The sequence below is a fragment of the Narcine bancroftii genome, chromosome 3, assembly GCF_036971445.1.
Source record: "Narcine bancroftii isolate sNarBan1 chromosome 3, sNarBan1.hap1, whole genome shotgun sequence".
Lineage (NCBI taxonomy): Eukaryota > Metazoa > Chordata > Chondrichthyes > Torpediniformes > Narcinidae > Narcine > Narcine bancroftii.
Genome location: NC_091471.1, coordinates 232,990,468 through 233,062,260, shown reverse-complemented (window position 1 = coordinate 233,062,260; position 71,793 = coordinate 232,990,468). Strand labels below are relative to the sequence as shown.

General features: G+C 46.2%; 2 protein-coding genes, 2 long non-coding RNA genes and 1 pseudogene across 5 annotated transcripts; 4 read left to right on the top strand and 1 right to left on the bottom strand.

Moving 5' to 3' along the window:
- The first annotated feature begins 18,476 nt into the window (after nt 1-18,476).
- LOC138758282 (zinc finger protein 420-like) lies at nt 18,477-49,427 on the top strand (annotated as a pseudogene).
- LOC138758291 (uncharacterized) lies at nt 20,236-28,297 on the top strand. Its single transcript, XR_011354239.1, has 3 exons — nt 20,236-20,660; nt 26,557-26,674; nt 27,714-28,297. It is a non-coding gene; the product is annotated as an uncharacterized lncRNA (long non-coding RNA).
- Nucleotides 49,428-57,949: 8,522 nt separating the features above from the next.
- LOC138758279 (zinc finger protein 239-like) lies at nt 57,950-61,039 on the top strand. Of its 2 annotated transcripts, none has more exons than XM_069926984.1 (2): nt 57,950-58,136; nt 58,706-61,039. In XM_069926984.1, exon 2 carries the CDS (start codon nt 58,940-58,942, stop codon nt 59,441-59,443), a length of 504 nt encoding a protein of 167 aa, XP_069783085.1. In that variant the 5' UTR covers nt 57,950-58,136; nt 58,706-58,939; the 3' UTR covers nt 59,444-61,039. The 2 variants fall into 2 exon arrangements, with proteins under 2 accessions (XP_069783085.1, XP_069783084.1); XM_069926983.1 differs by having other exon boundaries at nt 57,950-58,203.
- Nucleotides 59,545-61,904, bottom strand: LOC138758289 (uncharacterized). Its single transcript, XR_011354237.1, has 2 exons — nt 61,707-61,904; nt 59,545-60,156 (listed from the first exon to the last, which is right to left on the bottom strand). It is a non-coding gene; the product is annotated as an uncharacterized lncRNA (long non-coding RNA).
- Nucleotides 61,905-64,434: 2,530 nt separating this feature from the next.
- On the top strand, nt 64,435-68,203 carry LOC138758272 (zinc finger protein 135-like). Its single transcript, XM_069926960.1, has 2 exons — nt 64,435-64,542; nt 65,098-68,203. Exon 2 carries the CDS (start codon nt 65,738-65,740, stop codon nt 66,827-66,829), a length of 1,092 nt encoding a protein of 363 aa, XP_069783061.1. The 5' UTR covers nt 64,435-64,542; nt 65,098-65,737; the 3' UTR covers nt 66,830-68,203.
- The last annotated feature ends 3,590 nt before the right edge of the window (nt 68,204-71,793 follow it).

Sequence of the window (71,793 nt, the reverse complement as noted above, 5' to 3'; positions counted from 1 at the left end):
CTATGACTTTACTCTATGCCTGCGCCCTGTCTACATTCTGAAGGTAAATAATTGTCACCTCTGCTGCCCCTATTCCAGGAGAACTTAATACATTGTGAGCAATTTGGTGATTTCCCAAAATTTGGGAACCAACAAGTAAACAAAACAGCAAATGGTAAAAACAATATTACAGCACTTTTTTCCCAGCGTAGTGTAACTTTCAGATCAGAAGGATGAAGGACTGCACGCCAGGTGGAGGGTAGATTATCAATGTCGTTAGTCTGTGGTTCGGTAGTGTTGGAATCTAGGGGTTAAAACATTATGAAAGAAATGATTAATTAATAAGTTTATATGTACTGCATGGTTCAGGGAAAAAGAGGAATGTGATTAAGTGGCAATCACAGCATGGAGCAAAGTTGGCTGAGCAAAATTGTCTGCTCCCAAATACAGGGAGAGGAAATGCATAAAACGATTTAGGAGGAATGCTCAAACTGAAGGAGGTGGTGAGTAGCACAGGAGACACAGGCCAGACCAGAACAAAGAATGGCCTGCAAGAAACAAAGGGAATGGAAAACCAGTCTAGGAGGAAGATTAAGGCATGAGGAGGTGTTAAAGAGAACAGCAGAAATTGGCCAGACAGGAACAGAATAGTGATTAGAAATATCTGGGGTGAATTAATTTCTGATCAAAACAACAGAATAGTCTGGCCTGGAGGATTAAGATGGGAGTGCTACACCCCAGATATCTGCAAAACAGGAGATGACTTGTGATAACCCTTATGCAAAAAGATCTAGCAAAGGAAGCCAACTTTTGTTCTGTATGATAAGGTTGACCTATATAAACTGAGCCAACTGGACAATAGGGGTCAGTCTTGGGGAATAGCTCACTGTGCAGGTGACCTATGAATTAACGACTGACCCAGAGCTCTGTTAAGTTTTATTCTTGTGCTGTGTAATAAATTGACTGTTGAACCGAATACCTTCTCTTATCACTTCATTCAAAGAACACGCTGGACTCACACCACACATAGACTAAATTAAGAGTAAGGTAAAGCCAGAGTCCGACAGTAGCTTGTTTAATTCGTTGGATGTGGCTCCATCCTTTTTCTTTCGTTCACATGGCAGTGTCTGTAATCAAAAGTACACAATAGGGGCCATCCCAGACAGGTTTTAGTTGGTGATCTTGCCATGCTTTTACATATACCTAATCACCAGGTTTAATAGAATGAATAGGATACTCCAGGGGTGGGCAGTAACAGCTGCATGTCTATTTTCTATGTGAGCGCAGCCTGTTTGGCAGCTGCATCTGCCTGTCTGTTCCCCTGTGCTTCAGGACTGTCACCACTTTGATGGCTTCGTACATGAACTACAGCTATTTCCTCAGGTAATGTAAGAGCATCTAGAGATTGCACGATTAAGTTTTCATGGATCAACTTTTGTCCTTTTCCAGTTATCATTCTCCGCTCTTTCCAGATCTTCCCAAAGGTGTGCACTACACCAAAAGCGTACTCTGAGTCTGTGTAGATCGTACCCACCTTGTTCTCTAGACCCTGGAGGATTTGACCCTGATTACGAATAAAGAACACAATCCAGCAGCTTTCTTGGTTTCTCCAAATTCTGACAATACCATAAATGAGTTAGAGCATGTATGTTTAGAGGTAATAGATTTACAGACCAAAGTTAGAGAGGATTTAAGCGATGAGCCTTTACAGGAGGGTAAAAGGTGGTTTATTGATGGATCTTCTGATTGCATTGATGGCACTCGCTATAGCGGGTATAGTGTAGTGGATGGGAAAGAAGGAGTGGTGATTGAAGCCGGTCACCTTCCCGGTCATTGGTCAGCACAATCTTGTGAATTGTATGCCCTCTGTAGAGCTCTCCAGGGTCTAGAGAACAAGGTGGGCACGATCTACACAGACTCAGAGTATGCTTTTGGTGTAGTGCACACCTTTGGGAAGATCTGGAATGAGCGGGGAATGATAACTGGAAAAGGACAAAAGTTGATCCATGAAAACTTAATTGTTCAATCTCTAGATGCTCTTACATTACCTGAGGAAATAGCTGTAGTTCATGTATGGAGCTATCAAAGTGGTGACAGTCCTGAAGCACAGGGGAACAGACAGGCAGATGCAGCTGCCAAACAGGCTGCGCTCACGGAGAAAATATACATGCAGCTATTACTGCCCACCCCTGGAGTATCCTATTCATTCTAATAAACCTGGTGATTGGGTATATGTAAAAGCATGGCAAGATCACCAACTAAAACCTGTCTGGGATGGCCCCTATTGTGTATTTTTGATTACAGACACTGCAGTGCGAACGAAAAAAAAGGGGTGGAGCAACATCCAACGAATTAAACAAGGTGCTGATCCACGGACTAAAGACATTGATAATCTGCCCTCCACCTGGCGTGCTGTCCTTCATCCTTCTGATCTGAAAGTTACACACGCCGGGATAAAGTGCTGTAATGTTGTTTTTACCATTTACTGTATTATTTACTTGTTGGTTCCCATTTTTGGGACATCCCTAAATTACTCACGATGTATTAAGTACTCCTGGAATAGGGGCAGCAGAGGTGACAATTATTTCACAGATATAAAGTTTAGTCATAGTGGGGTATGGGTTAATATAGGATCCCAACATGGACCAGGGGAACAGAACGGCTCTAGAGGAGTAGATTTGATTTGTATTTTGGCCTCTACAGGTATTAAAGAGAGGAGTTTTAAAGGGATAGCACAAAGGAGATGGTGGGACAAAGACAGACAGAATGGTAGTCAGGATTGTACATGTGGCAGAGATAGAATTAATACATATGCTAATGTTCACAGACAGGCTGCAACTCACAGGCTCAGTGATACTTATGCTAATGTTCGCAGACAAGCTGCAACTCACAGGTTAAGTGACAAGAAACACCCCTCCCCAACTTGGTCTCCTGTAAAGCATCCTTTGGTCACACAGACATTCGGAATGTTAAAAAAACCACCACTGTAAGGGGAGTTCCAGCTGTAAACGAAGTAAGCTGCTCCAGAATACTAAAGCTGCTTGGCATTTAAATCGTTTAATCAGACTCCAGGCAGCCTTGGAGATAATCACCGAACAGATAGCAATGGCCCTGAATTTAGGGGCTGAAGAAAGACGACAGATACGAGCCACAGTTCAACAAAACTGCCTGGCTCTCAATTACTCGTTGGCTGCTGAAGGCAGCGTTTGTGAAAGACTGGTTAATGACAATGCTCACAACGGTCAGGCGGTTAAAGACACTTCTTCAGGAGTTCGAAAATCTTCCCATGCCCAGGTTCAGACGTGGTAACCTTGGACCGGTGTGGGATGAACTAGACTTTTTATTGGTAACTGGAGTCTGATACCCACAGCCCTTATAGCAGCTGGACTCGCTATTCTGACCATTATGGTGCTCCCCTGCCTAAAGACTTGTGTGCAGTATTTAATTCATCGAACCCCTCGTCAGAACACTATAACCCAAAGGATATATGTTTCCCTAATTCTGTCTAATGATACTGAGACTGCAGTTTGTTTACTGACCAGCTGGGAAAAAGACCAAGTTTGCAAGTAATACATTTCAGTTGAGAGATCAGTAAATCTGATCTAAAAGAAAATTGAGGATTGTGAGAGATGAGTAAAACTGATATAAAAATATGAAGATGAGGAAACTAGGGGGCGTGGCAAGATGGCGTAGGGAACAGACGTGTCTTCCAGACCTCTCCTGACTCTGATTTATTGTTTTGTCTTTAAGTGCCCGTTAAAGTTCTTTTAAAAGTTTATAAATAATAAGAGGTGTTGGATTAGTGCCTAATGGTTTATATGCAAAAAAATGAGGTAAAAGAAAATATCAACAGACTGTTAAAAAACTACATTTTCCAAAATTGTCTGAGCCTACTTGTTTACAAGAAGCCAGGTCTCAACGTAGAATGGATCCAGAGGAGGACGTGCAGAGTTCGGCATTGAAGCTTTGTTTTAAGCCGGTGCGGCTCTCTGAAGGTCGCACTCAACAGCTTTCAGACCAAAGAGCAGGACGGGTGCCAGTGTTTCGCACGGTGGCCACTGCAGATGTTGTTGCTGAGGCTTTGACAGTTGAACCAGCTGGGGCGCCACCAGCTGGAGAGTTAAAGAGCTGTCATTCGACTGCTATAGTGATGGCGCTGCAAAATGCATCTTCAATTACAATGGTTTTTCCAGACATCGATTCAGTGAAGATGATTAAAGAGGTTTGGCTTAAAGATAACCCTGATCTTCAGTCTCCTGGCATTGCTGGGGGGACTTTGAGAGGGATTTTTATACGAAGTCAAACTGCTAGAAAAGATACTAATTTAAGGGAAGGGACAGAAGATCCCGTGGTCTCTAAGGAACAGCAAGACCCCATTATGCCTGAATCTACTTCTGTTGAAATGTCTGTTAAGGATCTTGAAGATAAGATATATTCTGTATCGAGTCACTTAGCTAATTTTGTGAACCTGTTTATTTCCAAGATTAATGCGATGGCGGAAGTCATTTATGGAGCTTTTAAGCTTGAAACCATTGAAAGATTTGAAATGTGTGATCAAGGTTTAGTCGATGCACAGGATCAACTGCAAGATGAAAATAGAATAATTGAAACATTGCAGATCCAAAATAAAAATTTAGCAAAAAAGGTTGATTATTTGGAGAATCAATCTAGATGGAACAACGTGAAAATTGTTGGTTTGCCAGAAGGCATAGAAGGACTAGATCTAAGAAAATTTTTTACTGAATGGATTCCACGAGTGTTAGGACAGGATAAATTCCCTGAAGGTTTAATACTGGAACGTGCTTATAGAGTTTTAAGAAGAAAATCTTTTTTCAGGACAGAATCCAAGATCTGTTTTGATCCGTTGTTTAAACTATTGTGACAGAGAGACAATTTTACGTACGGCTATTAGAAATGCCCAGCACAATAGATCTCCTTTGATGGTTCAGAATAATCCTGTTTTCTTCTATCAAGATTTGAGTCAAGAAATTATGTTTCAACGACACGAATTTAATTCTGTGAAAGAACGGTTGTGGAAAAAAAAGACATAAGGCAACATTCAGGTATTCTGCAGTACTGAAGATTTTTTAGGATGGAAATTAGCCAAAGTTCTTTGACAATCCTAAAGAGGTTATGGACTTTGCTCAGTCTCTACCAATCATGCAGTTTCAGGAACGATGTAGTCCTTCAAGGTCTCCAAAGAGAGAGGGAGTCACATGATGGAGTAGTGGCCGGTAGGGGAACTCCAGCCCTCTCCAGAAAAGTTAAAAAAAGATAGAGAAAAATCAAAGGCACAAACTGAAAAACCAAAACAAAGTGAAAGTAAAAGTGTGAAGAAAATGGCAGCGAAGAAAGAAAAACCAAAAACAACGGGAAGAAAAGAAGAAGGAAAGACATCGGAAGAAGAAGGTGAAGGCCTTACCTGTCCGAAGAGGCCCGCCGCGGAGAGAGAAGCCCGCTCCCACAGGTCAGTGGAGGTCCCGGGCTCGGGACTACAAAAATGGCTCGCAGAGCCGAGTAAAAGTGCAAAAACGTGCATGCGCGACTCCTCGCGCGTGCGCGATGCGCATGAAAAAAAACACACTGACGGGAGGGGAGAACAGCTGCGGAGTCGATCTCCACAGCTGAGAGAGACACCTGCAGCACAGCAGCAGGTGCAGAACACAGACAATAACGACAACAAGAAAGAAGAGGGTAAAAAGAAAACAAGGAAACAACAGATGGTCAACCCAGAGGAAGAAGAAGAAGAAGAACAGAAAGAAATGGAAGAAGAAGAGAAAAGCAAGACAATGGATGTATCTTTTTTTAAAGAATATATGGAATCAGTGAAAGAATGGCAATTACAAGAAATTGATGAGGTAAAAAGAAGAATTAAGAATGCAGAAGAAAGAATGAATAAAATGGAAGTGGCCATATCAGAATTGGCAAAAAGAGTGGAAAATATGGAAAAACGAGAAACATTTGTAGATATGGAAGTAAAAGACTTAAAAAAGAAATTAGAAGAATCTAATAAAAAAGCTAAAGAAGCACAGGAGCTGTTAGCTCAGAAGATAGATATGATAGAAAACTATAATAGAAGAAATAATATAAAGATAGTGGGCCTTAAGGAAGATGAAGAAGGCAAGAATATGAGAGAATTTATAAAAGATTGGATCCCCAGGGTCCTGGGAAGACCAGAATTACAGGAAGAAATGGAAATAGAGAGGGCACATAGAACTTTAGCCCTGAAACCACAACCGCAGCAAAAACCAAGATCCATTTTAGTAAAATTCTTAAGATATACAACAAAAGAAAATATATTGGAGAAAGCAATGAAGAAAGTAAGAGAGGACAAAAAGCCACTGGAATATAAAGGTCAAAAATTTTTTTTCTATCCAGACATAAGTTTTGAACTCCTGAAGAAGAGGAAGGAGTTCAATACAGCGAAAACGATCTTATGGAAAAAAGGATATAAATTTATGTTAAGGTACCCAGCGGTAGTTAAAATAATTATTCCAGGGCAACAAAACAGACTATTCTCGGATCCAGAGGAAGCAAGAAAATTTGCAGAACAACTACAAAACAAGCAGAGAGATGAAGACATGTAATAAGAGTAAAAATGACCACGATCATAGTGTGCATACATGAATGTATCCGTATTTAGAGGAAAATATATAGAATATAGACAATAATTAATAAGGGAGGGAAATGGAATAGAGGGAATAAGGAGGGAATTAAAAGAGTGACCTTTGTTACATATGAAAATTGAAATCTTTACTGGGGGGGGGCTGGGTGGGGAGGAGTTACGGTCACTGCAAAATCAGCTGACATTTGCGAGTGAATTCGCAAATCCAAATGGAGAGGGGAGATGTGGTTGTCCGACAAGGGATAAAGGACAACTCAGGAGGGGGAGGGGAGATTGGGGTTAAAGAAGTTTTAAATAGGAGAATAGGGAAAATGTTTGATGTTTTAGAAATGTTGTCTTATAAAGTGTTCAAAACAAGAAAGCAGAAATAGATAAGAAGGAAAGGTAATGATGGAGAAACGGAAAGGGAAGATAAACAAAGTATGAAATGGCTACGCTGAACTATATGACTTTAAATATTAACGGAATACATAACCAAATTAAAAGGAAGAAACTGCTAAAAACTGCTAAAAAGAAAAAATTGATATAGCATTTGTGCAAGAAACACATTTAACTGAATTGGAGCACAAGAAATTAAAGAGAGATTGGTTAGGACATGTAACAGCAGCGTCGTATAATTCAAAAGTAAGAGGAGTAGCTATATTAATTAGTAAAAATGTGCCAATTAAAATAGAAGAGGAAATAATAGATCCAGCAGGGAGATATGTAATGATAAAATGTCAGATATATTCGGAGTTTTGGAATCTACTCAATGTATATTCACCTAACGAAGAAGATCAAAAGTTTATGCAAGATATTTTTTTGAAGATAGCAGATACGCAAGGGAACATATTAATAGGAGGGGATTTCAACCTGAATTTGGATTCAAATATGGACAAAACTGGGAAAAAAATTAACAGAAAGAACAAAGTAACCAAATTTATAATTAAATCGATGGAAGAAATGCAACTTTTGGATATATGGAGGAAACAACACCCAAAGGAAAAGGAATATTCATATTACTCGGCTAGACATAAAACATACTCAAGAATAGACCTATTTTTGTTATCAGCTCGTATGCATGATAGAGTAAGAAAAACAGAATATAAGGCAAGAATATTATCGGACCATTCACCCTTAATATTGACAATAAAGTTAGAGGACATCCCTCCAAGAATGTATAGATGGAGATTAAACTCCATGTTACTCAAAAGGCAGGATTTTAGAGAATTAATTGAAAGACAAATTAAAATGTATTTTGAAATAAACACGGAATCAGTGAAAGATAAGTTTATACTATGGGATGCAATGAAAGTGTTCATTAGAGGGCAAATAATAAGTTATGTAACCAAGATGAAGAAGGACTATAATCAGGAAACAGAGCAGTTGGAAAGGGAAATAGTAAATATAGAAAAAGAATTAGCAATGAAGGAAGATACAACTAAAAGAAGAGAATTGGCAGATAAAATAATAAAATATGAAACACTACAAACATATAAGGTGGAGAAGAATATAATGAAGACAAAACAGAAATATTATGAACTAGGGGAAAAAACGCTCAAAATTCTAGCATGGCAGCTTAAGACAGAACCAGCTAAGAAAATGGTATTGGCATCAAGGAAAAAAGACAAACAAATCACATATAATCCAAAGGAGATCAAGGAAAACTTTAGAGAATTCTATGAACAATTATTTCAAACTGAAAATGAAGGGAATGAAGGCAAAATAGATGAATTTTTAACTAAAATTGAACTACCAAAACTACAAATAGAGGAACAAAATAAATTAACAGAACCATTTGGAATAGTAGAAATACAAGAGATAATAAAAAAATTACCAAATAATAAGACACCAGGAGAGGATGGATTCCCAATAGAATTCTATAAAACATTTAAAGATTTATTAATTCCTCCCCTCCTGGAAGTAATCAACCAGATTGATAAAACACAAAGCTTACCAGATTCATGTAAAACAGCAATAATTACAGTAATACTAAAGCAAGGGAAAAATCCACTCGCACCAGCGTCATATAGACCAATATCTTTACTTAACACAGATTATAAGATAATAGCTAAACTATTAGCAAACAGATTAGCAGAGTATGTACCGAAAATGGTAAATCTAGACCAAACTGGATTTATTAAAAAAAGACGCACAACAGACAATATTTGTAAATTTATTAACTTAATTCATGCAGTAGAAGGGAGTAAAGCGCCAACAGTAGCAGTTGCTTTAGACGCAGAGAAGGCCTTTGACAGAGTAGAATGGAATTATTTATTCAAAGTATTGCAAAAATTCAGTTTACCAGAGAAGTATATTAATTGGATTAAAGCATTATATAAGGGACCATTGGCGAAAGTGACAGTAAATGTATATGTATCAAAGCAATTTAAGTTAAGCAGGTCAACACGGCAGGGATGCCCACTTTCACCTTTATTTTTCGCGTTAGCTATAGAACCACTAGCAGAATTGATAAGAACAGAAAATAATATAAAAGGGATAAAAATAAAAGACAAGGAATATAAAATCAGTTTATTTGCGGATGATGTTATAGTATACTTAACAGAACCAGAACTATCAATAAAAGAATTATATAAGAAATTGAAGGAATATGGAGAAGTGTCGGGTTACAAGATTAACGTAAATAAAAGTGAAGCAATGCCTATGAATAATGTGGATTTCTCAAAATTTAAGAAGGAATCACCATTCAGATGGCAAATGCAAGCAATAAGATACCTAGGTATACAAATAAATAAAAATCTCGGCCAACTATATAAACTCAATTATTATCCATTACTGAAAAAATTACAGGATGATTAGAGCATTGGAAAGATTTACCACTAACACTAATAGGAAGGATAAACTGTATTAAGATGAACATTTTTCCAAGGATATTATACCTATTTCAGGCATTGCCAATACACCTGACAGAGAAATTCTTCAAGGAGTTAAAGAAAATAATAAGGAAATTTTTATGGAAAGGGGGGAAACCGAGGATAGCACTAGATAAATTAACAGAATGGTATAAACAAGGAGGCTTACAACTCCCAAACTTAAAAAATTATTATAGAGCCGCACAATTAAGATACCTATCAGATTTTTATCAAACAAGGGAAAAGCCAGATTGGACTAGATTAGAATTAGATAAAATAGAGGAAAAGATACCTGAACACATATTATATAAATGGGATGAAAAATTGGTACAACATAGAAGTTCTCCAATATTACATCATCTACTCAATATTTGGAAGAAGATTCATGTAGAAAGAAATAAAACAAATTATCAATTACCAAAACTAACATTGACGCAAAACAAGTTACTCCCTTTTACAATAGATAACCTTTCCTTTAGAGAATGGGAGAAAAAAGGGATCAAAAGAATAGAAAATTGTTTTTCAGGAGATAGATTATTATCCTTTGAACAAATGAAAGATAAATACAATATAAATCAAGATACAGTGCTGGCATATTACCAATTGAGATCCTACTTGAAGGACAAATTAGGAAGCAGTCTGAGTTTATCAGAGGGAAGTAACTTTGAATATGTGATTACAGATACAATGATAATCAAAAGATTTATAACAAATATGTATATTAAACTGCAAGAAAAGGAGAATGAGGAAACAAATGGTAAAACTAAACAAAAATGGGAACAAGATTTAAATATAAAGATAAAATAGGAAACATGGGAGAAGTTATGTTCTGGAACTATGAGAAATACAATAAATACGAGGTTACGTATGATACAATATAACTGGATACACAGGCTATACATTACACCTCAAAAGTTAAATAAATGGGACCCAACAGTATCTGATAGATGTTTTCGATGTTAAAAAAGAAATGGGAACAACAATTCATGCAATCTGGACATGTGAGAAAGTAGAAAAATTTTGGGAAGATCTAAACCAAATATTAAATAAAATTACAGAAAACAATATACCAAAGAATCCAGAGATCTTCCTCCTAAGTAACATAAAAAACAAAGAATTTGGAATTGATTTGGAGGATGCACAAAAAAGATTTGTTAAGATAGCTCTAGCCGTAGCAAAAAAATGTATTATGTCAACCTGGAAATCGGAAGATAATTTGAAAATACAACAATGGTATATAGAAATGAATAAATGTATTCCATTAGAAAAAATAACATATAGTTTAAGAAATAATATTGAAATATTTGAACAAATATGGGAGCCTTACATGAAACACAATAGCGAAAACCTACCGGGGACATTCACTACCTAAATTAACGAAAGGAGAAGGAAATGAAAAGAATTGACTCAGTGGAATTTCTTGTTTATTTTTATTGAATGACAACATTGTTTGACTGGTTTAATGTATCCTAGATTTTGTACTTTAAATGGACGGGAGAGGGGTGGTAGGGAGGGAGGGATGGGAGGAGGGACGGGGGGGTGGGGGGAGAAAATGGCACTGTATATATTTGAAAAGGAAAAAGTATGTATCATGGTTAATGTGGTTTATGGTGTGAAAAATAAAAAATTTTAAAAAAGGTCTCCAAAGAGACTAGAGATGTAAGGTGGGATCCAGTTTTTTTAAAAGAAATGGAAGCAATGGTGACCGAAGTGGTAACGTTGATTTAAAAAAAATAAAACTTTTATCTTTTTTTTGAGAAGAGTTTAAATTGTTTAATAATGATGATAATTTAATGAAATGGGAGTTGGGTGAGGGAACTGGGTGGGCACTAGTTTCCAGAAGTCATCAGCTACCTGTGAGTTATCTCACACCCAATATTTTGGGGGAGTTACCGCTTTGGGCGGTTTAAACAGGAGGAGGTAGTTGTGACCTCCGACCTGTTTTTTTTTCTTTTTAATTTTTGGGTTAAGAAGTGAAGGTTTTTTAATTATTTTTTTAAATAAATAATTTTTTTTAACTCTTTTTGTTTTCTGATTGTAATTGAGAGGGAATTAGGAGGTTTTTTTTCTCTCTTTTTTTGGGGTTTTTTTTTTCTCTTTTTTCTTTCTTTTGATGTCACAGAAGATAATAAGTCAAAAATTGAGGATGTTGAATTAGATGAAGAGGAAGATGAGGGGAAAGGTGATAAGAAGAAAAAGAAGAAAATTAAGTACAAATACATTGAGGGAGAAGAGTTTAATAAAATTAAGTTAATTTCGATAGAGAGTTTTGAAGATGTTATAAATGAAGGATATGGAGAATTTTATAAGAGTTTGAACTTTTTCTTTTTTTAAATTTTTTTATATAAGGGGACGGGAAGGGAATAAAAAGTTTATCTGATTGTTTTTCTAAGGGATGTTTTTGTTCTCTCGATGAATTATAAAGGAAACTTGGTATTAATGGAAATTCTGTATTTATGTATTATTATTTATGATTTTTTTGAATAACAGGTATGTGGTTGATATATGATTTTAATATTTGAACTTAGTTTTAAAGTGGATTTAATTTGTTAAATACATGTATTATGTTTGATTTAAATATATGTTTAAGGGTATTATTTTAGTATTGATATTTTTTTTGTTGTTAAGTTTTATCCTTTTTTTGTAAGTGGGGTTTTTTCTATTTTATTTACAATATTGTTAATTAATTCTTCACTCGTTATTTTGGGGGGGAGGGTTGGACTAATTTTAAATTAGATGATTAATGTTGTGTTATAATTATTGGGGGGGGTTAATTTGTGTAGTTTAATGATGTAGTATTCTAATTTTTATTATCTTATTTTTTATTATTTCTTTAAATGTAATTTTTATTTTATTCATGTCATAAAATTTTAAATAAAGTTAAAAAAAAAGATGAGGAAACTAATATAGATATATGGGTAAATGAATAAAGCCAGTATGAACAGGATAAGAAATGGTTAGAATTAGCAGGTTTTGCATATGTAATTAAATAATTAGACAGTATTAGCAAGTTCTACATATGAAGAGGTTGTTAGACAAAGACAGGTTTGTGAATAAGGACAATGAGGATAATGACATGATGACCGACAGGATACCCCCTGGTCCTCCAAGTTCACAGAAACAGCACGTAGGCAGGCAGGATTGCCTAATCCCAAACCTATCCAGGAGGCAGAAGAATGTAAGGGGGAGGGTATTCCTATACTGAAATAAACTGTATAAAAGTTGGGTGAGCCCCAGTATATGTGTGTATTCCCAGGGTAAGGGGAAGCACCCAACTTTGCATTGTTGTATAATAAATGTTCTTTGTTCTCAATTTTTTTCTCGAGCAATTTCTGTGAAGGTACTTCTGTTTCTAACACTACCTTTAAATTGTACCGAGGTGGGCGTTTATATGCAACTGCCCGCTGCTAATACATACCAGCTTCTGCATTCACTGTGCAATTCTAAGCAGGAACACAAGTCACAACAAGACCCCAAGTTGCCCATGACACTCACTCAAGATGTCACTATCCCGGAGCAGCTTCAAGTAATACAGGAGCTGGAAATGAAAACCGCCCAAGAAACAGCTTCTGCCCAAGAGCAATGTACGTGGGAAACCCACGATTCGAGTAGACAAAGGCTTGTGGAAGAATAAAGACGGAAGGGAAGTGTGCCTGCGAAGTCTATATTAGCCCATAGTAAAACTGGCCATGGGCAAGCCCACCTGGGAAAAGTGGGAATGCTGCATAATATAAAGCAGGTATGGTTTGCCCCCAGAATTTCTACTAACATAGTGAGGAATTGTCTAATCGGTCAGCAGAACAATCGGGGACACTCACCTGCCAATTTTGATCGATTGCCCCCCTACTCAGGCCCCCTTTGAGAACTTGCAGATTGACTTTCCCCATATGCCCCCTTGTAAAGGGTACAAGTACTTGCTGGTAACAGTGGATATCTTTACCCGATGGATAGAAGCCTACCCAACCAGGAGAGATGATGCCCAGACAGTGGCCAAAGTCCTGATGAAGGAATTGATTCCCCATTACGAGATCCCCAGAAGGATAAATAATGATAGAGGGACCCATTTTACAGGAAAGATAGTGGTAGCCCTGACCGAGATAATGAGGGATCCAATGGTGCTCAGGTCAGAGAAATTTCTGAGACAGCCAAAAATGAAACTTTGAATTTTGCCAACCCCTCAAATAAATCAGACTCCCAGAGCCTTGTGGGCCTCTTAAGTTATTGGCAGCGGAACCTACCCCACCTTACCAAGCTCTTTGAACCACCCTATAGGGTCTCCCATAGGAAAGCCCCATTCCTATGGGGACCAGAACAACAGGGAAAGCAAGCTGTTGAACAAGCACTGCCCCTTGCTCCCTGCCAGGCAGGTATTCCTTTTAAATTACAGATCTCGGCCAGTAAGGCAGGTGCTGAAGGGAATCTCCGGCAGAAGATCCAAGGGTGAAGAGTCCTGCTGGTCTTCTGGAGAAAATCTCCGCCTGGTGTCACCACTCGCTACAACCCATTTGACACCGGGACATCGGCCAACATTTTCCTCAAGCTTGCTTATGAATTTGCGAGCACCTGGACAGTGACACCGAACTGACGACTGACCAACAAGACAGTTCATCATGTATTTTGAAAAAAATCAGCAAGAGAACAGCTGTTGCTCTGGAAACTATTGCTGGACATTCTATCTTGTCAAGCCTTCAACTTTTAAAAAATTGCATGTTTTGCTGTGGTTTTTACAATGCATAATGTCTCTAAACACACTCAGAGAAACTGAAATTTATAGATACTTAATCGCAGTGTGGATGTAAAGTTGCAGTTTGTGAGCTGACCAGTCAATGATCAGACCATGGTAGGAAACATCGTATATATTTTGTTTTGCAATGACAGCATCACCCCAGAAACTCCCATTAACAGAAAAACACCTCATGGGGTGGGGGCTGTGGGAGCCTTTATTTAAAAACACTAAATTGGCTAATTTTCTATCCTGACTCCTCCTAGCTATCGTTACAGGGATCCAATGCAGGCACAAGGGGCCCCCGTTGAAAGAGAAAGTGAGCAGGAATGGCATCCTGGTGTCAAACGTCAGTCCAGAAAAGCAGACGCCCTTGGCACATTCCAGCTATAGACTTGCTGGCTTGCTCCCTGCCTCACCATGGGTTAGCACAGTGACTGGCACCTGGGCTCTGTGCATGAGGAGTGCCCAAGCATGAAGCCAAGGCGTGGGATACACAAGCCAAGAGAGGGCTCTGGCACCTGATGGATGACCTTGCACTGCCTGCTCCCAGACGTTGGTAAGGGTGCTCATATTTGCCAGCTAAGCTGGAGAACCTAGAATAGGAGTTGGTGACCAAATAAATTCCTTTTTCTATCCTCCCCTATGACACTGGGGAGCAGCTCCCACTGCACCCTGCCCCATTGGTAACACAATAACCCTGTTTGGTCAGGGGTGCGGGGATTGGTGAAGTGTTGTCATTGAATTTGACATTATGCCTTGTCCAGCATTCGGATGGCACGAGTGAATATATTGACCCACTTGATCAGTATTTTTTTTACATGTTTTGACTTGTAACAAACATAGTTATTGATTGTCTCATGAATGGCGAATGGCGTGACCTCCAAGGGGTGGACTGTATTGGGAACCTGGAGGCAGGTAGAAGATTAACGCATTGCACACCGCCAGCAACTCCTCACTCCCCTTATTAACTATACCTGTTTGGATGGACTGATTAATGAAAATGACCATGATGAAAACATTAGGACGAACCATAAGTCAAGCCCGAGTGGATTTAATTTACAAGGAGGGACAGTTGATCCAGGTCGCAGACCAGGTCCCTCAGCTCTCCGCCCATCATTGGTGGAATATTTTTAAGGGATGGTCCCCTAAAGCTAACACTGCATCCAGTCGTCGGTCTGATTATTGCCCTGTTAGTCCTGTTACTCCTGATTAGATGCCTGTGGATAAGACTTAAGCGGCTGATATGGCAGGTAGAGAAGACTGAAAGAAAAGTACAATATAAGTTGTTAAAGGTGACTGAAAGTGCTAGAAGGGGAGAAGGAGAAAAGGACACATTTATTTACTGGAGTTAGGTATGGATGTTGATCTCTGGGTCAACAAGGAGGGAACTATGGAGGAAAATCTGAACACAGAGGGTTAAGGGTTCACCCATAAGTTGCTTACAAGAACATACTAGAGTCAGTTGCATACTGCTTAAGTGGAGGCAGGGAACCTCAAGGCTGCGATTTATCTGCAGACACACTTATCTGCAGACATGATAAGCTTTGGAATTCTGTGTAACAATGATTAAATTGTTGCCAATGGTAAACTATTGTCAGGTTGACAACAACAAGGAGCCCACATGCAGGAATGCACTGCCATTTATTGTATATAAACTATTAAAACTGGCTGTGAGCAGAGCAAGCTCAGGCTGGATATTCTCTCTAAGATATCTTGCTAATAAAACACTTCTGAAGCATTACCTTGGTGTCAGTAGTTGATTCTTTCTCCACAAGAGGGTTACAAAGACAGTGAGGGGTGCAGGGGACTGTAGGGGGTTACAGAGATAGAGAAGGGGTGCAGGGGATAGGAGGGGGATTACAGAGACAGGGAGTGGTGTCGGGGACCAGAAGGTATTATAGAGGCAGTGTGAGGTGTAGGGGACTGGAGATGATTACAGAGATGGGTAGGGGCATAGGGGACCAGAGGGTGTAACAGAGACGGGGAGGGGTGTAGGGGATCAGAGGGTGTAACAGAGACGGGGAGGGGTGTTGGGGACCAGAGCGGGTTACTGAGGCGTGTTGGAATCTAGGGGTTAAAACAGTATGAAATAAATGATTAATTAATAAGTGTATATTTACTGCATGGTTCAGGGAAAAAGGAATGTGATTAAGTGGCAATCACAGTATGGAGCAAAGTTGGCTGAGCAAAATTGTCTGCTCCAAAATACAGGGAGAGGAAATGCATAAAACGATTTAGGAGGAATGCTCAAACTAAAGGAGGTGGTGAGTAGCACAGGAGACACAGGCCAGATCAGAACAAAGAATGGCCTGCAAGAAACAAAGGGAATGGAAAACCAGTCTAGGAGGAAGATTAAGGCAGGAGGAGGTGTTAAAGAGAACAGCAGAAATTGGCCAGACAAGAACAGAATGGTGATTAGAAATATCTGGGGATGAATTAATTTCTGATCAACACAACAGGATAGTCTGGCCTGGAGGATTAAGATGGGAGTGCTACACCCCAGATATCTGCAAAACAGGAGATGACTTGTGATAACCCTTATGCAAAAAGATCTAGCAAAGGAAGACAACTTTTGTTCTGTATGATAATGAAATCTAGCAAAGGAAGCCAACTTTTGTTCTGTATGATAAGGTTGACCTATATAAACTGAACCAACTGGACAATAGGGGTCAGTCTTGGGGAGTAGCTCACTGTGCAGGTGACCTATGAACTAATGAGTGACCCAGAGCTCTGTTAAGTTTTATTCTTGTGCTGTGTAATAAATTGACTTGAACCGAATACCTTCTCCTATCACTTCATTCAAAGAACACGCTGGACTCAGACTACACATAGACTAAATTAAGAGTAAGGTAAAGCCAGAGTCCGACAGGCGGGAGGGTTATAGGGAACTGGAGGTGGTTACAGCGATGTGGATGGTTGTAGGGGACTGGAGTGGGTTACAGAGACATAGAGGGGTGTAGTGGACCAGTGAGTGTTGCAGAGACAGGGTGGGGTGGAGGGGTCTGGAGGGGATTACAGAAACAGTGAAGGAGTAGGGAACAGAGGAGGTTACAAAGACAGAGAAGGGTTTGGTGGCTGGAGGGGGTTACTGAGACAGGGAGGGAGTAGCGAAAGATGGGTGTAGGGGACCAGAGGGGGTTACAGAGACTGGGAGGGGTGTAGGGGAATGGATGGTGTTACAGAAACAGGGAGGGGAGTAGGGGAATGGATGGAGTTACAGAGACAGGGAGGTGTTGGGTTTGGAGGTAGTTACACAGACGTAGAGAGGTGCAGAGGTCCGGAAGAGTTTACAGAGGCTCGGAGGGGTGCATGGGTCCAGAGGGGATTACAGAGACAGGCAGAGGTGTAGGGGAGTGAAATGAGTTACAGAGACAGGGAAGGATGTAGGGAACCAGAAAGTGCTACAGAGGCAGGGTGGGGTGTAAAGGACTGGAGGTGGTTACAGAGACAGGTAGGGGTATAGGGGACTGGAGGGGTGTTATAGAGACAGGGAGGGGTGTATGGGATTGGAGGGGATTACAGAGACACGCAGGGGTGTAGGGGAGCGAAATGGGTTACAGAGACAGGGAAGGGTGTCGGGAACCAGCGTGCTACAGAGGCAGCGTGGGATTTAATGGACCGGAGGTGGTGACAGAGACAGGTAGGGGTATAGGAGACTGGTTACAGAGAGAGGGAAAGGTGTAGGGGACCGGAGCTGGTTAGAGACGGGGAAGGGTGTGTGGGACCGGCGGTGGTTACAGAGACGTGAATCAGAGGGGGTTACCGTGACGGGGAGGTGTGTAGTGCACCGCAGTGGGTTACAGAGATATGGAGGGGTGTATGGGACAAGTTGGTGTTAGAGATGGCGAGGGTTTTAGGTTACAGGGACAGGGAGGGTAGGTATTGGGTAAGTGCAGTGTTCAGGTGTCAGGGTATATTTGGGCGATTGGAATTTATTGAGTGGGGACCGGGAGGGGGGATTGCAGAGACGGAGAGTGGATGGGTGTTTTTTTTGTATTTTGAGCGGAAATTTGTTGCGGGTCATTTTAATTTTTAGCTCTGTGGTTGTTCCAATGCATCGAGACCAAAGCAGATGCGGAGACACCCTCCCCCCCCATCTTCCTCCTCCCTCCGCATTGAAAACCCGGTTCAAAACTCGCAGCGTTCATACCACAATCGGGGAAGGAAATGTCCGCGGATGCGGCTCCTTTAAACAGAGGCAAGGGGGTTCCTGCATCGCCTCCTCCACGTTCCTATTGGTTAGTTCTATCCGGGATGGGCGCCGCTACCTGCTGTCCATCAGACTGCGGGGCAAAGGGACCGGAAGTGTATCTGCTTCCGCTCGCTGCCCCTCAGCCAATGCTCCCTCATTCTCCTTACCACCTCGTTTCTTTGAACTCGCTGGACCCACGGAAGGCGCTTGTCGGGAACGAAGGCGATTCAGCGCCGGGAGCAGAGCGCAGCACCGGGTCTCGGAACTGAGGGCTCCCGTGGTTTGCAACGCCTGGTTAGAGGCCGCTTCTCCCCGGGTCCCAGTCCCAGCCTCGGTGTTGGTTTAACCCGCTGCTCAGCTCTCGGGGAACCTCCAACGGGCTGAGCACGTACCCCGGGCTGGGACTGCTTTGCTTACACCCTCTCGTCCCCACAGCGATGAACCCATTTCAATGCTCAGACTGCAGGAAGAACTTTAAAACGTCGAGTGAGTTAAGGACACATTGGCGGGGCCACACCGGGGAGAGACCCTTCACCTGCCCCGAGTGCGGCAAGGGGTTCACCCAATCCACTCACTTGCGTACCCACCAGCGGGTCCACACCGGGGAGAGGCCATTCACCTGCCCCGAGTGCGGAAAGGGGTTCGCCCAGTCCTCCGAACTGCTGGCCCACCAGCGGGTCCACACCGGGGAGAGGCCGTTCATCTGTTCCAAGTGCGGAAAGGGATTCGCCCGGTCCTCCGAACTTCTGAGACACCACCGGGTCCACACCGGAGAGAGGCCGTTCACCTGCTCCGACTGCGGGAAAGGCTTCACCCAGTCCTGCCATCTGCTGACCCACCAGCGGGTCCACACCGGGGAGAGGCCATTCACCTGTTCTGAGTGCGGAAAGGGCTTCACTCAGACCTCCCAACTACTGACCCACCAGTGGGTCCACACCGGGGAAAAGCCATTTGTTTGCCCCAAGTGCAAGAAGGGTTTCACCAGGTCGTACAGCCTTGATGTACACCAGCGGCTCCACACCGGCGAGAGGCCCTTCACCTGCCCTGAGTGCGGTAAGGGCTTCACACAGTCCTCCAACCTACTGGCCCACCAGCGGGTCCACTCCGGGAAGAAGCCATTCGTCTGCCTCAAGTGTGGGAAGGGGTTCTCCCTGTCGAACAGCTTGGTGAAGCACCAGCGAGTTCATACATAAAGTTTGCAGAATGTGGAATATTTAAACATCACTCACTCAAACAGCAGGAGGAACTGGAGACTTGTGGTTATTGAGTCAACAAATTAAAACGGGTCTTGGTATTGTTGTCAATTTGCAATTTATTTTCAGGTTCGTTTATTGTCACGTGTTAGGTACCAGACAACAGCAATAGAAATGAGCCCAGGCAGTGTTATATATAATATAATATTTTAAATTATTAGTTAACAATAATATAACATCTTATCTAAGTTATCTAAACACTCCCCCCACCCCCCAGAACTATGCGTGAATATACTTGAGCTGTACTGGCTTGGGGTCTTCCTCAAACACTTAAGTTCAAAGTTCATTCTCAAAAAATCCTAATGTTGACACGCAGATTTTTAATCGATGAAAAAGACAGGCTTCAGATGGATGTGACATGCAGGTTCCACTCCCCAACACCCCTCCGTCTCTAACTCCCTCTGCTCCCCTATACCCCTCCCTATCTCTAACCCCTCCGGTCCCCTACACCCATCCCTGTCTCTGTAAACCCACCCCCCTCCAGTTCCCTACACCCCTCCCTGTCTCTAACACCCTCAGGTCCCCTACACTCCTCCCTGTCTCTGTAACCCCTCCGGTCCTCTACACCCCTACCTGCCTCTGTAAGCCCCTTCGGTCTTCGACACCCTTCCTCCCCCCCGGAGCCTGGTCATCACCCAAGGCCGCACTGAGAATCCCTCGAACTACCCCAGTAGCCCCGCTAAACCACGTCCGGACCGTGGTCACGTTCACGCCTACGGCACGTTGCATCTCACCTCCCACCCTGGGATCCGGACACCAGGCCATGCCCTCCCTCAGCTTGTTGCATGTACGTGTCAGGTGTGGGAGCGGGGAGTGGGTCCGGGCACAGGACTGCTTCTGAAGGATGGAATGGGTGGCTGTGAATGTTCCGCCTGATGACGTCAGAGCTGCATGGCGTTACCCAGCGCCGTTCTCACTGCAACGGGCCCGACCCACCACGGATGATGATGAAATGGCCTGTGATGGACGGAAGTGTCTCTTTCCTGGACGGATAGTCATGCCGTGGTTGTTGGGGGTTTCCGCTCCCATGGAGGTGAGCACGATGCCGGGGTCTCAGTGTGGCCATGGGTGACGAACGGGAGGCGGGGAGGGGGCTGGGCAGCACCGCCCAGGCTCAGAATTCTCTGGAAATTACCTCGTGGGGGGGGGGGGGGGGTTGGCACATCGATTGTCATGGTGCCCAGTGTTGCAGCACAGTGGGTAGAGTGGTTGTGGGGAAGCTATAACCAGAACATACCGTCTTTGATTTATGATGGCCCGACTTATATTTCGAAATGTAGTGAACGCCGAATTTTCAATCGTCACCTTTGTGAGAAACAGAAGTACCTTCACAGAAATTGCTGGAGACAAAAATTGAGAACAAAGAACATTTATTATACAACAATGCAAAGTTGGGTGCTTCCCCTTACCCTGGGAATACACACATACACTGGGGCTCACCCAACTTTTATACAGTTCATTTCTGTAGAGATATCCTCACCACCCCCCCCCCCCCCCTAACATTCTCCCACCTCCTGGATGAGTTTGGCATTAGGCAATCCTGCCTGCCTACGTGCTGTTTCTGTGCACTTGGAGGACCAGGGGGTATCCTGTCAGTGTCCCATCATGTCATTGTCCTTATTGTCCTTATTCACAAACCTGCTTTTGTCCTTATTCACAAACCTGCCTTTGTCCTTATTCACAAACCTGCCTTTGTCCTTATTCACACCTTCTCGACCCTCTCTCAGGGCTTACTAACTCATATGCAGAACTTGCTAATTCTGTCTAAGGCTAGAAGACCCTTATCTTATTCAGACTAACTTTACTTCCTACATTCTATTATCTCCCCTTATCATATTCATACTGGCTTTATTCATTACACATATATCCATATCCATACTAGCTTTCTTCATCTCATATTTTCATATTAGTTTTACTCATCTCTCACAATCTTCACTTTTTTAGCTATGCTTCGTGAATTCTCAACTGGAATGTATTACTTGTAAACTTGGTCTTTTTCCCAGCGAGTCAGTAACCGAACTGCAGTCTCAGCATCATCAGACAGAATTTGGGAAACATATATCCTTTGGGTTATAGTGATCTGACAAGGGTCCGTTGAATTAATAAATACTGCACACAAGTCTTTAGGCAGGGGAGCACCATAATGGCCAGAATAGCGAGTCCAGCTGCTATAAGGGCTGTGGGTATCAGACTCCAGTTACCAATAAAAAGTCTAGTCCATCCCACACCGGACCAAGGTTACCACGTCTGAACCTGGGCATGGGAAGATTTTCGAACTCCTGAAGAAGTGTCTTTAACCGCCTGACCATTGTGAGCATTGTCCTTAACCAGTCTTTCACAAACGCTGCCTTCAGCAGCCAATGAGTAATCGAGAGCCAGGTGGTTTTGTTGAACTGTGGCTCGTATCTGTCGTCTTTCTTCAGCCCATAAATTCAGGGCCATCGCTGTCTGTTTGGTGATGATCTCCAAGGCTGCCTGGAGTCTGATTAAACGATTTAAATGCCAAGCAGCTGTGGTGTTCTGGAGCAGCTTACGTCGTTTACAACTGGAACTCCCCTTACAGTGGTGGTTCTTAACATTCCGAATGTCTGTGTGACCCAAAGGATGATTGACAGGAGACCAAGTTGGGGAGGGGTGTTTCTTGTCACTTAACCTGTGAGTTGCAGCTTGTCTGCGAATATTAGCATATGTATTCACTCTATTTCTGCTACATGTACAATCCTGACTAACATTCTGTCTGTCTTTGTCCCACCATCTCTTTTGTACTATCTGTTTAAAACTCCTCTTTTTAATATCTGTAGAGGCTGGAATACAAACCAAGTCTACTCCCCTAGGGCCGTTCTGTTCCCCTGGTCCATGTTGGGATCCTATATTCTTTGGCTTGGCTTCGCGGACGAAGATTTATGGAGGGGGTAAAAAGTCCACGTCAGCTGCAGGCTCGTTTGTGGCTGACCAGTCCGATGCGGGACAGGCAGACACGATTGCAGCGGTTGCAAGGGAAAATTGGTTGGTTGGGGTTGGGTGTTGGGTTTTTCCTCCTTTGCCTTTTGTCAGTGAGGTGGGCTCTGCGGTCTTCTTCAAAGGAGGCTGCTGCCCGCCAAACTGTGAGGCGCCAAGATGCACGGTTTGAGGCGTTATCAGCCCACTGGCGGTGGTCAATGTGGCAGGCACCAAGAGATTTCTTTAGGCAGTCCTTGTACCTTTTCTTTGGTGCACCTCTGTCACGGTGGCCAGTGGAGAGCTCGCCATATAATACGATCTTGGGAAGGCGATGGTCCTCCATTCTGGAGACGTGACCCATCCAGCGCAGCTGGATCTTCAGCAGCGTGGACTCGATGCTGTCGACCTCTGCTATCTCGAGTACCTCGACGTTAGGGGTGTGAGCGCTCCAATGGATGTTGAGGATGGAGCGGAGACAACGCTGGTGGAAGCGTTCTAGGAGCCGTAGGTGGTGCCGGTAGAGGACCCATGATTCGGAGCCGAACAGGAGTGTGGGTATGACAACGGCTCTGTATACGCTTATCTTTGTGAGGTTTTTCAGTTGGTTGTTTTTCCAGACTCTTTTGTGTAGTCTTCCAAAGGCGCTATTTGCCTTGGCGAGTCTGTTGTCTATCTCATTGTCGATCCTTGCATCTGATGAAATGGTGCAGCCGAGATAGGTAAACTGGTTGACCGTTTTGAGTTTTGTGTGCCCGATGGAGATGTGGGGGGGCTGGTAGTCATGGTGGGGAGCTGGCTGATGGAGGACCTCAGTTTTCTTCAGGCTGACTTCCAGGCCAAACATTTTGGCAGTTTCCGCAAAGCAGGACGTCAAGCGCTGAAGAGCTGGCTCTGAATGGGCAACTAAAGCGGCATCATCTGCAAAGAGTAGTTCACGGACAAGTTTCTCTTGTGTCTTGGTGTGAGCTTGCAGGCGCCTCAGATTGAAGAGACTGCCATCCGTGCGGTACCGGATGTAAACAGCGTCTTCATTGTTGGGGTCTTTCATGGCTTGGTTCAGCATCATGCTGAAGAAGATTGAAAAGAGGGTTGGTGCGAGAACACAGCCTTGCTTCACGCCATTGTTAATGGAGAAGGGTTCAGAGAGCTCATTGCTGTATCTGACCCGACCTTGTTGGTTTTCGTGCAGTTGGATAATCATGTTGAGGAACTTTGGGGGACATCCGATGCGCTCTCCCATACTAAATAACATACCCCACTATGACTATATACCTGCACCCTGTCTGCATTCTAAAGGTAAATAATTGTCACCTCTGCTGCCCCTATTCCAGGAGAACTTAATACATTGTGAGCAATTTGGTGATTTCCCAAAAATTGGGAACCAACAAGTAAACAAAACTGCAAATGGTAAAAACAACATTACAGTACTTTTTCCCGGCATAGTGTAACTTTCAGATCAGAAGGATGAAGGACTGCACGCCAGGTGGAGGGTAGATTATCAATGTCTTTAGTTCATGGATCAGCAGCTTGCTTAATTCGTTCTATGTGAGTCCACCCCTTTTCTTTCATTCGCACTGCAGTGTCTGTAATCAAAAGTACACAATAAGGGCCGTCCCAGACAGGTTTTAGTTGGTGATCTTGCCATGCTTTTACATATACCCAATCACCAGATTTAATAAAATGAATAGGATGCTCCAGGGGTGGGTTTTGAGCTAATAAACCCTTCCGTTTTAATTCGTATAGAGAGGCAGAAAGTCCCTTTAAATATTTGGATATGTACTGGTCGTTAGCCTCAGGGGTAGGGGTATTAAAAGGTGACATACAAGGTTCGAGTATACCATCTTTCACCAACTGGTCAATTACTGGCTGCAGCCCCTTTCGGCCAGCCATCAGAATTGGATACTGCTTTCGCCTAATTACTTGCTCAGGATCTTTTAAAGTAACTGGCAGGGGAGGAACATCTAACATCTCTATTGCCTCTTTTAGCCCATATTCCAGGATTTATTAGTTCCCGATCCTCCTCAGTTAATACATACAATTGAACCCCGATACCTGATTCCTGTGGTCTGGTGCCGATAGCCAATTGGTCCTGTAAATCTCGTCCTAACAAACAAACTCCAGCTTGGGGAACTAGTAGAATGTCCTCCGTTACTATCTTCTCTCCCATTTGTATTCTTACATCCCTTAATACAGGGACTGTAAAATCTCTTCCTCCTATTCCCGAAATCATCACTGTCCCCTCTATCTTAACACCCTCGGGTGGTTGTAATATACTAGACCGGGCTGCCCCAGAATCTACTAAAAAGGTCATCTTGTCACTGTGGGGTCCTATGCTTAAATTTACCAATGGTTCTCCGTGCAGCCCCACGGTGTGTATTGACTGAATACCGTGACCCCCCTATTCATAATCTGCCTCCATCAATGCATAAGATCGTGTCTCCCTGGCTTGCATTGGGCATTCTCTCTTAAAATGTCCCTCCTTTTTACAATGGTAGCAAACTAATGCTCCTGTTTCCCAATTCCTACCGGGATTACCACGAGGTCCTGGGAACGGTCGTCGTCCCCTGAATTCCCCTCTACCCTTGCCCCTGCTCTGGTCTCTACTCTCCGACTCCTGGCGCTCCTCCCAATGTCCAGGAGTTGGCACACAGCCCCTACCCTTTCCTTGCTGTCCCTCCACGACTTCCTTGACTGCCTGCATCAAAATCTTAGCCTTTCTTTTCGGTTCATCCTCAGACCTCTGGACGTATGCCCTTTGTGAGATCTGTAAAAGCTGTGTTATTCCCTGTTCATGCCAATTCTCAGTCTTCTGCAATTTCCTTCTAATGTCTGGGGCTGAATTTGTAACGAAGCCCATTAATACCAATTGTATTCTATATCCAGACCCCCATATTGCTGTATGGCCATACGCAATCTATTCAGTATTGCAGAGGGGGTCTCCTCGGGACCTTGGGGAACCTCAAATGCTTTCTTAAAATTCTGTCCCTTTGGAACAGATTCCTTGATTCCTTTTATCAGATTAACCCTATATTCCTCCATTAATGTGCAACCATCATTAGTATTCTTATCCCAATTTGATTTTGCCAGGGGGAATTTAAGTTCCCCAGGTATCGCCTCTGGTCCCCCTTGGTGTTCCCTATCCCAGACTCTAATCCCTGCCTGGCGAATCATTCCTCGTTCATCCAAAGTGAACAGAGCCTTAAAGATCGATGTTAACTCATCCCTTGTATATATATTTGGTCCCAAAAATTGATCTAATTGTTCGGCACATCCCTGAGGATCCTCTATCAGGGAGGTCATTTCTCTCTTAAAGTTACGCACCTCCGTACTAGTCAGGGGCACATTTACGAAACCGAGACCTCCTCCCATGGGAACTTCCCGTAAAGGTCTCATCCAGTTAATTTCTGGCTTATCCTCTCCTTTATAATGTCTAGGTTCCTGCTCTCCGGGAAATGAATCAAAGGGTTCTGCCCTTCCCTCCCGGAGGGTCTCACACTGTTCTGAATCAAAGTCTCCTCCCTCTCTTGTCAATAGAGGTGGTAATCTAGTACTTTGTGAAGGGTCATCATATCACCCCTACTTTCTTCTCCTTTCTTTAGCTGTGGGGGAGGAGGGGAAGGTGAAGAAGGGTAGAGCATAGGAGAGAGGGGAAAGATAGGAGCCGGAATAGGAGGAGCATAAGGTGGAGGAAGGGAATGTAACACATCCCATCCTTGTGTTTCAGGACAAAAGGTTCCTCATCCTTCTTGTCCTTACGTTCCTTTTCATTCAAAACCAGTTCATCAACCGATCCACTGAGCCAGTGGGCTGCATATTCTCTGCTCTCAATATTATCTCTTTGATTTTGATAGAGCCAGATGTTCAATGCCTGACACATCCAGTCCTCATCGGATCTGAACTTTGGCCAATATACCGAATTCCCTTTTATCGGGTTTTTAACCCATTTCAGACAGCAATATGTGACCATGGTCTGTTTGTCTTTCCTGCAGGTTCTCCCCGCACCCCAATCAGATAGCATTAATCCTAATGGACTTTGCTTAGTTATCTGATCCTCTCATCCTTCCTTAGGACTATTTCCCTTGCTACTCACACCTCTCATACTAACAGGTAAGTAAAATTCCTCTTACCGGGATCCAGTAGCTATTCCTAGCGCGCTTCCTTAACGTCCTCCCGTCGTTTGTTCTCAATGCCTCTTCTCGGATATCACTCGCTTCATCCACTGACCAGTCACCCGTCGTCCGTGAGTCCAGCTGAATCAGCCGGGGTGCACCTAACCCCGTCGTCGGGCACTCTGTCAGTGGAGGGAGTGGGATCCCGGACGAGCCCCCATTTGTGAGAAACAGAAGTACCTTCACAGAAATTGCTCGAGACAAAAATTGAGAACAAAGAACATTTATTATACAACAATGCAAAGTTGGGTGCTTCCCCTTACCATGGGAATACAGACACACACTGGGGCTCATCCAACTTTTATACAGTTTATTTCAGTATAGAAGTACCCTCCCCCTTACATTCTTCTGCCTCCTGGATGAGTTTGGCATTAGGCAATTCTGTCTGCCTACGTTTCTGTGAATTTGGAGGACCAGGGGGAACTTGCTGACTGGTCTAAGGCTAAGGCTAGAAGACCCTTATCTTATTCAGACTAACTTTACTTCCTACATTCTATTATCTACACTTATCCTATTCATACTGGCTTTATTCATTACACATATATCCATACTAGCTTTCTTTACCTCTCATATTTTTATATTAGTTTTACTCATCTCTCACAATGTTATGTACCGACAATAAATCTGTGGGGTGTCGGGGACCAGAGGGGGTTACAGAGACAGGGAGGGGTGTCGGAGGTTACAGAGACAGAGAGGGGTGTAGTGGACCGGAGGGGTTTACAGAGACAGGGAGAGATGTAGGGGATGGGAGGGGTTTACAGAGACAGAGAGGGGTGGAGGAGACCGGAAGGGGTTACAGAGTCGGGGAGGTGTGGAGGGGACATGAGGGAGTTACAGGGAGGTGCATATTGTGGAAGTGCAGTGTTTAGGTGTCGGGGTATATTTGGGGGATTGGAGTTTGTTGAGTGTGGACAGGGAGTGGTTGGGTTTTTTGTGCACCTGGGCGGTAATTTGTTGTGTGTCATTTTAATTTTTAGCTGTGGTTGTTCCAGACGCCCCTCTGTTCCGTCCCATCTTGAATGCAAACCCCAGCCTTTGAACCGAGACCAAGGCAGATGCGGAGACAATCACCAGGCACCGAAACTCCGGTTCTAATGCGGTAGCGTTTCCGCATCCACCGGGATGAAAGAGAAATGCCTTAGGAAGTGGTCCCTTTAAGCGGGTTTCCTGATCCCGCTATCGCCTCACTCTTATTGGCTGATTCCATTCCGGCTGCGCGCTGTCACTGGCTACCGCCCGTGACCCGCTGTCCATCAGGTTGCGGGGCAAAGAGGCCGGAGTGCACTCCGCTTCCGCGACCCTGCCCCGCAGCATCTCTCTCTCTGCCCGTTTCTTTGAAGTCGCTGAACGCCAAAGACGGGGGTGGAGGAAGGCGCTTATCGGGAGCGAAAGCGATTCAGCGCTGGGAGCAGAGCGCAGCACCGGGTCTCGGAACCGAGGGCTCACGTGATTCCGGGGTTTGCAACGCCTGGTTAGAGGCCGCTTCTCCCCGGGTCCTGGCCCGGGCCCCAGTCCCAGCCTTGGTGTTGGTTTGACCCGTTGCCCAGCTCTGGGGGAACATCCAACAAGCTGAGTACGAGTCCCGGGCCAGGACTGCATTGCTTTATCCCCTGCTCACACCCTCTCGTCCCCACAGCGATTAATCCATTTCAGTGCTCCGACTGCAGTAAGAACTTAAGAAAGTCGAGCGAGTTAAGGGTACACCGGCGAGTCCACACTGTGGAGAAGCCCTTCACCTGCCCCGATGGCGGCAAAGGCTTTACCCAATCCATGCACCTGCTCACCCACCTGTTGGTCCACACCGGGGAGAGGCCATTCACCTGCTCCGAGTGCCGAAAGGGGTTCGCCTCGTCCCCCGAGCTTCTGAGACACCAGCGTGTCCATTCTGAGGAGAGGCTGTTCACCTGCCCCAAATGCTGCATGGAGTTCACCCATTCCACCAACCTGCGGAGCCACCAACGAGTCCACACCGGGGAGAGGCCATTCAGCTGCTCCGAATGCGGCGAAGGGTTTCATCCAGTCCTCCCACCTGCTGACCCACCAGCGGGTCCACACCAGGGAGAGGCCGTTCCGCTGCTCGGACTGCGGGAAGGGATTCGCCCAGTCCTCCGAGCTGCTGAGGCACTATCGGATCCACACTGGGGAGAGGCCCTTTGTCTGTCCCAAGTGCGGCAAGGGCTTCATCCAGTCCTGCAGTCTGCGGACCCACCAGCGGGTCCATTTGCCAAAGATGCCATTTATCTGCCAGTTGAACAGCCTGGTGTAACATCAACGAGTTCACACATAAGGTTTGCAGAATGTGGAATATTTAAACATCAACCACTCAAACACCAGAAGGGACTGGAGTCTTGTGGTTATTGAGGCAACAAATCAAAACAGGTTTTGGTATTGATGACAATTTGTTTTCAGGTTCAGGTTTATTGTCACATGAACAAAGGGATTGTTTTGGAGCCGTCCAGCTTGACATCCCGAACAGCAGTCCAGCAAATCAGTCACGGTGCAGGAGGGCAGTTACAGGGACAGATCCGTTGGTCCAAAGCAAAAGCAGCACTATTTTACAAGGGTGAGGATCATTCAAGAGTGATAACACAGGAAAGAAACTGTTCTTGAATCTGGCGGTGTGTGATCTCACATAACAGAATCTTCTCCATGGGAGTGTGTCTGGGGAGGGGAGAGTCTTTTAATACGTTGGTTGCTTTGCCAAGGGATGTGGAATGGACGCTCTCCTTAATGTTAGTGACTCCGATTATATATTTTTAAACATGAAGAATACAGCTCGGTTGAAGGCTCTCTAGCCCATGAAACCCGTGCCCCCCAATTACCCTACTGATCACGTGGGGGGGGGGGTGTACAGACCCCTTGCAGGCAGGGCTGGATTCGAACCTGGGTCAATGGTGCTGTAACAGTGTTTCACTAACCATGCCACCCAATGACAGGAATTAAATTTCATATCCTGGATCTGTACCTAATAAAGCAGCTGTATCTGGAAACCGTGTCTCGTCCCCTTGTATCTCTGTAATACACTGAATGTAGATACAAAGACAAGGCCACTCAGTCCAGCTGGGGCCACACTGGGAGCATCCTGCTACCTCCCCTCTTGTCCGTGTTTCTGCTCACCCTGCTGGAGTACTCTTCAGTTCCTTTCTCCTCTCTGTGTTCACTGGGCTTCCACTTCTAGACAGCTGCACTGTTCACCTGCAGGGAAGGACCTGGAACAGGAGTCGGCCGTCCGCCGAAGAAATGGGTAGTGACTAAAACATGGAACTGTTTATATTTAATTTTATTAAATTTGAATGACTTTTTAACCTGTGGTTTTAAATAGTTGCCTCGATGCTAATGATACAAAATGACCTTGAGGCCTGACATTAGCAGCGCAGACAACAGGCCTAAAGATGCTATTTTCAGCCAATGAGACTTGGCTTTCCACTAGTGCGAGGCCAGGCACATTTTTAAAATTTAAATTGTGTCCATCCCCTACTCCCCTTTTCACTCCCTCCCTCCCCTTGTCGCTCCCACCCCCTTCGCTCACTAGCTCCCTCCCCCTTCCGTCGGGAGCTCCGATTTGTTTGCAGTCGGGGTCACTGGCAGAAGCGACGGAGGTGTTGGAAGCTCAGGCCTGTGGGCAGCAGAGGCCGAGATGCACATGGGAGGCATCAGGAATTCCAACTTTGGGTGGCCAGGCCCGAGGTGGATACTCATGTCAGAAGCCTTGGAAGATCCGGTCTGTGGGCATCTGGCCCGCTTCTGGAAGGAGGGTAATGGGCATTTGGGCTCTGGGAGGTCGGAGAAATTTGATTAATATTCAGTTGAAACAAAATAAATTGTGAAGCAACGGGGTTGTGCAAGCACTGCATCATTGCTTACTGTTTATAGAAAAATAATTTAAAGTAGACGCAACCCCGCTCGAACCAGAGGTTGACGCCATTCTACTTCTGGTTCGTAACTGCGGGGTTCCGTCAGTTCCAAGTGCTTCCCAAAAGGATTTTGAATGCAAAAAAAGTTTAGGAAGACCTGAGCTGGACTAACTCCACCAGGGAAACAGGAGAGTGTTCCCCCACACTACTAATATGTAGACAGGGAACAGATAACCTGTGGAATGTAGAGAACATGGACTAACTCCATCTGGACCCCTGACCTGTTGGTGGGGGATAGATAATGTGTCAGATACAGAGTACATGAACTACCTCCAATCGGGGAAGAGGAGATGTGCCCTAGGCCCTCTGACCTGTTGGTGGGAAATAGATAAGATGTTGGATGCAGAATATATGGACTAACATCAAATGGAGAAGAGGAGCGTGTTCCCTCACATTCCTCACTTATAGGCAGGGGAATAGATATGGTCTCAGATGCAGAGATTCTGGACTAACTCCAGCTGAGGAAGATTTCTGTCCAGTACATGGGGAATATGTAAGGTATCGGATGGAGATTATAAATACTATCTCCAATCAGGGAACAGAGAAGTGTTTCTCAACAGGGAAGTGGGCAGAGAAAGGGCTGGGGGAGGTGAGTTCCCTAGGATCTGGCTCCAAGCAGGATGACGGGATCCTCTCCCTCACTCTCCCACAAAGACGGTGGAGAAAGGAGTCAGCTCGTTTCATTTGGAGATGGCCCAGGAAGGATTTATCTCAGCTGAGAGAATTGGGAAAGGGGCGTATCGAGTCAGGGAAAAGGCTGGGGTGGTGAGGAGAGGGGATGGTGAGGAAGGAATGGTGAGAGGGAGAGGAAGGCAAAGAAGGAGGTGGCAGTGAGGATAAACCAGATAGTGCAGAGGGAGGGAAGGGATAATGAGGGAGGGAGAGCATGGCAAAAACCGAGGGAAGGAAGTGACAGTGAGGAGTGAGGGAAAGGTTGAGGAGAGTAGTAGGGGATGGTATGGGAGTGGACAGCAAAGATGGAGGGAAGGGATGATGAGGAAGGGAGGACAAAGGGACAGTGAGGAGGCAGGGAGGGAATGGTGGAGAGAAGGAGGGGGAACTGAGGAGGGAGGGTGGAGACATCAACCATTTCATTGTTTCAGCTTTTGCAACCCCAAACTCCAAGTGTGTAAGCCCACACCACAAGATTCAGGGGTGTAAAGACAGGGGAGGGGGTTTAAAGAGGCAGGGAGGGATGTAGGGGACTGGAGAGGGTTACAGAGACAGGGAGGGGTGTAAGGGACCGGAGGGGGGTTACAGAGACAGGGAAGGGTATAGGGGACTGGAGGGGTTACAGAGACAGGGAGGGCTGTAGGGAACTGGAGTGGGTAGCAGAGTCAGTGAGTGGTGTCGGGAACCGGAGGGGGTTATAGAGACAGGGAGGGATGTTTGGGACCGGAGGGTTTACAGAGACAGGAAGGGATATTGGGGACTAGAGAGGTTCCAGAGATAGGGAGGGGTGTAGGGGTCCGGAGGGTGTTACAGGGACAGGGAGGGGTGTAGGGGACCGGATGGGATTAAAGAGACAGGGAGGTTGGGTGTTGTGGAAGTGCAGTGTTTAGGTGTTAGGGTATATTTGGGGGACTGGAGTTTGTTGGGTGTGGACAGGGAGGGGGTGGGTGTTTTTTTGTGCATATGGACGCTAATTTGTTGCGTGTCCTTTTAAATTTTAGCTTTAGTAGTTCCAGACGACACTCTGCTCCGTCTCACCTTCAATGCAAACCCCAGCCTTTGCATCGAAACCAATGCAGATGCGTTGACATTCTCGCCATCGTCCCCGTCTCCACAACGAAAATCTCATTCCAAACTCTGAAAGTTACTGCCCCAACCGGGTCAGGCAAAGAAATGCCCGATGACGCGGTGCCTTTAAATACAGGCGAGAAAGCTCCTGTTCCCACCTTCTCCACGTTGCTACTGGCTGGTCCCATCCGGAACGCGCGCGACGATCGCTGTCCATCAGGCTGTGGTCGGCCGGAAGTGAGCTCCGGTCCCCGTCCCGCTTCCATCTCTTTCTGCTCGTTTCGCTTATCGGGAGCAGAGCGCAGCACCGGGTCCCGGAACTGAGGGTTCCCGTGGTTCCGGGGCTTGCAAAGCCTGGTTAAGTGCTATCCCCCGGATCCGGGCCCCAGTCCCAGTCTTTTTTTTGGTTTAACCCGCTGCCCAGCTCTCAGGGAGCATCCATCCAATGGGCTGATCACGTACCCCGGGCTGGGACTGTATTGATTTATCGCCTGGTCACACCCTCTCGTCCCCACAGAGATGAACCCGTTTCCGTGCTCCGAATGTGGGAAGAACTTTAAAAGGTCGAGCGAGTTAATGACCCACCAGCGGGTCCATAGCGGGGAGAGACCCTTCACCTGCCCCGAGTGCGGAAAGGGGTTCGCCCAGTCCTCCCACCTGCGGACCCACCAGCGGGTTCACACTGGGGAGAGACCTTACACCTGCTCCGAGTGTGGAAAGGGGTTCGCACGGTCCTCCGAGTTGCTAAGACACCAGCGGGTCCACACTGGGGAGAGACCGTTCACCTGCTCCGAGTGCGGAAAAGGCTTCACCCAGACCTACCACCTGCGGACCCACCAGCGTGTCCACACCGGGGAGAGGCCTTTCAACTGCTCCGAGTGCGGCAAGGGTTTCACCCGGACCACCGACCTGCTGAGACACCAGTTGGTCCACACTGGGGAGAGGCCCTTCACCTGCTCCGAGTGTGGAAAGAGCTTCACCTATTCCTCCAATCTGGTGACCCACCAGCGGGTCCATACTGGGGAGAGGCCGTTCAGCTGCTCTGTTTGCGGGAAGGAGTTCACCCAGTCGAACAGCCTGGTGAAACACCAGCGAGTTCACACATAAAATTTGCAGAGTGTGGAACATTTAAAGATCACTCACTCAAACAGCAGGAGGAACTGGAGACTTGTGGTTATTGAGGCAACAAATCAAAACAGGTCTTGGTATTGTTGTCAAATTGCAATTTCTTTTCAGGTTAGTTTATTGTCAGACAGCAGAAATAGAAATGAGCCCAGGCAGTGTTATATTTTAAATAGTATTTTAAATTATTAATTAACAATAATGTAACACATTAAATAATTTATCTAAACTTATTTAATTTATTCCCCAACTATGCGTGAATATAGTTATATGTGTGTGTGGAATACCAGTTTTCGAATGGCAGCTCAAAAGTTTAATTTTGGAAATTCATTGTTGAGATTTAGGATTGAAATTGTGGCGACACACAGGTCTTAGAAGGATAAGATGCACGGGCCTTAGCGGGATGAGACGCACGGGCCTTAGAGGGATGAGACGTGCGGACTTTAATGATGTGGAAGAGGGGACAGAGTGTAGAGCATCTAAGTTTGCAGTGAGACTAAATTGAGCAGAAAAGCAAATTGTCCAGAGTCTGCAGTTAAGAGGGGAGTTTAAAATCACTGCTTTAGATGGATGGGAAGCAGTTCTTGAAGTAGGTGAGAGAGTCCAGGGAGACAGATTGTTTATAAACTCACAAAATCCTTGTTGAGATGCTTCCAGACCAATGTCCTTTTCAGACTGGTGACAACCAAATCTCCCCTCTAATTTGTGTAGGGGACATGATGCCAATGATGCTCAGAGAGCTACCACAAACCCGTTACGTGGGCCAGCAGTTCCAAGTGACCCTCTCAATGGTCCATTTCAAGCACAGAATTTTCCTGTTTCCAGAACCTTTCCATGGGTTAGCTGTTCACAGTGACCTTTGCTTTTTGGTCACAAGGTGGTTTTCTCATTCCCCTGTAACATGGAGAAATCAGACACTGTCTATCACCACACGAAGCCACATTCAGCACAGTATCCCTACAAAGGTGGCTGCTCCCAGTGTTGTATCCATACAACAGCCACTGCTCATTCACCTACAACATGGGGAAACCAGACAGTTTGTTGATAACCACACACGAGGACACTTCAGGACTGCATTACTTTCAAGAGTTCTGCTCCACAACACTGCCTCCTCAAAATGGCCCTGAGCAAACTCAATTCTGTGTCTTTAACCTGGTGGTCATGTGATCTCTGCACCTGCACTTACTCTCCCTTCAGAACCATCCAATTTAGGAACACGCTGTCTTCAGCATACTGTCAGTTCACAGTCAGCCTGCAGGGATTTGTTAAATTTGTCCTCTTAAAGTAGCAGCTCCACCCACATGTAAATATGAACCAAAAAATGGGAGCACAGAATACATGTAGGAAGGGGCAGTGAGGAAGTTTGTTTTGGAGCAGTCCAGCAAATTATCCCGTACACAGTCCAGCAAATCTGTCACGGTGCAGGAGAGAGGTTACAGGGACAGATCCATTGGTCCAAAACAAAAGCAGCATTATTTTAAAAGGGCGAGGATTATTCAAGAGTCTGATAAAACAGGAAGGAAACTGTCCTTGAATCTGTTGGTGTGTGACCTCACACTGCAAAATCTTCTTCGCTATGGGGAGGAGCGTAAAGGGAGTGCGTGTGGGAAGGGGAGAGTCTTTTAATACGTTGATTGCTTTGCCAAGGTGGCAGGAAGTGGAGGTGGAACAGACATTCTCCGTCAATGTTAGTGACTCCGATTATATATTTTTAAACATGAACAATACAGCTTGGTTGATGGCTCTCCGACCCATGAAACCCATGCCGCCCAATTACCCTACTGATCACGAGGGGGGATGTAGACCCCTTACAGACAGGGCTGGATTCAAACCTCGGTCGTTGGTGCTGTAACAGTGTTTCACTAATCATGCCACCCAATGACAGGAATTGAATTTCATGTCCTGGATCTGTACCTAATAAAGCAGCTGTGTCTGTAAACCGTGTCTCATCCCCTTGTATCTCTGTAATACACTGAATGTAGATACAAAGACAAGGCCACTCAGTCCAGCTGGGGCCATACTGGGAGCATCCTGCTACCTCCCCTCCTGTCAGTGTTTCTGCTCCAGACCTGCCCCAACCATCTCTCCCTGCTGGAGTACTCTTCAGTTACTTTCTCCTCTCTGTGTTCACTGGGCTTCCACTTCCAGACACCTGCACTTTTCACCTTAAGGTAAGAAACAGGTGCAGGAGTCGGCCGTCCAGCCCATTGAGCCTGCTCTGCCAGTCAGTTAAATCATGGCTGATCTGGCCGTGGACTCATCTCCACTTACCCACCTGTTCCCTACAGCCCTTAATTCCCCAGTTGATTAAAAACTACCCAAACCTGCCTTAAATACTTTCCACAAGGCAACTCCCACTGCTTAATTGGGGAGAGATTTCCACACATTCACCCCTCTGCGAGACGCCAATTTCTGCTTCCACCCAGATGGCGAGACACAAACGTGCTGGAGAAACTCACCAGCTCGTCAAGCATCGGAGGAATTAAAGGGGAATCAACATTCTGGGCCTCAGATGACCCTTCACTTTTTGCCGATGCTGCGTGACCTGCTGAATTTCTCCAGGAAGTTTGTTTTGCACTCGACCCGACATCTGCAGATGTTCTAGTTTAACTCCAAACAGATGGCGTCAATATTGACCTCTAATTTTCAGTAAACACCCCTCTCTTTCTCCCACCCCTCTGTCTTCTTTCCTCCAATCTCTACCCCATTCTTTTTCCTGATCATACAGCATCTTTTTCAGCTCTCTGATCCCTCTCCCATCACCTCTTGGCCCCTTCTTCCAACTGTATCCATTTTCTTATCTGTCCTCTACCCAAGCCCATCTTATTTGCACATTTGCCTGATTTTTGGCACAACAAAGAAGGGCTCAGGCCCAGAACATAAACTGCCTATCACTTTCCACGGACGCTACGTGACCTGTTGGGTTCCGCCAGCCCTTCTAAGCATTGTCTTCATTATCTATGTCTTCAATCTACTCCCCCGTATTTTAGGCTTTGACCCAGGTTCTGTTGTCAGCTGCCAGTGGAAACTGCCTCTCTGCTATCTATTCCTTCCATAGAAATGTGTTTTTAGAACGATACCTTCGACTACAAGGAACCAGGCACGGATCATTCTGCAGAAACTGAAAGATGAGGACTTGATGGATCCGGTGAGTTGGTTCCCAGAGCAGACCATCCAGGTCATCTTGCAGAATGCCTCATGGCCAGAGTTCACAGCACAGGGACTTAGCCTGGCTGGTGGTGAGAGGAGCCCTCACGGTCAGATCTATCTTGTACAACCAAAACATCACCCTTGGCGCACATTGTCCTGGGGACAGATGCAGATTCACAAGGAGTGTGTGGAGAAGGATGCAAGGCTCCTTGTCACAGTTCATCCCCAGCAGCAGCGTAACTCTCTGATCCATCGGTTCTTCCCAGGAGACACGGAGTCTGACTGCTGGAAGACCATCAACTCAGTGAAAGGTGTCGATCTTTCAGCACACGGAGAAATCGGTGCGGGAATGATGCCAACTGGCTCTCTCCTGGCTGCAGGAGTACATATTGAACACACTGAGGCTTGGTGCAGCCAACACAAGGGTGCTCTTGGGAAGGACCACAGACTAGAGTCTTACTATTACCAGCGCTGAGAGGCTGAAACTGAGGGGAAGCCCCTCAACAAACAGAAGGGAGTAATGACGAGGTGTCTCAGTGGTGGCAACAGGGCTTGGAGAGAAGAATGAAAAATGTACAATGTTGAGAAGATATCCATGTGATTGACACTATGAATGAAAAATGTCTGGAACGGTTTTCTTGTATTTTGAATACTTTATTGTGAATAGAGTATATATTGGGGGGGAAAAAAATTCCATTCATATTGTCACCAAAAATCCCTCCACATCCTTCAAAATTCCAATGAGTACAGAGTGAGGCTATGGGACTGGAGAGGGTTATAGAGGGGTTGTAGTGATCTGGGATTCACGCGGTGTGCTGCACTGATGACTGGTCCTGCCCCCTGGCTCCTCCCTCTGGTTTCTTGCCTAAACCTAGAAACCCTTTGAAGGCTGTTCATGAACCCTACCTGTGTTGTAAGCTAATAAAAGCTTTAGCTCTCCCTCCAGTCGAGTGTGAGCTTTTATCTATTGCTCCAATTTTATTAGCTTACAAACAAGAATGACGGTGTTGTTCAAACCCAGTTTGCTATTAATAGAGCCCCAGTCCCCCGACATGGCTGAGGAGTTTGCATATTGGCTAGACTGCTTCCAGGCCTACCTGAACGCAACCAGGGTCATCTTCCACACAGAAAAGCTCCGGACATTGGCAGTCATTTCAAGGGTAGGGACAAAGGGTTACGTAGTCGTCTGAGACTGCCCAACACTGAAGGCCCGCTACATGAAGGCTCTGCCTCATCCATGCAGCCAGAATGATAGGGCTATGTTTACCCATCGAGGTGTTGCAGATCAGTGTGCGATTGCCGGGGAGATCTTGCCATCCTCCTGTCATAAGCCAGTCAGGGCTGTGTATTGGATGCCAGGAGTAGGCTCGTGCCCTGCCAAGATAGCTAGAGGGGATAGGGTATCGGCCACCATGTTGGATTTGCCAGCTGTGTTCAATGTCCGTTGTAAATTCAGAAATGTAGGATGGGTGCCACTGTTGACACCTTACTCAAGGCAAAGGTAAGGGGTTTGTGGTCCGTGTAAATTTTGAACTTCCTGCCCACCAGGAAGTAACAAAAGTGCTGAATTGCCAGGTACAAGGCTAACAGCTCCCTAAAAAAGGCCCTGTACTTGAGCTCTGGTGACTTGAGGTGTTCACTGAAAAAAACCAGCAGTTATCATTGTCCATTCACTAGTTGCTCAAGTTAACCCTCAACCGTTGTGCTGGAGGCATCTGTCTACAGGTGCATGAGGAGGGTGGCATTTGCTAGGCTGTTTTTGGTGGCCTGGAAGCCTCGGTCACCTCCAGGGTCCATTGTATGTTTTTACTGGGTCCTGCCATGAGGGGAAAGAGTGGGCTCATGATGCGGGCGGCAGCAGGTATGAAGCAGCGATAAAAGTTGACCAGACCTGCAAACTCTTATAGTCCCTTCAATGTCGATCACATGGGGAAAGAGCGAATAGCATCCACCTTATTGGGTAATGGTCTGGCTCCATGTCGGTTGATAGGATGGTCCAGGAAGTCAATAGTCTCTTGGCCAAACTGGCACTTGGATTGATGGTTAGGCCAAAATCGTTCAGCCTGGAGAATAATTGTTTTAAGTGGGTGTCTTGCTCGGTGCGGGTGTGGCTGGCGATTAAAATGTAATTGAGGTAGATCAAGGTAAAATGCAGATCCCGGCCTACTGCATCCATCAGCCTCTGGAAAGTCTGAGCCACGGTTTTTAAACCCGAAGACCATGCGGAGAAATTCAAACAATCCAAAGGGGGTTATGATGGTGGTTTTTGGGATGTCGTCGGTGGTGGGGGGGGGGGAGTAATCAGGATCAGGTGATAGCCCCTGTTGAGGTCCACCTTTGAGAATATCTGTGCCTCTTGCAGGCTAGTAGTGAAGTCTTGGATATGGAGCATGGGATATCTGCCTGGTGTGGTGGCCTGGTTCAGGTGGCCTTAATCTCTGCATGGCTTCCACCCGATGCCTTGGGAACCATGTGGAGAGGGGAGGCCCAAAGACTACTGGAGCGCTGCATAATGCCGAGTTCCTCCATCTTTTTGAACTCATCCCTGGCTAGGTTGAGTTTCTCAGGGGGGAGATGCCGAGCCATGGCGTGGAGGGGAGGTCCCTCTGTAATGATTTGGTGCCTCACCTCATGTTTGGGATGTGCCGAATGGAAGTGAGGCGTGGTGATGGAGGGGAATTCGTTGTTGGCAGTACTCTTGGTGAGTTCAGTGCCCTCGAGCGAGAGAAACTGAAATGTCCGGCCGTGCACCAGCTGGTCCCTCCTTGACATCCACCAAGAGTGAGTTGGCCCGCAGGAAATCTGCACCCAGTAATGGTTGTTGCATGGATGTCGCTGTAAACTTCCAAGTGAAGTGTAGGGGAATGGTGCGGGTGCCGAATGTTTGGATGTTGGAGCTATTTGCCAGTCGGAGCTCCTGGCCTATAGGCTGGTTGGTGGGGGGTGGGGTTGGGGGAAATTATGATGCTGCTGTATTGTGCCCCAGTGTCTACCAAGAAACATTGGCCTGACAGGGAGTCTTGAATGTGTAGAAGGCTATGCAGTTGGCGGGTCATCACAGCTATTAATGACGGCTGGCTGGAGAGTTTCCCTGGAATGTGCAGGGGGAGTGGCATTGATGGGCCTCAGAACCCCACTTTCGGTGATAGAAAGAATACTGCTCACTGGTGGGGCGTGGCATTCGGGTGATTGGTAGGTCGGATGGTGATCTTCCAGGCTGGGTGCTGATGACACAGTGCTGTCACCTGCTTGAGCAAACCACAGAATTCCCTCTTCGCTGCCCATACCAGGTCTGCTCGGACAGCCACTTTCCTGGGGTCACTGAAGTCTTCATCCACGATGAGCGGCCGGATGTCCTTGGGAAGTCTCTCCAGGGAAGTCTGCTGGAACAGCGGGCAGGAAGTGTGGCCATTGCAGAGGGCAAGCACGTGGCTAATTAGGGTAGAAGGGGCGCTGTCCCCTAAACTGTTGATAGGCAACAGTCAGGCAGTGCGCTCACTCTTTGAGAGCCCAAAAGTGCAGGTTAACAGCTCGGTGGCCACATATATTCCTCGTTCCAGCTGGAGGAAGTCGATGATGTGCACTGTGTTGCCCTGATCGAGGGCGCTGACCACATGGTAGTAGAACGTGTCAGTGGCAGAGATCCATCAAGTGGCCAACAGTGCCTCGGTTTGCTGGAACCACACCCATGGTTGCGACGACCAGAAGCTGGGCAGCTTCAATGCTACGGCATTGATAGGTTTCTCTTCCATCTTCGGGTCCAAAGCGTCATTTGGATCAGTCGGGGTCACCACTGTAAAGGGGTCGCTAAGTTACAGCAAGGTTATAGCTCGAATCCACAGGAGAAGAAAGACACACACCAGTAGACTGTATTCAACATTGAGTTTATTCAGTGGCAGCTCTGCCTTTTATGGTCAGCTTGGCCACATCACCACCAGGCCGTGGCTTGAGCGGGCTGGCTGCCGATTAGTTTCTCGGATGCTTGGGCCCCCTGCGATCCACCAGTGGTGATTGGCCAGTTTCACCGCTCTGCCGCGACCTATGGAAACGGACGTTTCAGCCAGTACGATGCTTTGCCGGTCGCCGCATTTGACGGCCATTTCCTGTGTCGGCCCGAAGTGCGAGTGGCTGCAATATGTGCATATATTGTTTAGATATGGATTAATTACATAACTTTTATATCATGCATTAGAGAATACGAGTCACCTATAAATTATACATGGTCTTATATATCATCTTGAAAAAAGTAAAAAATCCATTTAAGAATTTCACCTCCTGTTCCAATATTGAGATAAACATTGTGATTATACAAAATTCAACTCCCATCTTAATCTCAATTTATGAATTCCTAACTTAGGAACTGCTTTTTGAAGTAATTTGTACATCTCCTAAATAAATTAATTCAAGCCACCCTTGCATATCATGAATTCTAATTCATTCTGTCTAGGTAATGTCAGACTAGGACCTAACATCAACCAAGGAAGCCTTAACCTGATAGTAAAATCAAAAGAAATTATTTGGGACATTAAGTTTCTTCTTCATTCATTCAAAAGTAATAAATTTACCAGCTTCAAAACAGCTTCTATTTTCTTAACATCCAAATCCTCAGAAACTGATTATCCATAGATAAAGGAAGAAGTGTTTTGATACAAAGGCCATTTTTCAAGCAACCAAACCTTTTTCCACCTATTTCGGTGGTTCTCAACATTTCTCTTTCCACTCAGACATTTTAAGTAATCCCTCTGCCATCGGTGCTCTGTGATTAGTAAGGGATTGCTTAAGGTGGTCTGTAGGTGGAAAGAAAAAGTTTGAAAACCTCGATTTTAATCATTCCTCATTGGCTCATGATGTGCCCGGTTTCAGAACTTCAAAGGAAATGGGCCAATGACCATTTTTCTCAAGCCAAATATTTCAGTAACAATTGGGTCTGGAGCAGTGATTCTCAACCTTCCCTCCCACAGACTCTTTCGATGCTAGTCCAACTGATACCATCCAGTAAGCATTCGTCAATCTTGGACTCCTGGCTGGTTTGCCAAATGTATTGAAACTGCCACTTCCTGATGCAAAGAAAACAGCACACAGAACTGGTCCAGCTAAGTCTATTAGACACCAAGTTAACCTGAGAGAACCCTTACTGCTTTCAACCTTGAAAGCAGGCTCTAGAGATCTCTATTCAACAAATGGATGCATCAACTTTTATACACTCAAGAAAACTAATTGTTGAACTAAAATATTACATCAATAGTCTACATACAAGATCGAGGAGTCACGTGATGGAGTAGTGGCCGGACGGTGAACTCCAGCCCTCTCCAGAAAAGTCGGGAAAAACAAAGGAAAACACAAAGGCACAGAAATAAAAGTTACAGAAAAGTGAGTATAAAGGTGGAAAGAAGATGGCGACAAAAAAAGAAAAATCGAAAGCAACGGTAAGAAGAGAGGAAGAGAAGACAAAGGAGGAAAAAGGTGAAGGCCTTACCTGTCCGAAGAGGCCCGCTGCGGAGAGAGAAACCCGCTCCCTCAGGTCGGTAAATAATGGACTACAAAAATGGCTCGCAGAGCCGAGTAAAAGTGCGCAACCGCGCATGCGCGATGCGAATGAAAAAAAAACACACCGACAGGAGGGGGGACCAGCTGGGGAGTCGATCTCCACAGCCGGCAACGACAGCTGCAGAACACCTGCAGCAAGAAGAGACCACAGAAGACAATAGAAACAAGAAAGAAGAGGAGGAAAGGGCAACAAAGAAACAACAGATGGTCAACCCAGAAGAAGAAGAGGAAGAGTACAGGGAAATAGAAGAAGAAAAGAAAGGCAAGGTAAAGGATATACTTGCTCTTATTAAAGGATACATGGAGTCATTTAAAGAATGGCAAACACAGGAATTTAAGGATTTAAGAAAAAGAATAAACAACACAGAAGAGAAAATGAATAAAATAGAGATGACCTTAACAGAAATGGGAAAGAAAATGGACAAGATGGAAGAGCGGGCAGTAGCAGCAGAAATGGAGGTAGAAGACTTAAAAAAGAAATTGGAGAAGTCTAATAAAAAAACTAAAGAGACACAAGAACTACTAGCTCAAAAAATAGATACAATGGAAAACCATAACAGAAGAAATAACATAAAGATAGTGGGCCTTAAGGAAGATGAAGAAGGCAAGAATATGAGGGAGTTTATAAAAGAGTGGATCCCTAAGACCCTAGGATGTCCAGAACTACAGCAAGAAATGGAAATAGAAAGGGCACATAGAGCATTGGCCTCTAAACCACAACCACAACAAAAACCAAGATCTATTGTAATAAAATTCCTAAGATATACTACAAGAGAAAAGGTACTGGAGAAGACAATGGAAAAAGTAAGAGAGGGCAACAAACCACTGGAGTATAAAGGGCAAAAAATCTTCATTTATCCAGATATAAGTTTTGAACTCCTAAAGAAGAGAAAAGAGTTCAATACAGCAAAGGCGATTTTATGGAAGAAAGGGTATAAATTTATACTGAAGCATCCTGCGGTATTGAAAATATTTATTCCAGGACAACAAAACAGACTATTCTCGGATCCAGAAGAAGCACGAAAATTTGCAGAACAATTACAAAAATAGACTGAGGGAGGAAGATGGGTAATGAGAGTTAAAATGATCACGATTGATATGTATGTGGGTAAAGACAAAAATAGACTGAGGGATGAAGACAGGTAATGAGAGTAAAAATGATCACGATTGATATGTATGCGGGTAAAGAGGTATAAGAGTGAATAGAGACAATGAGCATACATGAATGTATCTGTACTTAGAGGAAAATATAGATAGTATAGACAAGAATTAATAAGGGAAGGTAATGGAATAGAGAGAATAAGGAGGGAATTAAAAGAGTGACCTTTGTGACATATGAAAAGTGAAATCTTTTCTGGGGAGGCGGGGTGGGGGGAAATAGCGGTCACTGCAAAATCAGTTGACGCTTGCGAGTGGATTCGCAAATCCAAATGGAGAGGGGAGATGTGGTTGTCCGACAAGGGATAAAGGACAACTCAGGAGGTGAAGGGGAGATTGGGGATAAATAAGATAGAAATAGGAGAATAAGGAAAATGTTGGATGTTGTAGGAATGTTGTCTTATAAAGAGTTGAAAATAAGAAAACAGAAATGGAAAAGGAGGAAAGGTAATGATGGAAAAACGGAAAGAGAAGATAAACAAAATATAAAAGGGCTACGCTGAACTATATGTCTTTAAATATTAATGGAATACATAACCAAATTAAAAGGAAGAAACTACTAAATTTAAATGAATAAATGTATTCCATTTGAAAAAATAACATATAGGTTAAGAAATAATATTGAAATATTCGAACAAGTATAGGAGCCTTACATTAAATACAATAGCGAAAACCTACCGGGGACAAACATTACCTAAGTTGATGGAAGGAGAAGGAAAGAAAAGAATGGACTCAGTAGAATTTCTGGTGTAATTTTGTTGAATGACAACATTGTCTGACTGGCTTAATGCAACCTAGATTGTATACCTAAAATGGATGAGGGGGGGGGGGGTGGTTTGGGAGGAAAGGGGGGGGGGGGGGGGGAGAAAAAGTCACTGTATATGTGTGAAAAAGAAATAGTGTATATCATGGCTAATGTGATTTATGGTGTGAAAAATAAAAAATTTAAAAAAAAATAGTCTACATACAAGATAAATCACACCCTTATTACTACTCACCCCACTGCAGTTTTCCTCATCAATTCTCCGAGCCTCCTGTTCTTTTCTGTGGGCACATTCTTTCTGCAGGAACTTCCACAGGTTTTAATGTCCCCCCCCCCCTTCTGTCAATGGGATCCCCAATTTTACGGCATCAGTTTGCCAACTTGCAAGTTTATCTCTCTTTCTTTCTTGTGCCAGTAGGTCCCATTTCCCTAATACATTCCTAGCTTTCTCATTTAATATACGCTTCCAAATCAATTGTGGTGCCTCTTTTATTAATTCATTATCCCAATTTTACTTAATCTCCGATTCAAAGCCCCCCCGAAACTTTAGATATAACTTTCTCATCTTCCGGACATTTCTCACACATTGTCTGTATCAATGAACCCCGTTCACTCACTGTATCCATACCATTACCCATAAGGTCCCCGACCTTATGAGCTCCCGGAGCTCCTTTTCAACAACAGTCCCAGCCTGCCGAGTTCCCTGAACTCTTAACTCAAGTCTGATCTTACGCTGTCCACCATTAAATTCCGTCCGGTCTCTCAGTCCCTGGCCACAGAATCACGCAGAGATGGTTCGTTCAGAGCAGGGAAAACGGAGAAGATAAAAGATGTACCTGCTCTGCTGGCCAAATCCCAAGTGTGTACAAACTGACTCCACTCCATTCCGTCTGTCAAGGATCTGCAGAGGCTTTGGAACCCCACTTCTGATTCTAAATGTGGATTCCGGTTCTTTTGCTGGACTCTGCGAAATGGCTTATATCCCAAACTTTAGTCTTGGTCAAACTTCCTTTAGTCTGAAGAATTGTGAGTTACCTGCACAGAACTTCACAAAGATAATTTCCCTGTGAAAGCTGGCACAGACTGACCTCGTGTTTCACAGCTCTTTCCTTTGTCCTGCTCATACATGGGCGGAGTTACATTTGGCCCAATCAAAAGTTCACACAATACATTCTTACCCAATGCAATTCCTACTAAGTACAAATTCCATTACTACAGATGATTGATAGCCTCTTATCAGACCTGCTCATTTGCTTGGTTCAGAGTAAATTCCTACAGTTGGTTGCCTGACTAGAATACTGCAAAACCTAACCACATTATCACTACCTGTTAACCCTTTCCTTTCTCACAGGGAACAGATAACCTATGGGATGTTGAGGACATGGACTAACTCCACCCAGCGAAGAAGAGAGTGTTCCCTCACACTACTAACATGTAGACGGGGAACAGATAACATGTGGAATGCAGAGGATATGGACTAACTCCACCAAGGGAGAGGAGAGTATTCCCTCGGACCTCTGACCTGTTGGTGGGGATAGATAAAGTGTTGAAGGCAGAATACATGCACGAAATCCAACTGGGGGAGGAGAGAATGTTCCCTCGCACTCCTAACCAAAAGGCAGGGGGATAGATAAGATATCGGATGATGAGAATCGAACTAAATCCACTCAGGGAAGACTCATGACCTGTAGATGGGGAAGTGTAAGGTGTTGTATGCAGATTATGGGGACTATCTCCAACCCGTAAAGAGAGAAGTGTTCTTCCCCAGGCAAGTGGGCGGAGAAGGTGATGGAAGAGGTATGAGTTCCCCAAGCTCTGGGTCCGAGACGGGTGATGGAACCCTTTCCCTCACTCTCCCGCAGGGATGGCGGAGAAAGGTGTAAGCTCGTTCCCATTGGAGATGTCCCAGGAAGGATTCAGCTCACTGCTCACCTCAGTGCGGGTCCACACCTCAGTTGGGGAAAGGGGTGAGGTGGGAAGGAGGGGGCTGTGAAGGAAAGGACAGTGAGGTGGGAGGGAACAGTAGGGAGTGTCGGACTCTGGCTTTACCCTACCCTTAATTTAGTCTATGTGTCGTCTGAGTCCAGCATGTTCTTTAGAATGAAGTGATAGGAGAACGTATTCAGTTCAACAATCAGTTTATTACACAGCACAAGAATAAAGCTTAACAGAGCTCTGGTTCAGTCATTAGTTTATAGGTCACCTGCACAGTGAGCTATTCCCCAAGACTGACCTCTACTGTCCAGTCTCTACAGTTTATATAGCTCAACCTTATCATACAGAACAAAAGTTGGCTTTCTTTGCTAGATTTCTTGCATAAGATTTATCACAAGTAATTTCCTGCTCTGTAGATATCTGGGGTATAGAGCTCCCATCTTAATCCTCAAGGCCAGAATATCGTGTTATTTTGATCAAAAATCAATTCATACCCCAGATATTTCTAATTATTTCTTTGTTCTCATTTGGCCATGTTCTGTTCTACTCAATACCTCCTTCTGCCTTCTTACTGTGTTATTCCATTCTCTTTGTTTCTGACAGTCTCTGTCAGGATTCTCTTTGTTCTTGTCTGGCCATGTCTCCTGTGCTAATCAGCACCTCCTTTTCCTTAACCTTCCTACTAAATTCTTTCATACATATTCTCTCTTTTGTATTTTGGGAGCAGGCAATTCTAAACCTACTGTAATCAGCCAACTTTGCTACATACTGTGGCTGCCCCTTACTTACATTACTCTTTCCCTTCACCATGAGATAAATATTCAATTGTTACATAGTACTGGATTCATGTATACAAAATGAGCATATATTCTACATATTTTCTATGATTAATTAACCCCTATATTCCAACAGGAGGGAGAGAGAAAACGGTAGTGGAGGGAGGGGCTAATGAGGGAGGGGGTGACTATGAGGAGGCAGGGAATGGTGAAGAGGGAGGGAGGGTACATTAAGGAGGAGGCAATCATTATAATCTTTTCCACCTCCCAAACTTCCTCCCCGATGTAAGCCCCCACCTCACGCTACAGCGGTATAGGGAACAGGAGGGGATTAAATAGAAAGGGAGGGGTGTAGGGGCCGGAGGATGTTACAGAGAGAGGGAGGGTGGGTATTAGGGAAGTGCAGTGTTCAGGTGTCGGGGTATATTTGGGGGATTTGAGTTTGTTGGGAGGGGACAGGGTGGGTGTTTTTTTGTGCATTTGGGCGGTAATTTGTTGCGGGTTATTTAAATTTTTAGCTGTGGTTGTCCAGACGCCCCCCGGTCCATGTCCCCTTGAATGCAAACCCCTGCCTTTGCATCAAGACCAATGCAAATGCGTTGACACCCTCCCACCACCGTCGGCACCGCCCCCCTCAACGAAACTCGGGTTCTGTTTCCGCAACAATCGGGAAAAGAGATGCTCGAGTATGTGGCCGCTTTAAATGTAGGCAAGTGGATCCTGCTTCCGCCTCCTCCTTGCTCCTATTGGTTGTTGCTGCGCGCTGTCCATCCGGTTGCGGGTCAAAGAGGCCGGAAGTGCGCTCTGTTTCCGCGTCTCTGCCCCGCAGCATCTCTCTCTCTCTCCTTCTGCTCATTTCTTTGAAGTCACTGGACGCCAGGGACGCGACTGGAGGAAAGCGCTTGTCGGGAACGAAGGCGATTCAGCGCCGGGAGCAAAGCGTAGCACCGAGTCCCGGAACCGAGGGCTCCCGTGTTTCCGGGGCTTGCAACGCCTGGTTAGAGGCGGCTTCCCCACGGGTCCGGGCCCCAGTCCTAGCATCGGTTTTGGTTTAACTCGCTGCCCAGCTCTCATTACGGTAATGTAATGGGCTGAATACGCGTTTTGAGCTCCGGGCCAGGGTTGCTGCATTGATTTATCGCCTGGTCACTCCCTCGACACCACAGAGATGAACCCGTTTCCGTGCTCCGAATGTGGGAAGAACTTTAAAAGGTCGAGCGAGTTAATGACCCACCAGCGGGTCCACAGCGGGGAGAGACCCTTCACCTGCCCCGAGTGCGGAAAGGGGTTCGCCCAGTCCTCCCACCTGCGGACCCACCGACGGGTCCACACTGGGGAGAGACCTTACACCTGCTCCGAGTGTGGAAAGGGGTTTGCACAGTCCTCCAAACTGCTGGCCCACCAGCGGGTCCACACCGGGGAGAGGCCGTTTACCTGCTCCGAATGTGGAAATGGGTTCGCCCAGTCCTCCGACTTGCTGAGACACCAGCGGGTCCACACTAGGGAGAGGCCCTTTACCTGCCCTGAGTGTGGCAAAGGCTTCACCCGGTCCACCCACCTGCGGACCCACCAGCGGGTCCACACTGGCGAGAGGCCCTTCACCTGCCCTGAGTGCGGGAAGGGTTTCTCCCAGTCTGCCCAGCTGCTGACCCACCAGCGGGTGCACACCGGGGAAAGGCCATTCATGTGCTCCGAGTGCGGAAAGGGGTTCGCCCAGCCCTCCGAGGTGCTGAGACACCACCGGGTCCATACTGGAGAGAGGCCATTCACCTGCTCCGAGTGCGGAAAAGGCTTCACCCAATCCTGCCACCTGCTGACCCACCAGCGTGTCCACACCAAGGAGAGGCCGTTCACCTGCTCCGAATGCGGCAAGGGCTTTATCCAGTCCTGCCACCTACTGACCCACCTGCGGGTCCACACAGAAGAGAGGCCATTCACCTGCTCCGAATGTGGAATGGGCTTCACTCAGACCTCCAAACTACTAACCCACCAGAGGGTCCACACCAAGGAGAGGCCATTTACTTGCTCAGTGTGCGGAAAGGGCTTCAACCACACTTCCCAACTACTGACCCACCAGCGGATCCACATCAGGGAAAAGCCATTTATCTGCCCCGATTGCAAGAAGGGCTTCACCAGGTTGTACAACCTTGAGATACACCGGCGGGTCCACTCCGGTGAGAGGCCCTTCACCTGCCCCAAGTGCAAGAAGGACTTCACACAGTTTAACAATCTACTGACCCACCAGCGCGTTCACACCGGGGAGAAGCCGGTCATGTGCTCTGTATGCGGGAAGAGGTTCACCCAGTGGAACAGTCTGGTGAAACACCAGCGAGTTCACAAATAAAGTTTGCAGAGTGTGAAATATTTCACTCACTCAAACACCAGGAGGGACTGGAGATGTGGTTATTGAGGCAAAAAATCAAATCAGGTCTTGATATCGTTGTCAATTTGCAATTTGTTTTCAGGTTCAATTTTATTGTCACGTGTTCGGTACCAGACAGCAGCAATAAAAATGAGCCCAGGCAGTGTTATATATAAAATAATATTTTTAATTATTTAATAATAATAAAAACTCATTTATCTAAACCTATCTTTTTTGAATATTTTAATTTTGTTGTGAAACAAGTATCAAGAATTATCCATTACAAATACATAAAATTAAGTAAGAAAAATAATTAATGATACAGGTTGTCCATATTTCCAAACAGCCCCATCCCTCCTTCGTCTTCCCCCCCAACAAAACCCCATGATAGAGGATGGAAAATAGAAAGGAAAGAAAGAGAAAGTGAATAAAGAAATAGAAATAAAGAAAAGAAAGAGGAACTGTTGGGTTCTGGAATCCATTTCAGAAAACCTAACTCATTGTGTGGATCTCAAATATTGGAAAGAACAAGGACACAAAACTCAAAAGCAGAATAGTCAACCCTGCGTTGTGCAAATAGGCTGCCATTCCTGCAAAAACATAGTATACTCCCTCCTTCAGTAATTTTCTCCAGGGGAAACACCCCATGTCTTTCCACATTCCATTGGGCTAAATCCAGAAGGGAATCAGACTTCCAGGTCACCGCAACACAGTTACCAGCCACTGTCAATGCAATTTTAAGAAATTCTAACTGATACTTAGACAGCATCATTTTAGGTCTCATCCACAATATTTCTTAGGAGAAACAATTCTGGACTTTGTGGCAATTGTTTTCCAATAATCTGCAACTTTTGCAGGGTAGCTGAGGCAAGAGGTTGTATTGCACCAATATAATTGTATTAGTCATGCAATCCTGACATCAGTTGGACCAGTTCTTATCACCAGTACTAATATTCAAGTCTGATTCCCATCTTTGATTTGAGGTGGCAAAATACACTACAAATATCAACTTCCTTGTGTTCCCCTTTCGAATTAGAATCTCCAATTCACTGCACTCTGGTAAAAATCATGGTCTGTCCCAAGTCATCTCTGAAAAAAAACTCTGAATTGAAAGTAGCAGAAGATTGTATTATTTTTTAACTGTTCAAATTACATTAATTGCCCTTGTATATAACAATACCTGATCCCTTTACGACCATGTTTGTAGAATTTATTTTTCCTTTTGATCCAATTACAATTTCAATTTACACCAAATATTCAAAATATGCTTTATTAATAATGCTTCCTTTCAACCAGAAATAGATTTGATATTCCATTTATATACAAAATTTTCTGCTTCTCTCTCTCCGACTTTGTACAGTACAATTTCCACCCTTGAAGGCTTGTTTCTTCCATCAAAGAGGGGAGTGACAAATTTCATCTGGGCCGCCCAATATGGGTGTTTATCCATTTATCCGAAAACTGAACATTTTTTACTGCATACAGAATATTTTCAGGTTTTTAGTGGAGTTTGAGCCAGTTTGAGCCAGCAACCCTGCTGAAAGGAAATTTGACAGAGGGAACGACTCAAGGAGAGAGCGGCTCAGGCGGGGAGAGAGCGGCTCAGGCGGGGAGAGAGCAGGTCCTTTCAGGTGGCCTTAACAACCCCATGTAAAGCCTCATAATTACCACTTACGGCTAAAGACTCACCTAAGTGCAGCAGAAGCGCCTCCGAGGTGCCGACACCAACCCTCCTCTGGGATGGATAATCAGCGGAAGTCTACCGATGCACCTGAATGTGCAGCTCTTGTAAGCAGCTCAGTACATGACAGACCCCCACCCACTGGGGAGGGGAGGTCGGTGAAGGCCATCGAGGCAGGGATGGACGTCGAGAGGAGGCTGGTGCAGGCTGTCACTGCCCGGCTGGCCACTCCTGCACCGGGGCAGCTCTGCGGCCCAAAACCCGGCAAAGCAATGGCGGCCTTCCCTACCCATTATCCTCCACACAGCTGGAACTGTTGTGGGAAACACAGCAGTTCCACCTGTGCGGGGGACCATGGGTAGGGAAGATGGCCATTGCTATGCTGCATATTTTTGATAGGTGTCCCTGTCTCTAAGGTGTGTCTGGATAAGAATAGGCCCTTTAAGGTGAACTAGGTTGCCACCTGAAAGGTGAGGCCCAGGGTTGACCTGAAAGGGCCTTCCATCAGATCCAGAGGTGTTTCTGGGAAAATTTCAAGTGGACCAGTTAACGCTGCAGCAGTCTTTTAGGGCTGCCACCTGACAGATGTGTTTGCAGTTTTAAATCCATTCCTGTCACTGGCATCAAGGCGGAGGGTCCACCTGAAACATCCTACAGGCAGTGTGGCTCAGGCAGGCGGGAGAGTGGCAGCGTGGTTTGGGCAGCAGGCGAGGGGAGACAGTGATCTATCTTTAGGCTCTTTCAGGTGGACCAAACGCCCTTATGTAAAGGTGAAGATTATTCCTCCTTGTGTTAATAACCTTACTGAATAGACCAAGAGCACCTCCGAGGCGCCAATGCCAACCCTCCAAAGGGAAGGTTAATTGGTGGGGCGCTGCTCTCTGGCGACACACCTGAATGTACAGCTGCGCTCAGTGGCTGTTTAGGGGCAGGCTAATGACTCCATTAGCCCGCTACCCAATTCCCCTGCAGCCCCCCACCCCACTAGGGAAGGGAGGTCTTTGATGGATCATCGGGGCAGGGGCTGCTGCCGGGACATCGGGGCGGTGTGGGCTCTGACAGCCAGACTGGCGCTCTGGCAGCTGCATATCAATGGCGGTCTTCCCTACCCATAATCCCCAATCTAGGTGGAACTGCTGTTTCCCAGAACTGAATCTGGTGGTATGTGATCCCACACTGCAGAATCTTCTTCTCCATGAGAAGGAGGGTAAAAGGAGTGTGTCTGGGGAGTGGAGAGTCTTTTAATATGTTGATTGATTTGCCAAGGTGGCAGGAAGTGGAGGTGGAACGGACACATTCCGTCAATGTTAGTGACCCCATGCAACTGGAACAGTTCTGGGAAACAGCAGTTCCACCTAGATTGGGGATTATGGGTAGGGAAGACCGCCATCGTTATGCCATGTATTTATGAGAACTGGTGCTGGGGCACCAGTCTCCTTGCCTCCATCAGATCCAGAGGTGCTTGGTGGGTACTAGGAGGTGGCTCTGGATATGAATGGGACTCTGGAGCAACTGCCTGAAAGGTGAGTTTGTAGTTTTTAATCCGCTCCTGTTGCCACCTCAAGGCAGAGGGTTCATCTGAAATGGCCTTTTATTTCACTTCACTCACCACCGACCCCCCACCCCCACCCCACAGCAATTACTTAAACGTACTGCTGTTTTAATATCACTCCAAATTCCAAAAAGTGTGGTTACCAAGGATTTTTGATAAAAGATTAAGCACCTATAGTAATGTGTAAAATTTGGTTGTTGTGCAACCCCCCCCCCCCATGTGATATTTCCTCACCTATGTAATCAAATTGTGATAACAGTCCATGAATGGGGCCATCACTTTTCAAATTCAACCTTGATCTCTACAATTTCTACCTAATTTTCTCCAAACTCATGCAAGACCAAATGTCCTGTACCCACTGCATACAAGTTGGTGCTGAGCTATCTTTCCATTTCATCAAAATTGCTCATTTGGCTAACAATGAAGTAAAAGCTACTATTCAAGGAAATATTTTCCTCTAAAGAAAAGCCAAACAAAGCAATAAAAGGGCACGGTTCCAATTTAATCCAAAGAATCTCTGATAAAGTTTGGAAAAATTGTTCCCAAATTCTTTTAGTTTTTGACATTCCCAAAACATGAATCAGAGAGGCTGCAAAGATTTTAGACTTATCACATAGTGGATCGACATCAGAATAAAAATAAGATAGTTAAACTTCAAACATGTGTATTCTATGGAGCACTTCAAATTGTATAAAACAATGTCATGCCCAGAATGAAGTTTTATTAATCAGATCAAGCCTGGTATCCCAGTCTTCGTCTGGAATTTATGTATTCAAATCTCATTCCCATTCATTCATAATTTCCCTCCATGCCATTTTCATCACTTTTTTATTACCACTGCAAGTTCCAACTTTTATGCTCTTTCTTCCGTGAATCACTCTTTCTTGCCCCCTGCAAATCTTCAAAGGTGGGCTATCCCAAAAACTTTATCAATGTCCATCGCTGCTATAGTTCCACATACAAGCTCAAAAAGAATTCTAATCAATCACATTGAAAATGAATCGATCACTCAACACCCAATGTGGTAATGATCCTGGTCGATCCCCCAATTTTGTTACGTGTCAGACAGCATCAATAGAAATGAACCCAGGCAGTGTCATATTTTAAATTTTTTTTACTGATTAATTAACAATAATATAACACACAAACTAATTTATCTAAACCTATCTAAATTTATCCCCCGTCTATGCATGAATATGCTTATGTGTGTGTGGAATACCCCAAGCCAACTCTTTTGAGGCCCAACTCTCAAAAGACAGTTCAAACTTCTGAGACAGAAGACAAAATCCTAATGTTGACACGCAGATTTTTAATTGATGCAACATGCAGGCTTTAGATGGATGCGAAACAGTTCATGAAGTAGATGAGAGAGGCCGGGGTGACGTTTATAAACTCACAAAATCCTCGTTGAATGATTCCAGACAAATGTCCTTTTCAGATGGGTGGTGGCCAAAACTCCCCTCTTCTTTGGTGTAGGGGACACAAAGTGAATGATCACAGAGCTTCCTTTTTGTGGGCTAGCCGTTCCAAGTAACACTTTCAATGGTTATAATTCAAACACAGTATTTTCTTGCTTCCAGAACCCTTTCCGTGAATCAGCTGTACACAGTGACCTTAATTTTTTGGTCGCAGAGTAGTTTTTTCATTCTCCTTTAACATGGAGAAATCAGACACTGTCAATCATCACACAAGGCCACATTCACAATATCCCGACAAAGGTGGCTGCTCCCAGTGCTGTATCCATACAACGGCCACTGCTCATTCCTCTACAACATGGGGAAACCAGACAGTTTGTCTATAACCACACACGAGGCCACTTCAGGACTGCATTACTTCCAAGAGCTCTGCTCTACAGAACTGCCTCCTCAAAATGGCCCTGAGCAAACTCAATTCTGTGTCTTTAACCTGGTGGTCATGTGATCTCTGCACCTGCACTTACTCTCCCTTCAGAACTGTCCAATTTAAGAACACACTGTCTTCAGCATGTTGTCAGTTCACAGTCACTCTCCAAAGCCTGCAGGGAATTGTTAAATTTGTCCCCATAAAGTGGCAGCCCCACCCACATGTAAACATGAACCTAAAAATGGGAGCACAGAATACATGTAGGAAGGGGCAGTGAGGAAGTTTGTTTTGGAGCAGTCCAGCAAAATATCCCGTACACAGTCCAGCAAATCTGTCACGGTGCAGGAGAGAGGTTACAGGGACAGATCCATTGGTCCAAAACAAAAGCAGCATTAATTTACAAGGGCGAGGATTATTCAAGAGTCTGATAACACAGGAAGGAAACTGTCCTTGAATCTGGTGGTATGTGATCCCACACTGCAGAATCTTCTTCTCCATGAGAAGGAGGGTCAAAGGAGTGTGTCTGGGGAGTGGAGAGTCTTTTAATATGTTGATTGATTTGCCAAGGTGGCAGGAAGTGGAGGTGGAACGGACACACTCCGTCAATGTTAGTGACTCCGATTATATATTTTAAAAATATGCACAATACAGCTCGGTTGAAGGCTCTCCGGCCCATGAAACCCATGCCACCCAATTGCCCTACTGATCATGGGGGGATGTACAGACCCCTTACAGACAGGGCTGGATTTGAATCTGGGTCATTGGTGCTGTAACAGTGTTTCACTAACCATGCTATCCAATTGCAGGAATTGAATTTCATGTCCTGGATCTGTAGTTAATAAAGCAGCTGTGTCTGGAAACCATGTCTCATCCTCTTGCATCTCTGTAATCAATTGAATGTAGATACAAAGCAACTCAGTCCAGCTGGGGCCACACTGGGAGCATCCTGGTATCTCCTAACCTGTCCCTGTTTCTTCTCCAGACCAGCCCCAACCACCTCTCCCTGCTGGAGTACTCTTCAGTTCCTTTCTCCTCTCTGTGTTCACTGGGCTTCCACTTCCAGATAGCTGCATTGTTCACCCAAGGAAAGAAACAGGATCAAGGGTCAGCCATCCAGCCCGTTGAGCGTGCTCTGCCAGTCAGTAAGATCATGGCTGATCTGGCCATGGATTCATCTCCACTTACCTGCCCGTTCCCTTCAACCCTTAATTCTCCAATCCATTAAAAACTACCCATACCTGCCTTAAATACTTTCCACAAGGCAACCTCCACTGCTTAATTGGGCAGAGAATTCTACAGATTCACCCCTCTGCGAGACGCCAATTTCTGCTTCCACCCAGATGGCGAGACACAAACGTGCTGGAGAAACTCACCAGCTCGTCAAGCATTGGAGGAAGTAAAGGGGAACCAACGTTTTGGACCTCAGATGGTCCTTCACTTTCTACAGATGCACTCGACCCCGACATCTGCAGATGTTCTTGATTAACTCCAGATGGCGTCAAAGTCGACCTCTAATTTTTAGTAATCTCTCCCCATCTCTCTTTCCCCATCCTTCTGACTTCCTTCCTCCAATCTCTCACCCATTCCTTTCCCCGATCAGACAGCTTCTTTTTCAGCCCTCTGACCCCTCTCCATCACCTCTCAGCTCCCTCTTCCAACTGTAACCATTTTGTCATGTGTCCTCCTCCTCCCATCCCAATCTTAGTTGCACATTTGCCTGATTTTTGGCAGGATTATTAAGGGGCTCAGGCCAAGAACATAAACTGCCTATCACTTTCCACGGACACTACGTGACCTGCTGAGATCCTCCAGCCCTTCTATACATTGTCCTCATTATCCCTGTCTTAAATCTACTCCTCATATCTTGAGGCTCTGTCCCTGGTTCTGGTGTCAGCTGCCAGTGGAAACGGCCTCTCTGCTTCCATCTTACCTATTCCTTTGGTGGAAATGTTGGATCCCACACCAGACCACCAAGGTCATCTGGTGGAATGGCTCATCACCAGGGCTCACAAACAAGCACCAGGGCTTGGCCTGGCTGGTGGTGACAGGATCCCTCCCAGTCAGATCCTTCTTGTACAACCAGAACATCATCCTCCACTCACATTGTCCTCGGGACGGATGCAGATTTGCAAAGCGAGTGTGGAAAAGGATGTAAGGGGCCAAGTCACAGTTATTCTCAGTACGTGCTGAGGGACTCACTGAGGCTTGGTGCAGCCAAAGCAAGGGCGTTGTGGGGTAGGACCACAGTCTATACTCCTCTCATTTCCGGGCACTGAGGGCCAGCGACTGAGCGGAAGCCCCTCAACAAGCAGAGAGGGGAGGAACAATGAGGTGCCTGGAGAGAAAAATGTACAATGATGAGAACGTATCGATATGATTGACACTATGACTGTAAAAAGTTTGAAAGTTTTATTGCATTGTGATTAATTTATTGGGAATAAAGAATATTTTTGAGAAAAAAAATTTCAGTTCATATTTTCTCCAAGAGATCCTTCCTCATCCTTCAAAACTCCAATGATTACAGACCTCAGATTCTCAATCTAACCACCCCACCCCACTACCCCCGCCCCACCCCACTCACCCCTCCTTGCTGGAATCAACCTGGATCACCTTCTTGGCACCATCTCCAAAGCCAATGAGAGCGACTTCACATTGTCACTACTCTCTGAGGGAAGAATTCTCTCGTGAATTGCCCACCACATTGGTTGGTGTCATGGTAAGCGCAAGGATGTTGCAGCACCCGGGATCTGGACTGGGGTTCAAATCCTGCGCTCTTTGTATGTTCTCCCTGTGTCTGTCTGGGTTTTTTCCCACCCTTCAAATCGTACTGGGGATTGTAGGTCCATTGGGTATGAGTAGACAGCATGTGCGAGCCTTTAGATTCCTGCAACTTTTCCCTGATGGTACCAGAGTGAAGAGGGCCTGGCCTGGGTGGTGGTGGTGGTGGGGGGGGGGGGGGGTGGAGGGTCTTTGAGGATAGAGGCCGCTTTTTGAAGACACCTCCTTACGTCCTCGATGGAGTGAAGTCTGGTGTCTGTGATGTCGTCGAGTTAACAACCCTCTGGAGTTTGCCCTTGCCCTGGGAGTTGGGACCTCTGTACTAGGCAGTGATGCAACCGGCCAGAATGGTTCTCCACTGTCCACTTGTAGAGGTTTACGAGCATTTTCGGTGACGACCGAATCACCACAAGGTACAGCCGCTGGCGAGCGCTTTTCGCGATTGCAGGGACGTGGAGGCTGCAGGGCAGATCCTCGGAGATGGTGACCCCCAGAAATTGGAAGGTCTTGACCCTCTCCACCACTGAGCCCCCGATGAGGACGGGGTCGCGTCCCCCCGACTCTCTCCTGAAGCCTCCATCATCTCCTTGGTTTCGCTGACGCTGAGCGAGCGCAAGGTTGGGAACAGACCCTGCGATCACCGGCCCGACTGTGGGGAAGAACGAAGGGAGGCCCGGCCTTGCCCGCGGCGCTTTCCGCCCACTCCCTCATCACCCAAGGCCACAAGGAGACGCCGGCAGCGCTTCCCCTAGCCCCCCTCCCATCCACCTCGCTCCGCCACTCCCGGGATCTCCTCCGTGATCCATCCTCAGGCCCTGGAGGCTGCTTCATCCTCGTCCGTGAGAGGGACCCGTTGCTGTGGAAACGAAGCTGGATGACGCAAGGAAGTATCTGTGAGGTCATCACGCGTCGTCATCACACACTCGTCGTCAGTGACACCTGACTCAGCGAATGCGCGTTGACATCACGACGTCGGAAGACAGACGCTGAGCGCCGTTGCCCCAGCAACGAGTCGTTTCCCGGACGGAGGCCGCGGCCTGGGGTCGAGAAACCAGAGTTGCAGCGGCTCGGGGCATGAAGGTCCGGAGAGGCTTACAGAGACAGGGAGAGGTGCAGGGGACCGGAGGGGGTTGCAGAGTCAGGAAGGGTGGGTATTGTTCAGTATCCAGGTGTCGGGGTATATTTGGGGGACTGGAGTTTGTTGGGTGTGGACAGTGGGTGTTTTTTTGTGCATCTGGGCACCTATTTGTTGCGTGTCATTTTAAATTTTAGCTGTGGTAGTTCCAGACGACCCTCTGCTCCGTCTCACCTTGAATGCAAACCCCAGCCTTTGCACCGAAACCAATGCAGGTTCGGTGACCATCTCCCGCCACCGTCCTCGCCTCCGCACCGAAAATCTCGTTCCAAACTCGCAACGTTACTGCCCCAACCTTTTATGGCAAAGAATTGCCCGATGACGCGGCCCCTTTAAATGCAGGCGAGAAAGCTCCTGTTCCCGCCTTCTCCACGCTGCTACTGGCTGGGCCCATCCGGAACGCGCGCTGCCATTGGGAGGCGACCGCTGTCCATTAGGCTGTGGTCGGCCGGAAGTGAGCTCCGGTCCCCGTCTCTGTCCCGCTTTCATCTCTTTCTGCTCGTTTCGCTTGTAGGGAGTGAAGGCGATTCAGCGCCGGGAGCAGAACGCAGCACCGGGTCCCGGAACTGAGGGCTCCCGTGGTTCCGGTGCTTGCAAAGCCTGGTTAGAGGGAGCTTCCCCCAGGATCCGGGCCCCAGTCCCAGCCTCTTTGTTGGTTTAACCCGCTGCCCTCCAAGTGCTGAGCACATACCCCGGGCTGGAACTGCATTGATTTATCGCCTGGTCACACCCTCTCGTCCCCACAGAGATGAACCCGTTTCCGTGCTCCGAATGTGGGAAGAACTTTAAAAGGTCGAGCGAGTTAATGACCCACCAGCGGGTCCATAGCGGGGAGAGACCCTTCACCTGCCCCGAGTGCGGAAAGGGGTTCGCCCAGTCCTCCCACCTGCGGACCCACCAGCGGGTCCACACTGGGGAGAGACCTTACACCTGCTCCGAGTGCGGAAAGGGGTTTGCCCAGTCCTCCCACCTGCGGACCCACCAGCGGGTCCACACTGGGGAGAGACCTTACACCTGCTCCGAGTGCGGAAAGGGCTTCACCCAGACCTACCACCTGTGGACCCACCAGCGTGTCCACACTGGGGAGAGGCCTTTCAACTGCTCCGAGTGCGGCAAGGGTTTCACCCGGACCACCGACCTGCTGAGACACCACTTGGTCCACACTGGGGAGAGGCCGTTCAGCTGCTCTGTTTGCGGGAAGGAGTTCACCCAGTCGAACAGCCTGGTGAAACACCAGCGAGTTCACACATAAAATTTGCAGAGTGTGGAATATTTAAAGATCGCTCACTCAAACAGCAGGAGGAACTGGAGACTTGTGGTTATTGAGGCAACAAATCAGAACAGGTCTTGGTATTGCTGTCAAATTGCAATTTCTTTTCAGGTCAAGTTTATTGTCACTTGTTAGGTATCAGACAGCAGAAATAGAAATGAGCCCAGGCAGTGTTATATTTCAAATAGTGGTGAAATTGTTGCAACCTGCAGGCCTTAGATGGATGAGATACGCTGGCTTTAATGATGTGGAAGAGGGACAGAGTGTAGAGCATCTACATTTTCAGGTGACACTAAATTGAGCGGAAAAGCAAATTGTGCAAAATGTACGGAGCCTGCACTTCAGAGGGCAGTTTGAAAACCACTGCTTTAGATGGATGCGTAGCAGTTTTCAAAGAACATGAGAGTGTCCAGGGAGACATTGTTTATAAACTCATAAAATCTTTGTTGAGATTCTTCCAGTCAATGTTCTTTTCAGATGGGTGGCAACCAAATCTCCCCTCTAATTTGTGTAGGGGACACAATGCGAATGATGCTCACAGAGTTTCCCAAACCCATTCTGTGGGCCAGCCTTTCCAAGTGGCCCTCTCAATGGTCCAATTCAAGCACAATATTTTCCTGCTTCCAGAACTGTTCCATGGTTCAGCTGTTCACAGTGACCTTTGTTTTTTGGTCACAAGGTGGTTTTCTTATTCCCTTGAAACATGGAGAAATCAGACACTATCAATCACCACACAAGGCCAAAATCAGCACAGTATCCCTACAAAGGTGACTGCTCCCAGTGCTGTATCCGTACAATGGCCACTGCTCATTCCCCTATAACATGGGGAATCCAGACAGTTTGTCTATAACCACACACTGAGGGCACTTCAGGACTGCATTACTTTCAAGTCTCCACAACACTGCCTCCTCAAAAGGCCCTGAGCAAATTCAGTTCTGTGTCTTTAACCTGGTGGTCATGTGGTCTCTGCACCTGCACTTACTCTCCCTTCAAAACTATCCAATTTAGGAACACTCTGTCTTCAGCATGTTGTCAGTTCACAGTCACTCTCCAAAGCCTGCAGGTTTTGTTAAATTTGTCCTCTTAAAGTGGCAGCCCCACCCACATGTAAATATGGACCAAAAAATGGGAGCACCGAGTACATGTAGAAAGAGGCAGTGAGGAAGTTTGTTTTGGAGCAGTCCAGCTAGACATCCTGTACACAGTCCAGCAAATCAGTCACGGTGCAGGAGAGAGGTTACAGGGACAGATCCATTGGTCCAAAACAAAAGCAGCATTATTTTACAAGGGCGAGGATTATTCAAGAGTCTGAGAACACAGGAAGGAAACTGTCCTTGAAATTTGCGATCAGTGATCTCACATTGGAAAATCTTGTTCTCCATTAGGAAGAGGGTAAAGAGAGTGTGTCTGGAGAGGGGAGAGTCTTTTAATGCTTTGCCAAGGCGGCAGGAAGTGAAGGTGGAACGGACACTCACCGTCAATGTTAGTGACTCCGATTATATATTTTTAAACATGAAAAATACAGTTTGGTTGAACGCTCTCCGACCCATGAAACCCTAACCCAATTACCCTACTGATCACGGGGGGGGGGGGGGGGGGGGTGTACAGACCCCTTACAGACAGGGTTGGATTCGAATCTGGGTCATTGGTGCTGTAACAGTGTTTCACTAACCATGCCACCCAATGACAGGAATTGAATTTCATGTCCTGGATCTGTCGCTAATAAAGCAGCTGTGTCTGGAAACCGTGTCTCATCACCTTGTATCTCTGTAATACACTGAATGTCGATACAAAGACAAGGCCACTCAGTCCAGCTGAGGCCACACTGGGAGCATCCTGATATCTCCCCTCCTGTCCGTGTTTCTGCTCCAGACCAGCCCCAACCACCTCACGCTGCTGGAGTACTCTTCAGTTCCTTTCTCCTCTCTGTTCACTGGGCTTCCACTGTTCACCTTAAGGTAAGAAACAGGTGCAGGAGTCGGCGTCTGGCCCGTTGAGCCTGCTCTGCCAGTCAATAAGATCATGGCTGAACTGGCCGTGGACTCATCTCCACTTACCCACCCTTTCCCTACAACCGTTAATTCCCCAATCCGTTAAAAATTACCCATACCTGCCTTAAATACTCTCCACAAGGCAACCCCCACTGCTTAATTGGCGAGAGTATTCTACAGATTCACCCCTCTGCGAGACGCCAATTTCTGCTTCCACCCAGATGGCCAGACACAAACGTGCTGGAGAAACTCACCAGCTCCTCAAGCATCGGAGGAAGTAAAGGGGAATCAACGTTCTGGGCCTCAGATGACCCTTCACTTTTTGCCGATGCTGCGTGACCTGCTGAATTTCTCCAGGAAGTTTGTGTTTTGTACTCGACCCCGACATCTGCTGACGTTCTTGTATAATTCCAAACAGATGGCGTCAATATTGACCTCTAATTTTCAGTAAACACCCCTCCCCCCATTTCTCTCTTTCTCCCTCCCCTCTGTCCAATCTCTACCCCATTCCTTTTCCTGATCATACATCTTTTTCAGCTCTCTGACCCTCTCCCATCACCTCTTGACCCCTTCTTCCAACTGTATCCATTTTCTTACCTGTCCTCTACCCATCCCCATCTTATTTGTACGGTTGCCTGATTTTTGGCATAACGAAGAAGGGCTCAGGCCCAGAACGTAAACTGCCTATCACTTTCCACGGACGCTACGTGACCTGTTGGGTTCCGCCAGCCCTTCATTATCTATGTCTTTAATCTACTCCCCCGTATTTTAGGCTCTGTCCCAGGTTCTGTTGTCAGCTACCAGTGGAAACTGCCTCTATCCTATCTATTCCTTCCAAAGAAATGTGTTTTTAGAACACATTTCGACCACAAGGAATCAGGCACGGATCGTCCTGCAGAAACTGAGAGATGAGGACTTGATAGATCCGGTGAATTGGTTCCCAGAGCAGACCATCCAGGTCATCTGGCAGAATGCCTCATGGCCAGAGTTCACAGCACAGTGACTTGGCCTGCCTGGTGGTGAGAGGAGCCCTCACGGTCAGATCTATCTTGTATAACAAAAACATCATCCGTGGCGCACATTGTCCTGCGGTCGGATGCAGATTCACAAGGAATTTGTGGAGAAGGATGCAAGGCACCTTGTCACAGTTCATCCCCAGCAGCAGCGTAACAGCGTAACTCTCTCATCCATCGGTTCTTCCCAGGGGACATGGAGTCTGACTGCTGGAAGACCATCAACTCAGTGAAAGCTGTACTTTGGCCTGCCTGAAACCTGTCGGTCTTTCAGCACACGGAAAAGTCGGTGCGCGAATGCTGCCGAGTGGCTCTCTCCTTGCTGCAGGAGTACGAGCTGAGGCTTGGTGCAGCGAAAACGAGGGTCCTGTGGGGAAGGACCACAGACTAGAGTCCTCCCATTACCAGCGCTGAGAGGTTGACTGAGGGGAAGCCCCTCAACAAACAAAGAAGGGAGTAATGACGAGGTGTTACAGTGGTGGCAACAGGGCTTGGAGAGAAGAATGTAAAATGTACAATGTTGAGAAGATATCCATGTGATTGACACTATGAATGAAAAATGTCTGGAACAGTTTTCTTGTATTTTGAATAGAGTATATTTTTTTGGGGGGGAATTCCGTTCATATTGTCACCATAAATCCCTCCTCATCCTTCAAAACTCCAATGAGTACAGAGTGAGGCTACTCAATCTAACCCCCCCCCCCCTCGCTGGAATCAGCCTGGTTCACTTTCTTGCCACCATCTCCAAAGCCAGAATGACCACTTTCTGTGAGATCAGCTTCACATTGTCACCACTCTCTGAGGGAAGAATTCTCTCGTGAATTGCCCACTGAATTGGGTGGCATGGTAGGTGTCTTGGTTAGCCTGACGATGTTGCAGCACCAGGGGTCTGGACTGGGGTTCAAATCCCGCACCGTCTTTGTATGTACGTCCTGTCTGCGTCTGCGTGGGTTTTCCCCCGGATGCTCCAGTTTCCTCCCACCCCTCAATGTTCTGGGGGTTGTAAGTCAATTGGGTGTGAGTAGACAGCATGTGCTAGCCTTTAGATTCCTGGACCTTTTCCTTGATGGTAGCGGAGTGAAGAGGGCCTGGCGTAGGGTGGGGGGTCTTTCATGATAGATGCTGCTTTATGAAGACTTCTCCTCTCGTCAGTGTCCTCGATGAAATGAAGTCTGGTGCCCGTGATATCGCAGGCCGAGTTAACAACCCTCTGGAGTTTACTCTTGCCCTGAGAGTTGGCGTCTCCGGACCAGGCATTGATGCAACCGGCCAGAATGGTTCTCCACTGTCATCTGTAGAAGTTTATGAGCATTTTCGGTGACGATCGAATCTCCTCAGCTACCCTACAAATTACAGTCGCTGGCGTGCGCTTTTTATGTTTTCATCAACATGGAAGCTCCAGGGCAGATCCTCGGAGATGGTGACCCCCAGGAATTGGATGGTCTTGACCCTCTCCACCAATGAGCCCCCGATGAGGACGGGCTCGCGTCCCCCCAATGTGGACGGGGTCGTGTCCTAGGATGGGGTCGTGTCCGAGGATGGGGTAGCGTTCCCCCCCCCCCATGATGACGGGGCCGGGTCCTCCCGATGAGGACGGGGTCGCGTCCCCCGACTCCCTCCTGAAGCCTCCATCATCTCTTTGGTTTCGCTGACGCTGAGCGCAAGGTTGGGAACAGACCCTGCGATGACCGGCCCGACTGTGGGGAGGGACGAAGGGAGGGCCGGCCTTGCCCGCGGCGCTTTCCGCCCACCCCCTCATCACCCAAGGCCACAAGGAGACGCCGGCAGCGCTTCCCCTAGCCTCCCTCCGATCCACCTCGCTCCGCCACCCCCGGGATCACCTCCGTGAACCGGGAGGCCGGGGGCAGGAGTAACCTCCATCCCCAGGCCCGGGAAGCCGCTTCATCCTCGTCCGTGAGAGGAAACGACGCTGGTTGACGCCAGCAGTGACACCTAACTCGGCGAAGGTGCGTTGACATCATGACGTCAGAAACCAGACGCTGAGCGCCGTTGCCCCAGCAACGAGCCGGTTCACGGAGGGAGGCCGCGGCCTGGTGCAGAGAAACCGGGGTTGGAGGTGAGATACGAGGCGGCCCGGGGCATGAAGGTCCGAAGGGGGTTACAGAGACAGGGAGGGGTGCAGGGGACCAGAGAGGGTTACAGAGATGGGGAGGCGTGTCGGGTTCCAGACTGGGTTAGAGACGGCGAGGGGTGAAGCTAACCGGAGGGAGTAACAGACATAGGGATAGGCGTCGCGGACCGGGGGGGGGGGGGGGGGCGGGCGGAGGCTACAGAGACGGGGTGGTGTAGGGAATCGAAGGGGATTACAGAGAAAGGAAGGGGTGTAGGTGAACTGGAATGGGTTACAGAGACGGGGAAGGGTGTAGGGGACGGGAGGGGGGGTTACAGAGACGGGGAGGGGTGTAGGGGACGGGAGGGGGTTACAGAGACGGGGTGGGGGTGTAGGGGATGGGAGGGGGTTTACAGAGACAGGGAGGGTGGGTATTGTGGAAGTGCAGTGTTCGGGTGTCGGGGTATATTTGGGGGATTGGAGTTTTTTGGGTGTGGACAGGGAGTGGTTGGGTTTTAGTTCAACTGGCGGTAATTTGTTGCGTGTCAATTTAAATTTTAGCTGTAGTAGTTCCAGACGACCCTCTGCTCCGTCTTACCGTGAATGCAAACCCTAGCCTTTGCACCGAAACCAATGCAGGTTCGGAGACAATCTCCCGCCACCGTCCCCGCCACCGTCCCCGCCTCCACACCGAAAATCTCGTTCCAAACTCGCAACGTTACTGCCCCAACCTTTTATGGCAAAGAATTGCCCGATGACGCGGCCCCTTTAAATGTAGGCGAGAAAGCTCCTGTTCCCCCCTTCTCCACGCTGATACTGGCTGGGCCCATCCGGAACGCGCGCTGCCATTGGGAGGCGACCGCTGTCCATTAGGCTGTGGTCGGCCGGAAGTGAGCTCCGGTCCCCGTCTCTGTCCCGCTTTCATCTCTTTCAGCTCGTTTTGCTTGTCGGGAGCGAAGGCGATTCAGCGCCGGGAGCAGAACGCAGCACCGGGTCCCGGAACTGAGGGCTCCCGTGGTTCCGGGGCCTGCAACGCCTGGTTAGAAGGTTCTATCCCCCCGGATCCGGGCCCCAGTCCCAGCCTCTTTGTTGGTTTAACCCGCTGCCCAGCTCTCGGGGAGCCTCCAACGGGCTGAGCACGTACCCCAGGCTGGGACTGCATTGATTTATCGCCTGGTCACACCCTCTCGTCCCCACAGAGATGAACCCGTTTCCGTGCTCCGAATGTGGGAAGAACTTTAAAAGGTCGAGTGCTTTAACGAGACACCAGCGGGTCCACAGCGGGGAGAGACCCTTCACCTGCCCCGATTGCGGAAAGGGGTTCACGCAGTCCTCCAACCTGTGGACTCACCGGCGGGTCCACACTGGGGAGAAACCTTACACCTGTTCTGAGTGTGGGAAAGGGTTTGCACAGTCCTCTAAACTGCTAGCCCACCAACGGACCCACACCGGGGAGAGGCCGTTCACCTGCTCTGAATGTGGAAATGGGTTTGCCCACTCCTCTGACTTGCTGAGACACCAGTGGGTCCACACGGGAGAGAGGCCATACACCTGCCCCGAGTGCGGAAAGGGGTTCGCCCAGTCCTCCCACCTCCGGACCCACCAGCGGGTCCATACTGGGGAGAGACCTTACACCTGCTCCGAGTGTGGAAAGGGATTCGCCCAGCCCTCCGAATTGCTGAGACACCAGCGGGTCCACACCGGGGAGAGGCCGTTTATGTGCTCTGAGTGCGGAAAGTGCTTCACCCAGACCCATCACCTGCGGACCCACCAGCGTGTCCACACCGGAGAGAGACCTTTCAACTGCTCTGAGTGCGGCAAGGGTTTCACCCGTACCACCGACCTGCTGAGACACCAGTTGGTCCACATCGGGGAGAGGCCCTTCACCTGCTCCGAGTGTGGAAAGAGCTTCACCTACTTCTCCAATCTGGTGACCCACCAGCGGGTCCACACTGGGGAGAGACCGTTCACCTGCTCTGAGTGCGGGAAGGGCTTCACCCAGACCCACCACCTGCGGACTCACCAGCGGGTCCACACCGGGGAGAGACCTTACACCTGCTCCGAGTGCGGCAAAGGTTTCACCCGGACCACCGACCTGCTGAGACACCAGTTGGTCCACACTGGGGAGAGACCCTTCAACTGCTCCGAGTGTGGAAAGAGCTTCACCTATTTCTCCAATCTGGTGACCCACCAGCGGGTCCATACTGGGGAGAGGCTGTTCAGCTGCTCTGTGTGTGGGAAGGAGTTCACCCAGTCGAACAGCCTGGTGAAACACCAGCGAATTCACACTTAAAATTTGCACCAGGAGCGTTTGGAGTCTTGTAGTTATCGAGGCAACAAATCAAAACAGGTCTTGGTATTGTTGTCAATTTGCAATTTGATTTCATATCAAGTTTATTGTCACGTGTTAGGCAGCAGCTATAGAAATGAGCCTTGGCAGTGTTATATTTTCAATAGTATTCTAAATTATTAATTAACAATAATGTAACACCTTAAATAATTTATCTAAACTTATTTAACTTATCCCTCAGTTATGCGCGAATATAGTTGTCTGTGTGTGGAATGCTGCAATTCTAAAATGGCAGCTCAAATGTTTAATTTTGGAAATTCATTGTTGACATGTAGGATTGAAATTGTTGTAACACACAGGCCTTAGATAGATGAGACGCGGTGGCTTTAATGATGTGGAAGATGGGACAGAGTGTAGAGCATCTACATTTGCAGTTGACACTAAATTGAGCAGAAAAGCTAATTGTGCAGAGGGTGCGGAGTCTGCAGTTTAGGGGGCAGTTTGAAAACAATTGCTTTAGATGGATGCGAAGCAGTTCTTGAAGTAGGTGAGAGAATCCAGGGAGACAGATTGTTTATAAACTCACAAAATCCTTGTTGAGATGCTTCCAGACCAATGTTTTTTTCAGACGGGTGGCAACCAAATCTCCCCTCTACCTTGACATCGAGGACACAAAGCGAGTGATGATCACAAAGCTTCCCCAAACCCTTTCTGTGGGCCAGACATTCCAAGGGACCCTCTCAATGGTCACAATTCAAACACAGTATTTTCCTGCTTCCAGAACCCTTCCATGCTTCTGTCCCTGTTCTGGTGTCAGCTGCCAGTGGAAACTGCCTCTCTGCTTCTATCCTAACTATTCCTTTCATGGAAAAGTTTTTCTAGAACAACACCTTTGACCACAAGGCCATCAGTCAGTGGTCAGCACAAATCGTCCTGTAAAAATTGAGATGCTTCTAAAGTATTTAAATATTCACTTTAATACAGGTAAGCAATCCTTTATATGGAACCCTCAGGGGACAGTGTGTTCAGAATTGAGGATTTTTACGGATTTCATAAAGCCAGATGTAAGTCCACCTGAATTGTGCCGCCGGTCCATCGCCCCCCCCCGCCCCTTGACCTCCTGACTTGCGCTGCCAGTCTCTGCCCCCCTCTCCCCCTTGGCCGCCCGACTTGCGTTGCTGGTCTCTCTCCTCACTTGCCGGTTTTTAGAGCTTTCCAGATTTTAGGTGTCTGGATAAAGGATTGTGTACCTGTACTACATTCCTTTTTCCAATCAGATGGATCTTTTACCGCTCTCTGACCCCTTCCCCATCACCTCTCAGCCCCTTTAAAAAATTTTTTTATTGATATTCAATTAAAAAGTGAACAATACAATTATATGTACTGCTGAACTAGTCTTAAATGTTGTAATAGTGATCGAATTATAGTGGGGATGCTTGGTTTAAGAAGGAAGACTCACATGATGTTAGGCTGCAGCTGTTCCTTTCAAAGGCAGTCGGCTGAGTCATCACTGGGGAATGGCTTGAGCGGGGCTGGCTGCCGATTGGCTGTCCTGGATCCGCTGGTCGTGATTGGTTGATTCGACCGCCATTATTGCGAACTATGAAAGCGGTGTCTCATCCTGTGTGCTGCATGCTCGATGGCCGATTCCTGTATCGGCCCGTGGAGTGGGCAGCTACGATATGTAGAGATTCAGAAGTACAATATCACAAACATAACGATACAATAGACCCTAACAAGAAAGGAAACCAAAAATACCAATTCTAAATCCCTTCCCCTCAGCAAGGAGGAAGGTTGACATTTAAAAACATTCAAGGGGTGTAATCTTGGAAAGAGATAGTACTGTGCTAAAATTCCAACTCAACACCAACTCTTAAGGTGATGATCGTCATCCATAAACGAGCCCCATATCATCTGCAATTTGGTAATTGAATCAATGATAGCATATGTAATTTATTCCAAGTCTAAAGAGACATAATATCCCTCAGCCATTGTGATGTGGTGATGAAATATTGTCTTTCCCTTTCATCAAAGTTGCACGTCTGGCCATTAATGAAGGTTAAAATGTGACATTGAATTGTAGCATCGTCGTCCTCCAGAAAGAGCTCATAAAGGGTTAGGTTTCATTTTTAATTTGAAAATAGCCAATAGGGTTTGAAAAACATCCTTCCAAAATTTTTCTAAGCTAGGGCAGGTCCAGAACACGTGAAGTAAAGAGGCATCAGGCCGATAATTATCTCAATCGGGGTAGCAAAGCAGAAGTTGTCACTGGAGAATGAGTTTGGTTAAGGCTTGGAAGAAACCAGTGGTTCTCAACCTTTTTGTTCCCACTCACTCTATGTTATCCCTCTGCCGTTGGTGCTCTGTGATTAGGAAAGGATTGCTTGAGGTGGTCTGTGGGTGGGAAGAAAAAGGTTTGATAACCACTTTAAAAAAAAACTTTTAAGATTTTCAAAATACATTAAAAAAAAATACAAAAAAAAAACAATCTAAAACATAAACCCATCCCACCCTCGCCGCTCCCCCCCCCCCCCCCACACACTCAGCACGCCCCATAAGGGGAGCCAAAGAAATATATAACCACCAAATACAGAAATGAACTAAATAGTATCTTAATGTATTTCCAACCCCATACATTTCAAATAAGGTGTCCAAATTTGAACAAATAATTATACAAATTAAATGTTATTTTTTCCATGTAAATACAGGATCTCAGTTCATTGGGCCAAGGAGTTTTATTCTATGTCATCTTTCCAAGTCATCACAACAGCCAATGCTAGACAAACAAAAGCTATCTGAAACTTATCCAACCCCAAACCAGTCAACAAGACAACATAAACCAATAAAAAAAATTCTGGATCTAATGGTAATTTAATCTTAAATAATTTTTCCAAAAATGGTTGGACCTTATCACAAAGCCAAACTGAATGCAAAAATGTTCCAATATGCTGTCCACATCTGAAACATAAATCTGAATTACTAAATCCATATTTTTTTTCATTTTCTCAGTGGTCAAATATAACTGATGCAAAAAATTAAAATTAACCATACTATATCTTACATTAAGTAATTTAGTCACCCCATCTTGGCACATAGTTTCCCAGTCTTCCTGAGATATATCATAAGATAAATCGCCTTCCCATTTATTGCTGGATTTATTTAAATTTGGTTTATCCATACTATCCTGCAACAAAGCATACATATCAGAAATAAAACCCTTTTTTTAACAATTGTCCCTTACTAATGCTCTTAACCTGATAATACACAAATAAAGCATTCTCTGATATTCCAAATTTATCTCTAAGTTGATTAAAAGAAATCACCCTTCTTCAAAACAGTCCTTTATACCTTCAAGTTCCCATTCCTTTAAATACCTATTATTCAACGAAAAAGGAATGTCTATTTTGATATAAAGGCGTTCATACCCATAGTAGAATTCCTTTTAGCCCAAATTCCTAATAAATGTTTTAAAACCGGCACATTATATCCCTGTAGTAAACCAGAATTCCACTTAAATATAAACTGATAAACCTGAAATTCAGAAATACTGGCCAATTCCACTTTGGCCCAACTGGGGGGCTGTGTAACATCCGACATCCTATTGATAAATTTTGATTGTGCGGCTTCATAATAGTTTTGAAAATTAGGCAATTGTAGTCCTCCTAAAGCATCCTTCCACGTCAATTTTGCAATGCTATTCTCGCTAATTCCCCCTTCCATAAAAATTTCCCTACTGCTGTATTCAAATCTTGAAAAAATACTTTTGGAAGTGAACAAGGAATCGACTGAAAAAGATATCAAATATGAGAAAAAAATATTCATCTTGATACAATTTACCCAACCTATAATTGACAAAGGTAAATTTTTCCATTTAATCAAATCCGCCTTAATCTTTCTCATTAATGGTACATAATTTAATTTATAGAGCGATTGATATTTTGCATTAACCATTACTCCTAAATATTTAATTTTATCAGACCATCGTAATTTAGTAATCTGTCTACACTCACTATAATCCCAATCTGATATTGGTAGTATTTCACTTTTATCTCAATTTACTTTATACCCAGATAATACACCATATTGGTCCAAACATTCTTGCAAATATTTTGTTCTGGATATGTCAAATAAATCAATACATTATCAGCAAACAAATTAATCTTATATTCATTATCTGCAAACTTTATCCCTTTAATATTATCATTTTGTCTTATTGCTTGACCTAACGGTTCTATGACCAATGCAAACAGGGCTGGTGACAATGGACAACCTTGACGTGTTGATCGCGTTAACTTAAATGATGAAGAGGTTTGGCCATTTGTCACCACCCTAGCAACCCTATATAATGCCTTAACCCAACCAGTAAAAAACGGTCCAAATTAGTTTTTCTAACACTTTAACTAAAAATTTCCACTCAGCTCGATCAAATGCTTTTTCCGCTTCAAGCATGGTAGATTGGGTTGCTGACGCGATGCATTGATCAAGGTAATCATTCTAAGAATATTACGAGATGCTTATCTATTCTTAATACAATCTGCTTGATCAACATGTACTAATTGAGGTGAATATTTAGCAAGTCTATTTGCCAATATTTTGGCTTGTGGTGGCTCATCACTAGGCATGCAAACTGGCCCCGCCTGCAATAAACTAGTCTGCTCACTGAGCTCAACCTTTTTGGTCGTGTGTCTTCTTTCAGGAGCAATGTAGCTGCCGCTACAATTGGTAACCCTGACTGGTTCAAACATGTTGGAACCCATCATGAGTGAGACTGGATCAGCACTATAGCCGTGCAACTACCTGAATTCTGGGTTCAGGAGCCGGAGACCTGGTTCAGCCATCCGGAGACTCAGTTTCACCTCCACCAGATTTTGTCTGACGTAACCAAATTCTACCATGTGGTCACTGCCCTGGACCAGGCCACCGTTAGATGCGTGCTGCACCTCGTTCAGCACCCATCCGCTGAAGAC

Coding starts and splice junctions, on each gene's coding strand:
- LOC138758279 (XM_069926984.1), top strand. CDS start 58,940: ATGAACCCGTTTCCGTGCTCCGAATGTGGGAAGAACTTTAAAAGGTCG.
- LOC138758272 (XM_069926960.1), top strand. CDS start 65,738: ATGAACCCGTTTCCGTGCTCCGAATGTGGGAAGAACTTTAAAAGGTCG.